We start from the raw sequence: 50,548 nt of genomic DNA, 5'->3' as shown, positions 1-50,548 counted from the left end.
TAAGAATTAATATATTCAAAGAATTCAGAATACATACATATATATATTCAGAATATATGTATTCAGAATACATATATATATATATAATATATATAATTGAGGTAAAATTCACATAACATAAAATAAACCATTTCAAAATGTGCAATTAGCAGCATTTGGTACATTAACATTGTGTTGTGTATCCATCACCTCTATCTAGTTCCAATTTATTTTTGACACTCACAAGAAACACACCATATCCATGAAGCAGTTACTCCCCATTCTCCACCACTACCCTCCATGCCCCTGGCACACCTTAGTCTGCTTTTTGTCTGTAGAGATTTAACTATTCTGGATGTTCATGTAAGTGGAATCATATTAAGAAGTTATTTTTTTGTTTGTTTTCCCACATGCTTATTTTTAAAAATTTTAATTCCAGTATAGTTAATGTAGTGTTAAACTAGTTTCAGGTGTACAATATATTGATCCAACAATTCTGTACTCAGTGCTCATTGTGGTAAGTGTAGTCTTAATCTCTTTTACCTATTTCACCCATTCTCCCACCTACCTCCCCTCTTGTAGCCATCAGTTTGCTTTCTATAGTTAAGAGTCTGTTTTTTGGTTTGTCTCTTTTTTGTTGTTTTGTTTCTTCTTTTGTTTGTTTTGTTTCTTAAATTCCATATATGAGTGAAATCATATGATATTTGTCTTTCTCTGACTAACTTATTTCACTTAGCATTATACTCTTTGGATCCATTCATGTTGTTGTAAATGGCAAGATTTCATTATTTTTTATGGCTGAGTAATATTATACACACACACACACCATTTCTTCTTTATCTATTCATCAACTGGTGTACACTTAGGCTGCTTCCATAATTTGGCAATTGTAAATAATGATGCAATAAACATAGAGGCGCATACACATTTTCAAATTAGTGTTTTCATATCTTTGGGTAAATTCCCAGTAGTGGAATTACTGGATCATATGGTAATTCTATTTTTAATTTTTTGAAGAATCTCCATACTGTCTTCCATAGTTTTGCACTAGTTTTCATTCCTGCCAACAGTGCACAGGTTCCCCTTTCTCCACATCCTTGCCAACAATTGTCATTTATGTGTTTCTGATTTTAGCCATTCTGACAGCTGATATCTCATTGTAGTGTTGCTTTGCATTTTCCTGATGACTAGTGATGTTGAGAATCATCTCTTTTGAACATCTATATGTCTTCTTTGGATAAATATCTGTTCTTGTCTTATGTCTATTTATGTCTTGTGCTCATGTTTGAATTGGATTGTTTTGGTTTTTGGTGTTGGGTTGTATAAGTTCTTTATATATTTTGGATGCTAACCTTTTATCAGATATGTCATTGCAAATATCTTCTCCCATTCAATAGGATGTCTTTTAGTTTTGTTGATTGTTTTTTTCACTGTGGAGAAGCTTTTATTTTGTTGTAGCTCCAATAGTCTATATTTTTGTTTTTGTTTCCCTTGCCTCAGGAGACATATCTAGAAAAATTTTGCTATGGCCTATGTCAGAGAAATTACTGCCTGTGCCCTCTCCTAGGATTTTTACAGTTTATGGTCTCACATTTAGGTCCTTAATCGATTTTGAGTTTATTTTTGTATATGGTATAAGAAAGTGGTCCATTGTCAATTTTCTCCATGCAGCTGTCTAGTTTTCCCAGCACCATTTTTGAAGAGACTGTCTTATTCCCATTGCATCTTCTTGCCTCCTTTGTCAAAGATTAATTTACCATATAATTATGGGTTTATTTCTTTCTAGGCTCTCTTTTCTTTTTTAATTTTTTTTAAATTAATGTTTATTTTTGAGAGAGAGACAGAGTGTGGGTGGGGGAGGGCCAGAGATAGAGGGAAACATGGAATCCAAAGCAGGCTCCAGGCTCCACACTGTCAACACAGAGCCGGACACAGGGCTCGAACCCACAAACCCATAAGATCATGACCCGAGCTGAAGTCAGACGCTTAACTGACTGAGCCACCCAGGCTCCCCTCTAGGCTCTCTTTTCTGTTCTCTTGACCTATGTGTCTATTTTTGTGCCAGTGCCATACCGTTTTGATCACTACAGCTTTGTAATATAATTTGAAATCTGGAATTGTGATACCTCCATTTTCATTCATCTTTTTCAAGATTGTTTTGACTATTCGGGGCCTTTTGTGGTTCCATACACATTTTAGGATTGTTTGTTCTAGTTCTGTGAAAAATGTTGTTGGCATTTTGATAGGGATTGCATTAAATCTGTAGATGGCTTTGGATGTATGGATATTTTAACAATATTTGTTCTTTCAATCCATGAGCATGGGATATCTCTCCATTTGTGTCATCTTCAATTTCTTTCATCAATGTTTTATAGTTTTCATTTTTTTAATTTTTTTTAAAGTTTATTTATTTTTGAGACAGAGAGAGACAGAGCATGAACAGGGGAGGGGCAGAGAGAGAGGGAAACACAGAATCTGAAACAGGCTCCAGGCTCTGAGCAGTCAGCACAGAGCCTGACGTGGGGCTTGAACTCACGGACTGTGAGATCATGACCTGAGCTGAAGTCGGACGCTTAACTGACCGAGCCACCCAGGCTCCCCTATAGTTTTCAGAGTAAAGGTGTTTCACTTCCTTGATTAAGTTTATTCATAGGTACTTTATTGTTTTTGGTGCAATTGTAATTGGAACTGCTTTCTTAATTCTCTTTCTGCTACTTCATTATTGGTGTACAGAAATGCAACTCTTTGGATCCATTCATTGGTGTACAGAAATGCAATCAGATTTATACTGATTTTGTATCCTGCAACCTTACTGAAATCACTTATCAGTTTTAGTGATTTTTTGAGGAGTCTTTAGGGTTTTCTATATATAGTATCATGTTATTTGTAAATAGTAAAAGTTTTACTTCTTCCTTTCCAATTGGGATGTCTTTTATTCTTCTTCTTGTCTGATTGCTGTGGCTAGGACCTCTAGTATGATGTTAAATAAAGGTGGTGCAAGTGGATATCCTTGTCGTGTTCATGATCTTAGTTGAAAAGCTCTAAGTTTTTCACCATTGAGGATGATATCAACTGTGGGTTTTTCTTTTTCTTTTTTTTTTTTTTAATTTTTTAATTTTTGAGACAGAGAGAGACAGAGCATGAACAGGGGAGGGGCAGAGAGAGAGGGAGACACAGAATCTGAAACAGGCTCCAGGCTCTGAGCTGTCAGCACAGAGCCCGACGCGGGGCTCGAACTCATGGACCGTGAGATCATGACCTGAGCCGAAGTCGGATGCTTAACCGACCAAGCCACCCAGGCGCCCCAACTGTGGGTTTTTCATATATGGCTTTTATTATGTTGAAGTATGGTCCTTCTAAACCTTCTCTGTTGAGGGTTCTTACCATGAATGGATGTTGTAATTGGTCAAATACTTTTTCTGCAGATATTGAAATAATTATATGGTTTTTATCCTTCTATTGTTTTTTTTTTTTTTAAGTTTCTTTATTTATTTTTGGGAATGGAAGGGGCAGAGAGAGAGAGAGAGAATCCTAATCAGGCTCTGCACTTTCAGTGTGGAGCCCGATGTAGGGCTCAAACCCACAAACTGTGAGATCATGACCTGAGCTGAAATCAAGAGTTGGACACTTAACTGACTTGAGACACCCAGGTGCCCCTATCCTTAACCTACTTGAACCACCCAGGAACCCCTATGGTTTTTGTTGTTGATGTGATTGATTTGCAAATATTGATTGCAAATATTGAACCACCTTGCATCTCAGGAATAAAACCCACCTGATTGTGGTGAATGATTTTTTAAATCAAAATATGTTTTTTTCAGAAATAGATTTAGTGATTCATCATTTAAATATAACACCCAATGCTCATCCCAACCAGTGTCCTCTCTAATGCCCCTCAACCCTTTAGCCCTTCCCCCACCCAACACTCCACCAGCAACCCTCAGTTTCTTCTTTATATTTAAGAGTCTCTTATGGTTTGCCTCCCTCTCTGTTTTTATCTTATTTTTCCTTCCCTTCCCTTATGTTCATCTGTTTTGTATCTTAAATTGCATATATGAGTGAAATCATTTATTTGTCGACTGACTTATTTCACTTAGCATAATACACTCTAGTTCCATCCATGTTGTTGCAAGTGGCAAAATTTCATTCTTTTTGATTGCCAAGTAATATTCCATTGAATACTTTTTTGTGAGTATGTGAGTCTCTTCTGTTTTGTCCCCTTCCCTGTTTTTATTATTTTTGTTTCCCTTCCCTTATGCTCATCTGTTTTGGCTCTTAAAGTCCTCATATGAATGAAGTCATATGATTTTTGTCTTTCTCTGACTAATTTCACTTAGCATAATACCATCTAGTTCCATCCACATACTTGCAAATGGCAAGATTTCATTCTTTTTGATTGCTGAGTAATACTCCATTGTATAAATATACCACATCTTTTTTCTCCATTCATCCATCGATGGATATTTGGGCTCTTTCCATACTTTGGCTATTGTTGATAGTACTGCTATAAACATGGGGGTGCATGTGTCCCTTCGAAACAGCACACCTGTATCCCGTGGATAAATGCCTAGTAGTGCAACTGCTGGGTCATAGGGTAGTTCTATTTTTAGTTTTTTGAGGAACCTCCATACTGTTTTCCAGAGTGGCTGCACCAGTTTGCATTCCCACCAACAATGCAAAAGAGATCCTCTTTCTCCGCATCCTCGCCAACATCTTTTGTTGCCTGAGTTGTTAATGTTAGTCATTCTGACAGGGGTGAGGTGGTATCTCATTGTGGTTTTGATTTGTATTTCTTGGATGATGAGTGATGTTGAGCATTTTTTCATGTGTCGGTTGCCATCTGCATGTCTTCTTTGGACAAGTGTCTATTCATGTCTTTTGCCCATTTCTTCACTGGATTATTTGTTTTTTGGGTGTTTAGTTTGATAAGTTCTTTATAGATTTTGGATACTAACCCTTTATCTGATATGTCATTTGCAAATATCTTCTTCCATTCTCTCAGTTGCCTTTAAGTTTTGCTGATTATTTCCTTAGCTGTGCAGAAGCTTTTTATTTTGATGAGGTCCTAGTAGTTCATTTTTGCTTTTGTTTCCCTTGCCTCTGGAGACGTGTTGAGTAAGAAGTTGCTGGGGCCAAGATCAACGAGGTTTTTGCCTGCTTTCTCCTCGAGGATTTTCATGGCTTCCTGTCTTACGTTTAGGTCTGTCATCCATCTTGAGTTTATTTTTGTGTATGGTGTAAGAAAGTGGTCCAGGTTCATTCTTCTGCTTGTCGCTGTCCAGTTTTCCCGGCACCACTTGCTGAAGAGATGTCTTTATTCCATTGGATATTCTTCTGCTTTGTCAAAGATTAGTTGGCCATACATTTGTGGGTCTATTTCTGGGTTCTCTATTCTGTTCCATTGATCTATGTGTCTGTTTTTGTGCCACTACAATACTGTCTTGATGATTACAGCTTAGTAACACAGCCTGAAGTCCAGAATTGTGATGCGTCCTGCTTTGGTTTTCTTTTTCTGTATTGCTTTGGCTATTTGGGGTCTTTTCTGGTTCCATACAAATTTAGGGTTGTTTGTTCTACCTCTGTGAAGAACGCTGCAGTTATTTTGATAGGGATAGCATTAAATATGTAGATTGCTTTGCATAGTATCAACATTTTAACAACATTTGTTCTCCAATCCATAAGCAGGTAAATGATTTTTTTAAATGTATTGTTGGATTTGGTTGGCTAATATTTTGTTGAGGATTTTTGCATCTATGTTCATCAGAGATATTGGCCTATGGCTCTCTTTTTTGTAGTGACTTTATCTGGTTTTGGTATCAGGGTAATGCTGGCCTCATAGAATAAATTTGGCTGCTTTCTTTGCTGTTCCACTTTTTAGAAAAAATATGTATTAACTGTTTTTAAAATGTTGGGTAGAATTTCACTGTAAGCTATTTGGTCCTGGACTTGTGTTTGTTGGAATTTTTTTTGGTTACTGATTCAATTTCATTGCTGGTAATTAGTTTAAATTTTCTATTTCTTCCTGCTTTAGTTTTGGTGGGCTATATGTTTCCAGAAATTTATCCATTTTTTTTCTCGGTCATCCAATTTGTTGGCATATACTTTATCATAATATTCTCTTATAAAATTTTGTATTTCTATGGTATCAGTTGTTATTTCTCCTCTTACATTTCTGAATTTGTTCTTTTGTGTTCTCTTTTCTCTCTGTTTTTCTTAATGAATGTTGCTAAAGGTTTATCAATTTTGTTCCTCTTTTCAATGAACCATCTCCCAGTTTTATTGATCTGTTCTATTGTTTTTTTTTTAGTTTTTATTTTGTTTATTTCTATTCTAATATTTATTATGTCCTTTCTTCTACTGGTTTTGTTTTTCTTCTTTTTCTAGCTACTTTAGGTGTAAGGTTAGGTTGTTTGAGATTTTTTACTTGCTTCTTGGGGTAGGTAGGTTTGTATTGCTATAAACTTCCCTTTTAAAACAGCTTTTGCTGCATCCCAAAGATTTTGGACTGTTGTGTTTTTATTTTCATTTGTCTCTAGGTATTTTCTGATTTCCTGTTTTATTTCTTGGTTGACCCATTCATTGTTTAGTAATGTGTTATTTAACCTCTATGTATTTGGTTTTTCCCAGGGTTTTTTTCCCCTTGTGATTGATTTCTAGTTTCATAGTATTGTGGTTGGAAAAGATGTATGGTATGACTTTGATCTCTTTGAATTTGTTGACATTTGTTTTGTGGTCTAATATGTGATCTATTCTGGGGAATGTTCCATGTGCACTTGAGAAGAATGTGTATTATGCTGTTTTAGGAAGGAATGTTCTGAATATATCTGTTATATTCATTTGGTCCAGTGTATCATTCAGAGCCAATGTTTTTGTTTGGATGATCTATCCATTGATATGAGGAGGTGTTAAAGTCCCCTACTATTATTGTATTATTATTGATCACTTTCTTTATGTTTTTTATTTATTTTATTTTATTTTATTTTTATTTTTTAACGTTTATTTATTTTTGAGACAGGGAGAGACAGAGCATGAACAGGGGAGGGTCAGAGAGAGGGAGACACAGAATCTGAAGCAGGCTCCAGGCTCTGAGCTGTCAGCACAGAGCTCGACGCGGGGCTAGAACTCATGGATCGTGAGATCATGACCTGAGCCAAAGTCGGCCACTTAACCAACTGAGCCACCCAGGTGCCCCTCTTTATGTTTTTTAATAGCTGCTTTGTGTATTTGGGTGCTGTACATAAATATCTACAATTATTTTATCTTCTTGTTGGACCATTTTATGATTTTATAGTGTCCTTCTTCGACTCTTATTACAGTCTTAGTTTTAAAGTCTATTTTGTCCAATATAGTATTGCTATCCCAGCTTTCTTTTCACTGCCCTTTGCATGATAAATGCTTTTCTATCCCTTTACTTTCACTCTGGATGTGTCTTAGGTCTGAAACGAGTCTCTTGGAGACAGCATATAGATGGGTCTTGCATTTTATCCATCGTATCACTGTATGTCTTTCTATGTAGTCCATTTAACATTCAAAGTAATTATTGACAGGTATGTGCTTATTGGTATTTTATTATTTGTTTTATGGTTGTTTTTTTAGTTCTTCCCTGTTTCTTTCTTCTCTTGCTCTCTTTTCTCATGGTTTGCTGGATTTCTTTAGTGATATACTTACATTACTTTCTTTTTATTTTTTGTGTATCTATTACTCGTTTTTTTTATTTGTAGTTAACGTTAGGTTTGTATGTGACATCTTATGCATATAACAGTCTATATTAAGTTGATGGTTGCTTAAGTTCAACTCATTCTTTACTCCTCTCCCCACCCCTATCTTAAATATATAGTGTCATACTTTAAGTCTTTTTATTTTGTGAGTCCCTTCACTGATCTTTTTGTGTTTCCTGTTTTTTTTTTTTAAGTTTATTTATTTATTTTGAGAGGGAGAAGGTGAGCACGAGCCAGGGAGGAGAGAGAGAATTCCAAGCAGCTTCTGCACCGTCAGCATACAACCCGATGCAGGGCTCTATCCCACAAACCTTGAGATCATGACCTGAGCTGAAGTCAAGAGTTGGACACTTAACTGACTCTTTCCTATTTGCCTTACTGTTACTTATGGTTTTTCCTTTCCATTTCAAGAGTCTCCTGTAACATTTCTTGTAGGGCTAGTTTAATAGTCATGAATTCCTTTAACTTTTGTTTGTCCAGGAAGCTCTTGATCTCTCCTTCTATTCTGAATAATAGCTTTGCTAGATATTCTTGGCTGAAGGTTTTTCTCTTTCAGTAGTTTGAATATATTATGCCACTCTTGTCTGGCCTGCAAAATTCTGCTGAAAAACCAGCTGATACTCTTATAGGGTTTCTCTTGTATGTAACATTTTCTTTTCTCTTGCTTATTTTAAAATTCTCTCAAAAATAAAATAAAATTCTCTCTTTATAATTACTTTTTGCAAATTGTTTACTATGTGTCTTGGTGTGGACCTTCTTGGGTTGATATTTTGTTGGGGGATTTCTGTGCCTCCTGGATCTGGATTTCTGTTTCCTTCCTTAGATTCAGAAAGTTTTCAGCTTATTTCTTTAAATTTATTTCTTTATTTATTTCTTTAAATAAAATTTCTTCCCCCCTTTTTCTGTCTCTTCTCATTCTGGGATCCCTATAATTGAATGTTATTAGGCTTGATGTTATTGGTATTGCTAATTCCCTAACTCTGTTTTCCTTTCTTTTTTCTTTTTTTTTTTTCTTTTTTTTTTTTTTTTTGGTCTCTCTCATGTTCATCTTGATTGCTTTCCATTCTTTCCTCCAAGTCACTAATCCATTCTTCTGCTCCTCTAGTTTACTATTTATTCCCTCAAGTGTATTTTCAATTTCATTTATTGACTTCTTCATCTCTGATGGGTTTTCTGTTTTCCATCTCTTTGCTAAGGGTCTCCCTGAGGTCCTCCACTCTTTCTTCACATCCAGTAAGTACTTTATGACCATTATGTTATATTTTCCATCAGGCCTATTACTTATCTCCACTTCATTTAGGTCTCTTGCTGTGATTTTGTCCTGTTTTTTCATTTGGGACATATTCCCCTGTCTTCTCATTTTGTCTGTGTCCGTTTCTGTGTATTAGGGAGGTCAGCTATGTCTGCTCCTCTTGAAAGTAGCAACTTTATGAAGAGGTTCTGTAGTGCCCTGCAGTGCAATGTCCTCTGTTTATTGCAACCTGGCACTTTGGGGGTGTCTCCTATATGTGTTGCACGCACCCTGCTGTTGTGGCTGAGCTGTGTTTGCCTTTAGTCCAGTCATCTGCAATGGATCTCTTTGCCTGTTATGGCCAGGATTTGGTCCTTGTGTTGTTAGTGGGACAGTCTGGGGCTGTCTTGGGCTTCAGTCAGACCAGGTGTTTGCCAGAGATGCAGTACCTCTGCTGTGGGAAGGGGTCTGGAGTGGAGGCAAGGTAGGTAGTGAGTGTTGAAAACACTCTGGTTCCTGCAAGTGGCCCATATGTTTATGGTGGTGGATGAGGGAGGGAAATGGTGCTCTCCTGCTCCTTTGTTCCTGAAGAAGTCTCCCAACGATCCTTGCCCCTCCAGCACATGCTCTGAGATTAGTAAACAAATCTCCCTCCTGTGTACCCCAAGCATTTTTCAAACTGCTGCTTTTATGGTGTATCTCTGTGACACTGTTTTTGTGCTCTCTCTTGAAGGCTTGGGACTCAGTTTCCTCTTGCCCTCCCAGCTCTCTCACAGGCCTCCTGATTTTTTAAGTTCCAAGTTTTAGGCCTCTCTGATTTTAAGAACTTGTGCAAGTCATTCCTCTGGTTTTCAAGGCCAAATGTATGGAGATTCATCTTTCCAGTGTGGGTCTCCCATGCCTGGGCTGGGGTCTGCTCTTCTCCCTTTTTTGTGGCCAGGGCATTCCTCCCTCCTGTGGATAGTCCTGTGGGTCTTTAGCTTTTGATCATGTCTGTGTTTCCTACTCTCTTTGATGTGGCCTCTTTTCTACATTTAGCTGTGGAGAGTCTGGCTGCCAGTCTTTGGGTAATTTTCTGGGTTGTTCACACTGATGTGGCTGTTACCTAGTTGTATCCATGGACTGAGATGAGCTTAAGGTCCTCCTACTCTGCCATCTTCCCTGGAAGTCAATATGTAACTTTTCATATCCGGCTTCTTTCACTTAGTAGGTTTTCAAGGTTCATCCACATTGTAGTACGCATCAGTACTACATTCCTTTTTATGGCAAAATAATATGCCATCATATGGATACACACAATTTGTTTATTCATCCATTGTTTCCACCTTTGGCTATTGTGAATAATGCTACTATGAACATACAAATGTTTGTTTGAATTTCTGTTTTCAACTGAAAACTAGGAGTATATATTGAATTTCAGTTTTCAACTGAAAACTAGGAGTATATATCTAGGAATGGAATTGCTAGGCCATGTAGTAATTTTGTATATAATTTTTTAAGGAAATGCCGACCTGCTTTCCATAGAAGCTGCATCATCTTACATTCCCACCAGCAATGTAAAATGGTTCCAATTTCCCCAAATCCTCCCAATGCTTATTTTCCATTTAAAAATTATAGCCATTCCAGGCACCTGGGTGATTCAGTCAGTTGGGCGTCCAACTTTGGCTTGGGTCATGATCTTGTGATTTTTGAGTTCAAGCTCCATGTCGGGCTCACTGCTGTCAGTGTGGAGCCTGATTCAGATCCTCTGTACCTCCCTTTCTCTACTGCCCCCCTTCCCAACTCGCACGTGCTCTCTCAAAAATAAACATTAAAAAAATATTATAGTCATTCTAATAGATGTGAAGTGGTATCTTATTGTGGTTTTGATTTGTATTTCTCTAATAACTAATGGTGTTGAGCATCTTTTTCATGTTTGTTGGCCATTTGTGTATCTTTTTTTGAGAAATATTCAAATCCTTCACCCATTTTTAAATTGGGTTACTTGTCTTTTTGTTGAGTTTAAAGAACTCTTTATATATTCTGCAAACTAGACACTTATCAGATATGTGATTTGCAAATATTTTCTCCCATTACATAGGTTGTCTTTTCACTTTGATAGTATCTTTGGACATACAGAAATTTATAATTTTGCTGTCCAACTTATCTGTTTTTTCTTTCATTGCTTTTGCTTTTGGTATCATATCTAAGAATTTGTTTCCAAATCCAAAATCGTGAAAATTTACTCCTCCTTTCTTCTAAGAGTTTTATAGTTGTAGACCTTACATTTAGGAATTTGATCCATGTTGATTTTTGTATGTGGTGTGAGGTGGGATCCAAATTCATTCTTTTGCATGTGAATATCCAGTTGTCTTAGAACTGTTGAAGAGACTATTCTTTCCCCATTGAGAGGTCTTAACACCCTTGTGGAGAATCAATTGGCCACAGATATGTGTGGGTTTATTTTGTACTCTCAGTTCTATTCCATTGGTCTATATGTTTATCTGTATGCTAGTACCATACTCTTTTAATTACTGTAACTTTGCAGTAAATTTTGAAACAGGAAATGAGCCCCCAAAGTTTGTTCTTTTTCAAGATTGCTTTGTGCTCTTTTGTAGTTCTCTACGAATTTTTAGATCTTCCATTTCTGCAAAAACAGTCATTAGGATTTTAACAGGATTGCATTGAATATGTAGATTGCTTTGAGGATCATTGCCATCTTCACAATAAGTCTTCCAATTCATGAGCACAAGATGTCTTCCCACTTATTTAGGACTTTTCTCTTTCAGAAATGTTTTGTAGTTTTCAGTGTGCAAGTTTTGCACTTCCTTGGTTAAATTTATTCCTATTATTTTATTCTTTTAGATGTTATTGAAAATGAAATTGCTTTCTTAATTGCATTTTCAGATTGCTCATTGCTAGTTACAGAACTGCAATCGATTTTTGTGATTTTTGTATTCTGCAATTATGCTGCGTTCCATTTTTAGCTCTAATTTTTTAAATTATCATTAAGATTTTCTAGATTGTGTCATTTTGCGAATATGGTTTTACTACTTCTTTCCAATTTTTGATGACTTGGTATTTTTAATGTCTGAAAATTTTGCAGGTCACATGGCTCCCACTCATGGTGCTATGTTCCTTTGAATTTTTTTTTTTTTCTGATATTTAACCGTGAACTATTGAGTTCCTTTAGAATATTTGTTTCCGCCAGTTCTTGGTTGCTCTGATTTGGAACTACTTTAAAAATTAATTCTGCTTGAGTTTTCTGGGACCACCTATGTAGTTAAGATTTAAGGGCTGCAAATCTTCACAAAGGCCAAACTATGACTACAGTTTCTGAGAGGAGAATGTTCTCTTGTTACAGAGCACCATGGTTCAAGATCTGTGGACTCCTCACTGTTGTTTTGGGGATGGGTTTCTCTTATTTGATACCACTCTTTGCCAGGGTCACTTGGTTTACAGGGAACTTGGGTTACAGTTCACTTGGTTTTCAAGTGTTTTTGAGATGAAGGTTGGCTTCTGTTTATATTCTTTTTGGGTTCCTGGCTTCAATATATTTTGGCTTGTGAGTACTCCTTTCTTGACTGATTCACACATTAAAAAAAATTGTTTTTCCCATGTTTGGTTGCTTTTTCACAAGAGTCAGTCAGGATAATCATCCATACTAATAGGAACTGAAATGTCCATCTACTGACTGTGGTGGTATTTTACTTACCGTAGTCAGAAAGTGAAGAAGGTTCATTACACTAGTCCTCCTGATCTGTGGAGGTATGTTCCAAGACCTCCAGTGGATGCCTCAAACTGATAGTATTGAACCCTCTACTATATATTTTTCTATACATACATATGATAGAGTTTAGTTTACAAATTAGGTACACTAAGATTAACAATTGCAACAATATACTGTTATGACAGTATAATAAAAGTTATGTGGATGTGTTCGCTTTTTCTCAAAGTATCTTCTTGTACTCTGCTTATCCTTCTTGTGATAGGAGAGGATAAAATGCCTCCATGATGGGATGAAGTGAGGTAAATGTGACAGTTAGGCTACTATTTACCTCCTGACAGTGTATCAGGAGGATGATCTGCTCCTGGACCACAGTTGACCATGGATAACTTAAGACTGTGGGTAAGGGAGGACTACTATATTTTTCTATAGTATACTGTAGTTTTTGTTTTTGTATTTTTAAACATTTGGCAAGGAATATTTTTGGCAAAGTCTACCATTTAACTTTCACTCATCTATTAAATACTTGGCCACCTAACAACGTGCCAGGCAGTCATCTAGTCATTAAAGAATATAGCAGAACAAAACAGACAAAATCCCTGTCCTGGGATGGGGTTGAAAAAACAGTATTACATGTGAAGGTAGATAATACAGAATATGCCATGGAACACTCTACAATGCAGGGCTATGTTGGTATATTATGTACAATAATAGTTGAGGAAAACCACTCTAAGTTTAACATTTGAAACAATTAGGGAAGGGAGAGCCATATGACTTGAGAGAATTCTAGTCAAAGAACAAGGGCAAACATCCTAACATCAAAGTCCTCAAGTCTCACCTGAAGCCTGTGAGAGTTTGAGTTGGGGAGTGGTTGAGCAGTGTATTAGAGGTGATGGGAAGTCGTTACATCCTTGAGCATTTGTTTTCACTCTGAAGGAGACAGGAAACCTTTAGGTTTGGAGCAGTGATGACATGATCTGGCATGGTTTAGGAGTATGCTGGGTGTTGTGTGTGGGGCAGATTGCTGCAAAGTAAAAAGCAGGACCACTGAGTAGGCTATTACATACAGTGATCCAGGAGGTGATCAAGCTTTATACCATGGTGGCAGCAGTGACTATGGTGAATAAGTAGGTTCTGAATAAAAATTAAAAGAACTGACAGGACTGCTATGAGAAATCAAGGTTGATGCCCAAGCTTTGAGCCAGTGCTACTCAAAGGAATGTTTTACATTTACCAAAGCCAAAAGAGGTAGGGGTGTGTGCATCTGTGTAGAAATCAAGTAGGTTTTAGACATGTTTAGGAGAGATGGGTGGGAGATCAGCAAAGGACAATGGTTAACTATGTACCTGAGTAACTAGGGCATGAAACTACTCCACTGTTTGGTCTTGACACCATTCAAATGTAACACACCAACAAGGAATTTGAGGTTATTTAAGAGGCTCAGACAATATAGTATGCAAAGTGAAAGTTATTTCATAAAACCATTTTCAATACAGAAAAATTCAAGAGGTCTCTTCAAGATACTCATCCAGGAACGGCGTACAATTTGGAAAGGTAACTGACAATGGGACCTTAACTAAAACGAATACCATGTTAAAAGAGCAATTACTAGAAAGTTTGCCAGAATTAAAATCCTAAAAAATTCTTCAAAATGAGGCAAGGAGGAGCAAGTAGTTATAAGATAGCAGGAAAGAATACAAAATTGTGGTAATTACTGGGGACCTAAAGAAACCAAAATCTTCCTAGTCTTTCCAGAAAACATCTTAGTATCTAAGTATCTTAGTTTTGATCTTTTACATAGTTCCCCCAATACACTATTTTTTGGGGAATGCGGATGCAGAGGTAATCAGGTTTTTAAAATCCTGTCTCTAAATACCTTTACAATTTATATTACATTGGGACAACTGAAAGTTTTCAATAGCTACTTTTGAGCTATTTCGAATTATGTTCTGACATATGCTAAATCCAGTGAACATTACAAACATCCTAAACATGAGGGCTTACCTTGTCACTCAAAACAACAGACTTAAAGGCCACATGGTAAGACATGTTCAAATCCTGGATCTAACCAACTTGGACTTTTGTACCTGGTTACTTTTTAAATATTAGTTGGCCATTTGCTCCATTATGTATACATGAATCGTTAGATTTTTGTTATGAATTTGAATACCACTGGAAGATGGTTAGTCAAATTGTAGGACTTTAGATCATAAGTAAATGTGTGGAACCTACACTATTATTTATAATTCAAAGTACTACAACTTGTCAGATATGAGATAGCAACGTAATGCTTGGGAATACAACAGATGTCCTCTTATCACCAATGAAACAGTAACAGGTGTCAAGTAACTAGCTATGGGGGCTCAAGGATTGCTGCTATGGGTTGTTAGATCTAGGAGCAGACTTCAGAATCACCTGGATGGCTCTTTAAAACAGACCATTGGAGGGATGCCTGGGTAACCGCTCAGTCAGTTAAGCACCAGCTTCGGCTCAGGTCATGATCTCACAGTTCAGGAGTTCAAGCCCTGCCTTGGGCTCTGTGGACAGCTCAGAACCTGGAGCCTGCTTTGGACTCTGTGTCTCCCTCTCTCTACCCCTCCCCTGCTTGCACTCTGTCTTGCTCTCAAAAATAAAACAAAACATTAAAAACAAAAACAAAAACAGACCACTGGATTTTCTCAACCAGTAGGCCTAGAGTGTGGTCTGATAACTTCTGTTTTAATAAACTTCCCAAATGATACAGATTAGGTCTTGGGACCACACTTTGAGAATGTCTTAATTCTTTATAGATCAGTTTTGTAACTGCTATTTTAAGAAGTTCAAATTAGAACTCACACATAATATTAGGTTAAAGTGTGGATTTCATGTTAGCCCGAATTACTGAGACCAAAGTGTCTTTAAACACAGACTTTAATGGTAACAATTCCTTTAAGCTCAATTTTATCTTAGCTATTACAAGTGTTATGCAGATGTCACTATTAAGACAATATTTAGTGACTTGTACTGGTTTCCTCAAAATAGAAGACAAATTCACTTAAAAAGTAAAATCAACAATCATTTAACAGTTGTTATGCCAACACAAAACACGGCTAATTTGAGTCACCTCCAAAATCACTAACACAGCATGATCAGTAACTGAAGCATATTTTAACTAAGCCATTAAAAAAAAAAAAAAAAAGTGAGTGTTTCACTACCCCTGAGACCACTATTAACTGTGGTTCATACTTTAAAAAATTGTGAGCACACCCACACAAGAAAGCAAACTAACAAGCTTTTTAAAAAAAATCTGGTACCACATTGCAAACTTGCCCAGGAAAAATGAGTCACTTAAAATATAATTTACCATTAACAGGTCAACTGGACTGTTAATTCTCAAGAAACTCAGCATTAAAAATTTGACTTTATGCATTAAAAGATATAGGAAATATAAAGAACCAAAATCAGTTTTTAATCTTCTAATATGCATCCAGTCCTACACATGGCACTGGTAATGTATATAGGGAAAAAGGGCAAATTCTTGGGATTCTTTTGAAGGTTTCATTAGAGATGATCTCAAGTCCAGTGTCCATACATTCAAAAATGTTGGTTTTCCAGGTACTTTACTGTTCTCTTAAACCTGGAGAAGCCTCTATGGCTTATTCCCTTAGACTGACATTAGAAATGTTGTAGAAAGCATCAAATCAAAGATACAGAGAACTGGACACATCTAATAATTAGGACAACAATTTCAGTCATTCTCTATAAATACTTCAAGGTTGTCTATGGCTAAAAAGGTCAACTTGAAAGTCAATTAGCAATTCAGAAGCTCTGACAAAGTGCTTATTCACGACGGGCTTTCAAGAAATAATATGCCTATTAAAGCTATTTTGAGTTATTGGAGAATCAGAAGTAATTATTTTGAAAAAAGAGCAAAAGAACAGAATCTCTTACCTTACGGAGCAGGTAGGTTACTAATTTTTCATTTGTAATTTGAATCCAAAATAGCATTAACAGTATGACATCTACCTTTAAGGAGTAATTTTTTTTAAGTAAAAGATGAAATGAAAAAAATTCACTCGTTGGAAAATTGTATAGCTGGGTTGATATTTCTCAATGAAATGTTTAAATTACAGAATTAACAAAGCCAGAACATCTTCGGAAGGCATGCATTTCACTTGCAGTTTAGAGAAAAATCTTAAGTCAATAAACCATGTCCAAACTACATATTAAAATGCTTATAAAAATCAAGCTTTAACATTTATTTTATATCTAGCTTTCCACATCTGTGTGCAGACAAGGAATAAGATTGCACATAAGTGTAAGCAGTGCAAAAATGTGGAAGTGGAGAAAAGTCACAGATGTGCTAAAAATCAAACACAAGATTTTAAGAAAGCAATGGACAAATCAAAACTAGGAAAAAAGTAAAAACTATAGCGTCAGGATTAGGAAGGGTGAAGAATGATAATGCCCTTGTTACTACAGAAGTTAAGTTAGTGGCACAGATAGCACTTGTCAAACAAAAAATAATCCAATAGCATTGACTTTTATTCATTCATGTTAAGTCACCTGAAATGATATCTGTTGCATTTAAATGCTCATTAATGTAAATGGCTGAACAAATCCATTTCAATGGATAGTCAATATCCCACATAGTTAAGTCACTTCAACACAGCCTCATGACAACTCCCACACCAGAACAGTACTTTATTTTGTAAATTTTGACCCATTATTACTCCCATGTTATGGTTTTTTCAGCTGTCAAGTGTACAAGGTGAAGAAAAAATTTAGTTAGATGGGGGTTGCACCTGGAAAATAAATTTCTTAAACTCCATATACACGTTTCAAAACTGCTGGGTCCCAAGTCCATCTATGAACTCCAGGGCTGCCAGTATCATGTGCAGCATACTAAAGCTACACTATCCGAATAGCTTATTAATTCTGCATAAATCAGGTCAATCAATGTGTCAACCTGTAACAGACTGTGCACTTTTAACTGAACATGGCAAAATATTCACTCTTTTGAACTTTACATCATTATTTGATGTCAAACAATGAAGCAAATCCCAACAGTATATACAAAAACAGCTTTGCATTTACAAAAGATTGTTTCCCATACTGATTAATTCAGGCAGCTAACTCATTGGTTTATGCAACTTTATTGAAGAAAAATAAATCAATTACTAGCAGAGCTATTAGTTGATCACTCATCCATTGACAACTTGCATCATTTATTCAGTGCTATATTAAACAGTGTATTGGAAGATAGATTAACTAATAGCTCCAAGCCTCCTAACAATTTAAATGAGAATTACAAAATGTTTGAGACCCTATTTTGGAATACAAAGGGTGTTTGACTTCCAATTTCCATTCTCTGTAGAACAAGAACAGGTCATTCCTTTATTGACATGCATAAAATACATCACATTTTCTGTTCTGCTGATGCTATAAATTCAATACCAATTCTCCAGCCACATCAGTTATGAGCATAAAGTATATCATGTAACCTCAAATCTCTAACAGTGGAAGGCTTAAAAAAGACTGGATGCTAGAATAATGCTGCTTCCTTTGATGTGACAACTGAGCATCCATCTCCCTCCCCCTCAGATGATTTCTTCAGCATGTTAGAGCAGTGAGGAATGGTTTTAGTCTCATAACCAAGTTAGAGTGAAGACATTGGCCACATAATACACATGCTCCATTTTTAAAAAAATTCAGAATCTTGGGCAACTGTTCTCTTGTAACTACTTTACAGTTTCTAAAAGCAGTTATTGTCCAAAGCTGGAAGAACTTAAGTCTTCTCAGATGAGCATGTGAATGAATGGAGGGAGGTAAACAAAAAATAAAATTAAAAAAGATGAGGTCTGAAAGGGGAGCAGCCGGATAAGAAAATCAAAAAAGGAACAGTAATTTAAAGTTTATTCCAGCTATAATGCAGGTTATTCTGACTTTAAGGTAGCATCACATGGCATACTTCTGAGTCCATTCCCGAGATATTCTGTTGTACCTGCAAATAAAGAAGATGTTACTTAAAAAGTTAAAGAATTCTTAATATTTGAAAGGAAAGATTTCTATTTTACCTCCAAACTCATCATGGAGTGATCTCTTATGGCTATGATTAGAATTAAGCCAACAAGGGAGAAATAGCATTGGTACTCAAAGCAATGTGGGAAATGGAAATCTTATGCTTCCACTAGAATGTTCCAATAGACTGAAAATATTTTCATAAACACAATAAGGTGGTATTGAGATTGGGGACGCTAAGAAAAAAAATAATCAAAGACCTTTTCTCTTCCCTACCAGTGAGTTAAATGTTCTATTAGAAAATCCTATAATTAGTATTCACTTCAACTAACTGTAACATTAAAAAAATTATTTTACAGATCATGGACTTATGTCAGAACGGCACACACAGTCTACAGAAATTTTCATCAAAGTTGGAACCAAACAATTTTATCTGAATCCTAGACTTTGAGAAATTGGTAATACCAGAAATTACATTTGAGATTTAAAGCACAGGGAGAAGATTAGACATTGGGGAAGGAGGTTCTGAAGAAAGGACTTTTCAAGAGAGGTGGGTGTGAGTGGCGTGTATGTGTTAATTGGAACATGTATGTGTTACTTTTAGAAAGTGTGACTGGAGCTAACAAGTCCCACTTGAGACTTAATGAGAATCTCCAGTAGTACAACTCGGGGGCATCTTTGTTTAAAAAGATCAACAGATAACTCACACACGAGCAAGGTTATTTATTACTGAGGATTATCATTCATATTGATAAATGCTATCAATTTCTTCCTGTATTACATCCATGCCATAAATTACTTACCAACAAAAAATACAGTGATAGCCTTAAGAAATGAATATAACATCAAAGGGCATAGGAGAACTTTTAGATTTCTATTTCCAGTTTGAACTTTATGCAATATTAACTAGCTTCATTTCAAACCAAGAACTAAACATGGTTCAACCACTTTTCTAAACTTTAGCATATAGAAGTTCTTTCTACCATTCATGGTTACCTCATTTAAGGACACCCTCTCAAAAAGCCAGCACTTTAAAACAAAGGTTTCATTTAGCATACAGGGAGCCACAAAGTATAGCTGATATTAATGCATGCTTGTCAGTAATGAACATTTAGTTTAGATGCTTGGAGGCTTTATTAAAAGTGTTTTCCCCTTATATTATGATCTCTTGGCCAAATTTTAATTAAATCACCACATTCCATAAAGTACTGGTAATAAAGGTTAAAATATACCAACTTTAAAATTTAAATACCATGGTAGTTTGAAAAAGATACTATTTAAACTTTCATTTCTTACTAGTGCTATATATAACTGCTTTGCCATGCAAATACTCTCAAGCAGTAATGACTATTGGGTATACTTTCACGCTAAACAGAGATCAAGCAGTTAAATGTACAGTTTTCAGAAAACTGTCACATCTGTTACCTTTGGTTAGTTAAGACAGTGCCTTTAAGCATGCAGCACTCAAGTGCTGGCAGTACCATGAATAAGCGCACCATAGAGTGCAGATCCTCTTACCCTACAACATAGCGTATTTCTCTGTCCACTCTCTTGCTAACCTATTGTACCTAATTGAACAAGTATACTTAGCATTAATCATAACATACAACAAAGTTATAATGGTGAAGTAGTACATAAGGTAATTCAAATATCTGAGGAATTTAGACCACATTTTTATAATAGTACCAGTTATTTGTTTCAAAAATGTAATTGGGACAAAGAAAAATCTTTCTTTCCAAAAACTTAATAAGTGACAAAGCATTGAACATGTTGGGAAATTAAAACGTTTTAGAGGGGGCTATTCATTGTCACATAAACTAAAACCTATTAAAAAAAAACTCACATTTCAAAAACTAGCTTTCTGCACATTTTAATTATTATCTTACCAGCAATAATCATCAAGTCTTCTTGGCATTGCCACAACTTACAGCAGAGTGTAAGCCTAACTCATTAAAAAAATAAAGTCACTTTTCTACTATATACTTACTTATCTCTGTCTGTTTTATAGATCCGTGCAATCTCTGGCACTAGGGGGTCATCTGGGTTTGGATCACATAGCAGTGAACAAATGGATAAAAGAACTGCAAGAAAAAAAAGTATTACCTAGCATTGGAAATTTAGATAAAAATGTATTTAGAAACACGTATTAAAAAAAAAAAAAACACACCCAATCCTCAAAAGATTTTTTATTAGTTTGTATCTTAAGGTCAATGAGACACAGCTTTACAGACATTTTGCTTCACAGGAGACAATAAGGAATGTCAAAAATAGAACTTTGTTGGCATCAAGTTTAGTACTGACTAGCTATGAAAAGAGTGCCAAACTCAGGAGTTCCAAGATACTCAAACAATGCGGTAGTAGTTTATTATCCTTTTCATAAAGTTAAGTGGCATTAGTAATAAACTGTGGAGTTCTTGGTACTTTGAGGGGGAAATCTATAAAGAATAATGTGGGGAACATTCGTGCAGTATTTTCAGCGGTTGGGCATAACAAAAAATCCATTCTCAGGGTGTCTAGCTAGCTCAGTCAGAGGAGCATGAGACCCATGATCTTGGGTTTGTGGAGTTCAAGCCCCATGTTGGAGGTAGCGTTTACTTATTAAATAAATATATATATATTAAAAGAAAGGGGGCACCTGGGTGGCTCAGTTGATTTAGCCTCCAACTTTGGTTCAGATCATGATCTCATGGTTTGTTGAGTTCGAGACCCACATTGGGCTCTATGCTGAGTGCTCAGAGCTTGGAGCCTGCTTCAGATTCTGTATCTCCCCCTCCCTCTCTGTCTCTCTCAAAAATAAACATTAAAGAAAACAAAAAGAATAAAAAAAAAGAAATCCATTCTCTTCCCTGCCCTTGGGGGAGTTTCACATAAACTCCCAACTGCTCCATTGTGTTTTGTCTCCTTGAACTTATAAACTAAGAGTACTGATTAAATAAATGCTGAGATCTCCATTACTTTTTTAATAAATGATTTTATTATATACATATATGTACATACACATATATTTTTAAGTAGGCTTCACGTCCAGCGGAGAGCCCAACGTGGGGCTTGAAATTACAACCCTGAGATTGAGAACTGAGCTGAGATCAAGAGTTGTGGACACTTAACCGACTGAGCCATCCAGGAGCCCTTGAAGATTTTATTTTTAAGCAATCCCTACACTCAACATGGGGCTTGAACTCACAACTCCAAGATCAAGAGTCATGCTCCACAGACTAAGCCAGCCACGCAGGCACCTCTCTATCTCTATTACTAAACGAGCCTTCACAACTTTAGTTCTTACTCTGACCTGTTCAATTCATGAACTTGGATGATACCAAGCATTACAGAGCATGTATCTAATTCATTTTGTATGCCTATTATGTGGCAGACACTGCAAAGTGTTATAAGGGATTTTCTTTCTTCTCCAAAACAGTGATTTTAGTCAAATAAAAGTCTGGGAGATGCTACACTACCTTTTTAGTAGATACAAATTCACTGCACAATCCTATCTGAAACAGTCTTAATTAGCAACATTAATAATAAACCTCATTTTTTATACCTTAAGGTATGCTAAGCCAACACCAATACACAAAGGTTACTACAGGGTACACTTCCTTCCCATTGAGTAGTCACTCTGTGGTAGGTGATTTCATTTGTGGGGGAGAAGTGACATAAAAACCACCACAGTCATTCAAAATGGAGAAAGATGGAGGAACTCCATCTCCATCTGGGATATTCTTGTGGAGACTGGACAACCTATTAGAGATGTCATATAATAGATCCCAACTGAAATTAGAAGACCAGAATTGATCTAGAGACCTTTCCAAGACTATGAATCTGAGCAGCTCAAGACTTTCTCTGAAAGTATTTTACCTTTAGAAATAGTTAAAGCAGGAGACCACTGTGATCTTAGAATATCGAGACAAATGCTGCCATTACTGTTAATATTTGGATGATAAATTCTTGTTGTAAATGCAACCTAAAATAAATTAAAAAAATTTTTTAGGTATCTTTTCCCCAAGTAAAAATAAGCATCCTAATCTGAAATAAAAGACTTTCATTTTTAGCAAGGCTTAAAATACTGTCCTGCTCGCTCTCTCTCTCTCTCTCTCTCTCTCTCTCTCTCACACACACACACACACACACACACACACACACACACACTTTCTCTCTCTCTCTCTCACACACACACACACACACACACACACACACACACACACACAATCAAATGGCTAAAACCTACTTTACATACACAGGACTAAAAATTACAGAAACTCATCTGATATTCTGATCAAGATCTTTCAGGGGATCCTTCTCTTTCATTAAAATAAAATGTACTCTTTGGGGCAAAAATTTTACTATCAATGATATGATGGGATATTCTGAAGGTTAACTTTCGCTCTACCATGTCATGAGTATCAAGAAGAACATTGTGAAGGCTAATTAACATTCATTAATAAATAAAGGAACTTCAGAATGTAAACCAAATTTGTAGACCAACTCATTTAAGGTATCAAGTTACAAAAAGTATGTGTTTTAGTGTGCGTTTCCATAGTACATAAAATAATTTTAAATATCACAAAAGTGTTTCATCTGAAGTAACTGTCATACTACACCTATAACATGACTGCAAAGATGGCTGAAGTGCCAACGTTCTGCTATTTTCTACAGGTATTCATATAGATTGGATTTATGTTAATTGCTCTGAAAAGACAAGGATCAAATGCTTTTAATAACTGTAAACCAGTCACCTTCGTGCATTAAGCAACTATAAGCTTTGATAGATTTATTGTTATATATGCAAACCCAAACCCCTAAAAGATATAGCCTGTCTAAGCCCTAACAAACATAGCCTAGGCTGCAGCAACATATGCAAATGAATACAAAGCTGAATACCTGAAGTCTACTACTTTACAGAGGTTAATAATCCAAACCTGTATGAGCACAATAAAGGGGGGAAAAAAACTTCCACATAATGTATCAGAGCTTTGCAACATTGGATAAACCCTTATCTCCATTTACAAAAGTTCAAATCCAGGTCTAGCTGCTCTTCTAACTAAAGATTAAGAGCATTCTGTATTATGTATTTAGCTTATGTATTAGCCTCAATATGTATTTAACCTAAATTATTCTTACTCCCTACATATACATGCCAATTACCTTGAATTACATTGAATCTTAATTTCTAAGAATACTCTATTCCTTTGAAATAAAACACTGATGTATACTAATGGATTTTGGGGATAAATACTTGCCTTAGGTGGTTTGAAGGGGTAGTCTGTAGGAAAATGAATTGTCAAAAAGAATACACCACCTTGATATGGGCTGTCATTCTGTGAAAAGAAAAATTTGCTTAACTCTGATATTTAAAATATTACTGCTAAATAATCCAGGTAACATTTCTATTTTCTAAATAAGCATTTAATATGGACCCAAATTACCCACTGTTTACACTGCAATAGAATCTAAACTATTCCACAATTTAGTTCATATTACTAGAAAATACACAATCAAAATTTACTATAGAACAATGAACCCTTATTTACTTAGATCCCATTTTACGTAGGTCACCAAAGAACCGAAAAATTACCCAGAAACTAAGTATTCTAGATGCCAACTTTCACAAAGGAAAAGTATACTTAGCAATAAGGTCTATAAAAGTATTATACATCAAACATGAATTTGAAAATAAGGTCTTATATTTATTTCTTCTAATGAAAACCATATATACAACACAGAAGGCTTTGTACTTCAACACACCACTCTGGCTACTGGCAAAGCAAAATGCTGAACTCACAACCCTGAGATTAAGAGTCACGTGCTCTTCTGACTGAGTCAGCCAGTAACCCCTCAAAAATCCTCATTTAAAAGCAAGGAAGTTTTTCTTCAAAAGCATACTAAAAACCCCACAGCAAACCAACACACAGCATTACAATATTTGGAAAACAATGTAGAATATTTGTTCTTCCACTTCAAAAGAAAACAAAATTTTAAGCTATCGCATCACTCTTCCTCCCTCGTTTTGATTATAATTTGAGTACGAAGGACTCTTAGTAAATACCTATTAGACAATGTTAGTATGAATTAATTTTTGGGAAACACTACTTGCTAGAATTTTACATTTAATTTAACCAGTATCAGGAAAAAGATATCATTGTTCCCATTTTATGGACAAATATAAAGGGACTTGAAGAAATAACTTAGGTGAATGGTATAGGATAGAACCAAGATTGAAACCCCAGGTCTTTTGAAGACTACCAACAATGGAACAGAAAGTGAGGACAAAAGACAGTGACTTAGTAAAAAACTTTAAGGTAAAAGTTAAGGAAAATATAAAACTGCTTCTAGATATGCTAAGAGCCGACCTGAAGATGTATTTCGAAGTTTATAGTGAGTTATTACCAACATCTATTTCTCTCCATTAGAAGAGTAGGTACATAGTGCTAATATAAGCCTTTTACTATGCTCATTCTGGATATCAGGCGAATAAAAACTTCTCCAGATCTGTCACTTTTATAGTGTTCATTTAATCCCCAGCCTGCTGTATAATAAACAATAGCTGAATTAATTTAACTCCCTTCTATAGATCAGGAATGTAGAAGGGACATTGAGAACAATTTCTTATCTTGATGGGCTAACAGTATGGTAAAGAGACATATAATGAAATGTTGCAGGTATTATGAAAAATGAATGGGATGTATCTGCGAGTTGAAGGAAAAATGTCAACTTACTGATGATAAATGAAGTTCAAAGAAACATACAACTAATAAAATTAAAAAAACTACAGTTTGAATCCTTTCGTAATGCCCAAGTCCTTTCTTTTCATATTGTTTACAAAATTTTAATTTGAAAAACTACAACTGCAAAGCAGCATTGTGAAGTATAGACAAAAATCAAAGCAAGGTACCAGAATACGATCTGAATTTACCAGATTAATGGATCTTTAACAGCTACATCAACTGGGAGTAGATGCTTCAAATGGCATACACTTTTATAAGACTAATACTGAAAATGCTTGTACAGTATACAGTTAACAATTTACGGTAATCCTAAACAGAATTCTAGGGGCACCTGAGTGGCTCAGTCGGTTAAGCATCTGACTCTTGATCTTGGCTCAGGTCATGATCTCAGTTTGTGAACTGAGCCCTGCACTGGGCTGAAAGTGTGGAACCTGCTTGGGATTCTCTTTCCTTCTTTCTCTGCCCCTCCCCTGTTCATGTTCTCACTCTCTCTCAAAATAAATTAAAAAAAAAAAAAAAAAAAAAACGAAAGAGAGAAAGAAAGAAAAAAAGAAAAAAAAGAAATTCTAAATTTTCATACAATCACAAGTGCTGTAACCTCACTGCTTCTGAATAAAGGCAACCTAATCATAAGATTTAAGCAAAACCAAATTTCACTTCACTTGTTCAAAAAAAAAAAAACTTATGGGATGAAAATATTTCAATGTTACAATTTAACACTACAACTCCATCAACTCAAAAAGGAAAAACTGGTAAAATCTTAAGATCCAGGGGTAACCCAACCAAACTATGCTATCTAAAGATTGAGGCTCTATATCAAAGTTACTATAAATAGAAAACAAACAGAAAAGATATTAAAACAGGAATATTTTGATTATAAACTGACCCAAATCCAGAATTTATACTTGATCTCTTTATAAACCTTCTACACCTTGGATTTACTCCAATTAGTTCAAGTGGCTTCTCTCAGTGATTGTATTCCTCCCCTAGGGCAATCATAAAGTGTTGGTATTCCCAAAGATCCATCTTCTGCTTCTATCTCCTGATCCACACTTATTCTGGTAACTCTGGAGTCCTTCTCTCTCTCTCTCTCTCTCTCTCTCTCTCTCTCTCTCTCTCTCTCTCTCTCTCTCTCTCTCTCTCTATTCAAATGCTCATGAATGTTTATTCTTGGATGTCTTGTGTCCAAAACTCAAACCACAAACCATCAGTGATCAAAGCAGTTATCAATCTTAAAGATCCTTAAATTCTCTTCAACTAGCTGCTTCTCCTTTAGGTCCATTGCCACCACTACCTTTGTTCCAGATCTCACATCTTTTTTCTACATTATGGTAATGGTTTACTACTGGTATTCCTGTCTTCACTCTGGCTTTTTCTTCTAATTTATCCCTCACCCTAATTCTGAAGTTGTCTTAAGACACAAGTTGCACCCCTGCTTGAAATCCAGCACAGATTTCAAGATAAAGTACAAACTCCTAAGCAAATAAAGTGCTTTATGAACTCATTCCCACTAATATAGCTGGTCTCATCTTCTACCTATTCTCCTAAATGTGCTCTTTACTGCACATAAAATGTTGCACATCTCCTTTTTCTATTATTTCTTTCTTTCTCTTCCTCGAAATATTCTTTGAAAAAAAAATTTTCTTTTATTAGAGAGACAGCATGTGCGAGCGGGTGGGGGGGAGAGGGGCAGAAGGAGAGAGAATGTTAGGCAGGCTCTACACACAGCGTTAGCCTGACACAAAGCTTGATCCCACGACCCTGGGATCATGACATAAGCCAAAAATCAAGAGTCAGATACTTAACAGACTGAGCCACCCAGGCGTTCCTACTTGAAATATTCTTATCTGCATCTGTATCTTTATCTCTAGGATCCTACCTATACTATAGAATCCATCTTAATCTTAAATGTCTTTAAAAAGATAATACAGCCTTTCCTTTAGTTCAATCCGCTTGTTGCCTTTCTTCTATACTTTCTGTACATTTACTATTATCCAACATATTTATAACTTACTTATATTTTCTACTTCCTCTACTCTTCCTCTGGACTACAAAGCTCCTTTTAAAAGGTCATGAAGGGAAGAGTTTTCATGTATCATTAACCTTTGCAGAAACTGACATAATACACTTAAAATAAGTTGAAAAATAACCTTTATGGACCAACGAGACAATACCTATGAACCAATTATTTGACTTCAGATGGTTTTTGTAGTTGATTCTGCTCAAGCTGCCAGAGATGACGTTATATTATTCAAATTTGGTACTTTCTTCCTTGGCTGTATCATAGATTAGGTGGAAGTTAGTGTGGTTCTCCAAATAATGTCAAACTTATCTTTCTCCCAGCTCCATTTCCAATTTGTAATCAAGTATATAAATACCAGAAATAAGTAAGGAGTTAATTTCTCCTAACTTTTCCAATTGTTAATGGGAATTGTCCTCAATATAGTACAAAAAACCCAGCCACCACCAAAGTTTAAGAACCACATAACCTGCAATGCTCTGTCATTTCTTTCAAAGGTTTAATTTTTATTAGTATTTGTGCTTCCAAAGTATCTTACCTTAAGAAAGAATAAGCCAGTTCAAATGGTTATTAGAAAGCATTTTGCCTCATAAATTTAATGATCAAGAACATTCCCAGACTGTAATACACTAAAACTGAATAGTTACTCTGCATCAAAACAAATTAGATGCTCCATTCCTTAGTCAGGAACCTTTAGTTATGTGGCACTGCCAATCACTTTACTGACCTAAGAAGTACTCCATAGCAATTTTGTTACCATTTATTCTTTCAGCAAATCTGCAAATATATGGATTGCTATACTACCAATGTCCCAATGTTTTAGCTCATTTATCTGCATGTCACACAGCTAAGCATAATAACAAAATAAAGCAATTATTTATCTAATCAAACTGTGATGTTGTATCACAAGGATGCAATCAAAAGCCAAAATAAGAACATGAGTTGTTTCATTGTTGACCCTATGGTAAAGCTAATTGCTAACTATTTCCAAGTTGACACCCAAAACCGGTGTTTACTAAAATACAGTTTCTGCAAATTTTGTTCATTAGGGAATATTTAAATAGTTCTGAAAATCAAGTATTTGTTTTTAAAAGTAGAAAACTGTCATTGATACAATTAACAAAGTTTTCTGAAAATAAAAGCAAATAAGTAAGCAGCTACAAAAAAAGGTCAGGATAAGCAATTTTCTCTTATTCTCTAAAAAATTACTGGCATAAACTACTCACTTATGCTTCACTCTGATTTACTCAAAGTATATTCCTCACCTTTTGGAAACAAAAGTTCAATAAACAGTGAAGTCTCAGAGTCCAGCAGAAAAATGTCACACTGGTGTCAAAGAGCTGGTTTCTATCATGCACACCATCCAATTAAGTCTTGAGATTACCAACTTTTTAGTGCTTTATTAATACTGACAACTAATTTTTATGAGACCATCTTAAAGCACCCTCTGGATCAAAGATGAGCTTTTACTTGGTAGAAATGGTAAGGCATTTTACTGAACACTCTGCTTTAAGAATTGGTGATCTATAATGACAAAATTCTAGAAACAGCAAATCCATGTGCCTACAGAATCTAGGGAGGCAAAATGGACAGGAGTGTGAGACACAAACCCCATATAAAAAAAGGAAGGTAGCTGCTAAACTCCATCCCCAGTTGCTACTGCTATGGAATGAGGGCCTCGTCAGGGTTTTAATATGAAGACTGTTAACTTCTAAACTGTTTTGTGGACCAAACTGGGTAAAAGCCAGACTAGTTAACTATGTTCACTTAAAATAAATAAACCACAATTTTGTTACAAAGTAAGTATTTTTAAAGCAAAATAAAATTTACAGTAGTAAGAATAGTCCTTGAGATAACTGGAAGTGAACAATTCTGACTGTTAATTTTTTTTTCCCTATTAGGATAATACAGATATGTTTCAGATTATTAAGATAAATATCCCCCCCTCTACCAACACCACCAAGTTTAACTTAAGTCACAGTCTCCCTACCTTTAGGTCGTAACATTTCACAATTACTCTAACTCAATCATCCCTGCTATGATTTCCCATAAAATTTCCTATCTTATACACTTGTTTTAATTGCCGGTCTCTCCCAGATTTTAAGTTCCCTAAAGAATGAGAAGTATTGTAGCTATCCTTAATGGCTGGCATACAGTGGGGGACCAGAGGGAGATGGAAAAAAAAAAAAATATTAAAGTTATCAAAATCAGAACTACGGAATAAAAACTTATTGATCTAACCCATCAACTGGCTAACTTTTCCAAGAGCATTTCTCCTTTTAGAATAATACCTATTTATTGACCGTTACCTCACCAAGTACATTATTGACATTTATGTTGAGATTAAACCACCAAAAAGGGGGGGAAGAAAGCAGATTAAGACATACATAGAATAGAAATCCTAAAGTGCCTTCCAAGTCAAAAAAAATATTAAGTATTGTGCAAGATACAGTCTTACCCCAGGTTGTTTTACTGCGCTCTAATTCTGTGAAATTCTTAGATGGTATCCATAATTCTGAATATTCAATTATCCAGCATATACAGTTTCTTATCTACCCAGGATAGAAAGGAATTTTGCTGTATTCAAAATATCACTTTCTACCTAAAAATATTCAAATTTTGTAAAAATCTAAAGTTCTATACAAACATCAAATACAATAAAAACTTAGATTTTTGGCAGCAAGAGGAATTAGGTCCATGGTAGAGCTAATAAATTAAATGGTCTATAAATAACAGGAAGCTCTTCAACAATGCTTTACATTACTACAAAAGAAAACTAGGATAAAGTGAAAAAAATATTTGATAGGTCATAGAGATGCTAGACTCTAGAACCCGAATACACATATTCGGGACATGTGTACACATATAATATATGTAAACAAGTGACTAATTCATTAAATTTTTAGGGCTTTCAAAAGCTGTACAACTATGGCAGTTCCAAAACGGCATTACAAGGTTAATAAAATAAATATGAGACTAAGTTAAATATAACTAGGTCAATGTTGAATTTTTAATTAAAAGCAACAATTTTTAATTCTTAATACTTACAGGTCCCATAATTGTGGCTTGCCAATGAAACACTAGGGAAAAACAAAACAAAACTGTTATCTAAAAATGTACAAGCTTTTTTGAAATTAGCCATTCAAATCAACTTCAGAGTTACTTACTGTCATCCCCAACTGGACCTGCAGAACATTGTGCTGGAGGGTCACGGGCCAAATCACTAAGTTCCTACACCAAAACAGAAAATGATGGGTCATATAACCATAACAACAAACAGAGTCAATAGTTGATCTTCACCCCATTCTTTAAGGGACACACAATCATAGTTCACATTAATACATTCTAGTAAAAGAAAACATTAAGTTAACCATAGTCCAGATCGTGGAACATAATAGGCACAGATACAAAAATTCTTGTTACATCAACAAAAGCCGTCCAAACCAGAAAAGTTGTATCAGATACTTTCACAGCTTAAGAACTGAGACAGTTCTCAACATTCATATTGTTTGCTTAACTTTCAGGATATCTCAGAAGCCCTTATTTCTACTATCCTAAATCCTCTGTTGTATCTGAACCACACTATCCACAGACCTCATTTCCACTTGAAAAATCTCTAATGGGGCTAGGTAGGTAGGTATCCTTTTTGATTTGGTCTTATTGCTGCAACTCAACTGTGTTTATTACCCTGGAAGAAACTGAAATTTGCTCTTAGGAAAACATGCAGTTTCCAAAATTCCATCAGACCTTATATTTATAAATATGTACTTAGCCTTTCCAGGACTTATATGTAACAAATATGGATAATTTAGTCAGAAAATAAAGTTGTTTCTTTTTTAATTTTTAATTTTATTTTAGAGAAAGAGTATGTGTGGGGCTCGATCCAGAGCAAATATCTGCCTCTCTCACATGGTCCAAATACATTTCAGAAAATAACCAACTATTGCACAGTGATCAATCTAGATTCACTCCATTTAAAAACAAAACAAAACCCCACAATGCAGAAGAATTGTCCTTGTGGTAATTGTTTCACAAAATTCATAAACCATGACGTTGTAGCTCTAAAACTAAAAATGTCACAAATCAATTATACCTCAATAAAACTGGGAGTTGGAGATTGCTCTGATACACTGCCAACTTGCTTCTCAAACTCACACATTTGTTTTTAAGGTTATCAAAACAGCCAGAAATCCCAGGATACACAACTTAGGATAACGGAAGATCAGATCAGACCTTTATGCTTGCCTAAATAAATATACCTTCTTATGTTCAATATATTTAAGAATGGGAGAAAATTCATCCCAACCACCATGGATCCTGATCAGTAGGAATTACAGAAACTCTGAACAGAGATTTAAACAACTGGTTAAAAGAAACTATGTATGGGGGCACCTGGGTGGCCCACTTGGTTAAGCCTTCTATTCTTGATTTCAACTCAGATCATGATCTCATGGCTTGTGGGGGTTTGAGGCCCATGTCAGCTCTGTGCTGTAAGCACAGAGCCTGCTTGGGATATTCCCCCCTCTAAGTAAATAACTTAAGAAAACAGAACAAAACTATGTATGGTTTTAACTTAAAAACAAAAACAAACACTGTTACAAATTATCAAATGATTCTGAATCAAGTATTTGAAATTATTTTTTGTTTTGTTTTTTCAGGCTTGATGTCCAGCGGGGAGCCCAACACGGGCTTGAACTCACAACCCTGAGATCAAGACCTGAGCTCAGATCAAGAGTCTGACACTTAACCGACTGAGCTACCCTGGCGCCCAAAACTACCAATTTTTGAGTAAAAATAGAAACGTACTTGAATTAATTGACTACCCATTATTAAGCAAATGACTTTTTCATAGGCCAGATTAGGTTTCATATGGCAATTATTTACATCCCATAACCAGCCACTTTTGTTATGATGGGAATCTACTTTAACACCATCTCAAAGCATTAAAAACTTCATTGTTGGTAAAAATCAAGTAGTCTAGTCAAACTGACACGACCAGAGTATTCTCCCATGTTCCAAAGCTTATGTAACAAGTTCTACTGTTTAGCTGGCCCACCAAAAAATACAAAAAACCAAAAGCTAATTTATACAGTTTAATTCTCTTTCCTTAAGGAACACAAGGGTTCAAAAAAAGGGGTCTATTTTAAGGTTAAAAACTTACCTGTTCTAAACCATCCCCCCCTCCTTTTCCATAAAAGATCTATCTCGTTTCTTACATCGATCTAGCTCAAATTATGTCCTTAATAAACATGTTTTGAATACAGATTTGTTTATATGCCAGAAAAAAAAGCAGTTATTTTAAAATAAAACCAATCTTGGGGCGCCTGGGTGGCGCAGTCGGTTAAGCGTCCGACTTCAGCCAGGTCACGATCTCGCGGTCCGGGAGTTCGAGCCCCGCGTCAGGCTCTGGGCTGATGGCTCAGAGCCTGGAGCCTGTTTCCGATTCTGTGTCTCCCTCTCTCTCTGCCCCTCCCCCGTTCATGCTCTGTCTCTCTCTGTCCCAAAAATAAATAAACGTTGAAAAAAAATAAAATAAAATAAAACCAATCTAAACGATGGCTGCTCTAAGTGACCTTGAAACAACTTCATTATAAATTTCCGGAACCTATAAAGTTGACCTAGAATATACCAACACCCTATTTAATGTTAAAGAACATATTTCTTACAGAGGAAACAAGTTTTTATGCATAATATTTATAAATTAAGCCTTTATAATACTGGCATTATTATTCTAACTTTAGAGTGAAGGTCTAATTTCAGCTCTTCCCTCCCAAAATTTCAGGCTCTTATTACTCAGATAATTTCTGAGTGTCTTATTTTCTAAGTTCTCCATGACCAAGATGTCTCTGAAGTAATAATCAGAGATCTAAAATTAGGCCAATTATCTTACATACTAAAATCTACTTTAAATACAACATTGAAAAAAAAACCAACCTGAGTTATTTTAGGGATCAAAACAGGTCTTTCAAATCATGTGCCAGCGTTCATCTCTAAGATAACAAGTAATTCTCATGACATTATTATGCCCATAGCATAAGCAAATGAGAATACGTAAGAAAATCTCAGCAAGAAAAATTATGAGAAAGCACAGTAAGAAGTCACCTCAGATGCTCTTAATGTGTAAGACCTCTATCTTACCCTGCTTTCATGGAAATGCTTTTCCCTTACTCCAAAACATGTGATTGTAGTGTTTGGCTAATGGTGGCTGATAACCACCCATTACTCAGGGCTAATCATAGAATTTTGTTTCTTTAGCCTCAGTGATTAGCTCAAAGGGCTGGAAAGTAACCTAAGCCAAGCCAGGACCTGACCTAATCAGGTCCATCCATCTCTGCCTGGTTTTTCATATTGAAGCTGGGAAGACTTCTTCCTTCTCTAACTGTAAGGATGTGACCTAGAGCTATTGGCAGGCATGTGCCTTGAAATTACATGGTGAATCCAGAGAAAAAGAGACCACATTGGGCAAAAGAGATAATAAGAGCTGACTTGGCATAAAGATATGCAATTTCAGTCCCTGAGGTTGTAGCTTGCTCTGGTTCCTATAGTTATTTCCTTTGATTGTTAACTGCTCCAGTTTCCTTCTAACAAATCCAAGGGAGAAAAAACGCCAAGAGTGAGGAGAGACCCATTCTAAGCAGAAAGTTCCTGGGAACCACGGCCATTTATATAGAGCTTATCCCACTAAAGCACAATGTAATGCTCAAGTCTTGTTTTTTGAAAAACATGTAAGAAATCTAAATCAAACAGTCTCAAAATCAAGCTAGAGGGAGCAGGGAGAAATCATGTATTCTGTCTAGCAACTTTTAATCTAATCACAGAAACTAGAAGTTAATTTAAATCCATTTCTAAAATGAAAAGTAGTATTTGCTATTAGCTAAAGTTTCACCATCATTTATTCACATATAGGAAAAGTGCGTATTTGGTGTCAAGCATGTTAGGTCTGAATATACCGAGATAAAACTTGAATCCCTTCCCTAATAGACTGAGTTAATATAAAGTAGGCACAATGCAGAAACAAAAAACTACATTTCAACAACTTTTGGTGCTTAAAATAAAGACATTTAAATGCTTTGTGAATCCTGAAAAGGTAACCACTAACCTTCCCTGGGTTTAAAAACAGTGACAACTGAGCTGAGTCCTGATGGAGGGATAAGCATTCCAAGCAGAGAACCTTATTCAAAGTCAAGGGTATGAAAGAATAGTCTACAAAAATTTGCTTGTAATTCTGGTATACCAACCAGAAACAAAAAAAGAGTAAAGGTAAGAAGGTAGCACATGTGACCAGCAAGGTTAACCATGGCTTGATCTTTCAGTAGCTTTGAATATATCAAAGACCATCCCAAAGGCAATGGGAACCACAGAAATTTTTAAGCAGGAAGAAGGCAAATCAAATTTGGGGTGTTTTTAAAAAAATGTACGGACAATAGTACACTAGAAAAAACTTTCAATTTTTAAAATTACTAGGTCATATCCTAAAAGTACCCCTGAATCTGTGTACCCAGGCTGACAAGTAAAGCTGAACATTTTTACTATATTTCCTTCATATTAAAAATAAAATGCTACAGAGAGGTGCCTGTATGAATCAGTTGGTTAAGCATCTGACTCTTAACTGGCTCAGGTTCTCATGGTTTGTGGGATTGAGCTCCGCACCGGGCTGCACACTGAACATCACAGAACCTGCTTGGGATTGTCTCTCCCCTGACCCCACAAAATGAACTTTAAAAAAAAAAAAAAAAAAAAAGCTATAGGAGCACCTGGGTGGCTCAGTCAATTAAATGCCCAACTCTTGTATCTTGGCTCAGGTCATGATCTCAAGGTTCAGGAGTTTGAGCCCCACATCGGACTCTGTGCTGATAGGCAAGAGCTTGGGATTCGATTCTCTCTCTCTCAAAATAAATAATTTTTAAAAAATGCTACAGATATACCTGAAGCTCCCTCACATACTCCCCAATTCCACTTGCCCCTCAGAAGGTTATTTGAAATTTGGTTTCCACTACTTCTCCCCATTTTTATACACTACTAGATATGTATCTCTTAAGAATATATAGCATTGTTTTGCAGGGCTTCAAACTTTAACTATATATATAGACTTGTATCCATGTGGATTTCTATAGATATCATTCAGAACATTGGCTTTTAAAAATTTTTTTCTTTTAGAGAGAGAGAGAGAGAGAAAGAGAGGGAGGGAGGGAGAGAGTGAGTGAGAAAATCTTAAGCAGGCACCACACTCAGCGCGTAGCCCAACATGGGGCTCAATCCCACGACCCTGGGATCATGACTTGAGCCAAAATCAAGAGTGGGACCCTCACCCAACTGGGCCACCCAGACCCAGGCACCCCCAGAACACTGGCTTTTAACACTATTTGTGACAAGCACTTCTAAAATTAACTATTAGAGTTTCTATCCCCCATATACCCATACAAAAATTTAATCTGTGGGTATCACAGACTCATCTCCGTATTGTAGGAATCCCTAATACAAGGACAGAGAAGCAGTAACTACATTAGGAAGCATTAGCAGTAATTCAGGTGAGAGTAGAACATGAACTAAGTCATGGAGGATTAAAAAAAAGAAAAACAAAAGATCTTAAATACCAAGCATTTTACCCTTACAAAAATCTTACGAAAATAGGCCTGATTTCTATTTTACATCAGAGGAAAGACTGCATGCAAGTATAGGATATACTAAGCTTTAGGATGTGTAGGAAAACAAAAGTAGTGTATCTACTAGACACTTGAAAATTAGAGATCTAGAAACAGATTTCAAAATGGCTGCTTTTTAAAAAGGGTGTCCTTACATCAAAGATGCATTTAAAAAAATTTGATACGGCATTTGGCATACTGAAGAAAAAAATTTCAATTGCACTAAACCAACTCTCCACTGTACTTAAGGAATAAATGCCCTAGATTGAACAGGATATGGAAAACTGAGGTCTTCATAGGATCAGTTTCTCCATAATCATTCAGTTAGTTTGCATCTTATTACTACACTCAGTGTGAATCTAGTGTTACCTATTTTTTAAGTTACATGGCCTTTAAATTAAAGCCAACTGAGAAAACAATTATCCATTCCATTGCAAGAGGAAACTCTATTTACTGGACTGAGATCAATTTTCAATGAAGCACTTAATGAATTTCCGAAAGTAATTTTGTCTTTGGTAAAATCATACTAAGTACTGAAACTGTTAGCTCTTTGCTCCCTAGTAGAGAGGAATGTGGAAAGGACCAGAGAACAGCTCACATATAGCACCTGGGAAGTCTTCATATGATGACCATCCCTTTCCCCAAGAATAGCATTACTAAAGTGGGCTCTTGCCCAACTATTTTTTACTAAATTTTTTTTTAATGTTTATTTATTTTGAGAAAGAGTGAATGGGGTAGGAGCAGAGAGGGAGGGAGACAGAGAATTCCAAGCAGGCTCTGCACTGCCAGCACAGAGCCCAACATGGGGCTCAAACTCACGAACCATGAGATCATGACCTAACCCCAAATCAAGAGTTAGATGCTTAACCGAGTGAGCCACCCAGGCCCCCCATAGCCAACTATTAAGACCACTAAAATAGAAAAGAAGTTGTCAGGGGAGACTGGCACATACTAGGAGTTGCTTAAAGGCTCCACTCACACTGAAGGGACACTAAAATGGATCAAGGGCATACAAGGACATAAAACAAACAAACAAACCTCCTCACCAAATTTAAATATTTTTTTGTCATGGTATGTTCTTCTGGAGGAAATTTTTTTTTTGATCATCTTCCTCTGAACTGCTTCTCCTGAAACCTTCCTGCATACTTAGCTAGTATGAAAATCCACGCCTTTTCTCACTTAGAAATATGCTTCTCTATTCCATTTAAAAGCCTAAACAGGGCACCTGGGTAGCTCAATCGATTGAGTGTCTGCTTTGGCTCAGGTCATGATCTCGCGGTTTGTGAGCTTGAGCCCCACGTTGGGCTTGCTGCTGTCAGCACAAAGCCCGCTTTGAATCCTCTGGCCCCCTCTCTCTATCCCTTCCTTCCTTACACTCTCTCAAAAATAAATAAATAAATGTTTAAAAAAAAAAAAAAAAAAAAGAGCCTAAACAGACCCATAGGATAAGGAGCCAAGCAAATCTCTCCAAAAGGCAGCCAAAAGGTACAGCTTAAGGCAGTGAGTTCTCAATTGTAGGTACATGATTAAACATTAAGAAGTATGACCATTCCTTTTGTGGGGCTCCTACAAGAAAGCCCAGCTTATCTTTAGATCTTTGCTTTGATCATTATAGCACACAGGATCTCTTCGAAAGTTGACTATTAGAAGTAAAACATGAAAAGACCTAAAGTCTAAACATACTGCTAAATATTTGCTTTTTGCTTCTCTACTGTATCTACATCTTACTCATTTTAGAGGTGAAATGACTAACCAGATTATGAAGAAAAAGCCAAGGCATTAAATGCAAAGGCCTAAAGAGATGATGGGAAGTACAAGAAATGGTCTCTGCCATTAAAGAATTCATAAATTGGAAATACAAGAACTATTTATGAATAATGAAACTACAGAGCAGCCATATCAATGAGTGTCCAGTAAGATTTAATGCCTCTAGTAATAATCGTTTAAGCATCCTGCTGAACTTTCTAATGACAACCACTACTTACACATTAGATCAACATAACCAAAGTCAGCATTTATGAAATTACTGTGGTAATGCCAAGTTCATGGGTTCCATCCCTGAGTACAGTAATTATCATCACCATGTTCACAATCATTTGTTATCCCATACTCCACTATCCATCATGCACATTATCACCCAAAGGTCATAACGATAGCAGTATAGATACAATTCCTATCATAACTTTTGGGAAAACTTAAAAGGTTCAGGCCATTACTGACAGGCAATTTCTTGTATTTTACTCAAGAGTCCACTTCTTTCAAAACTTTTGACTTAGAGACCAGATTTGTAGAACTACGTGAATCAGCACTATAAAGACATCTCTTGCCTCTTAAAACCTATACTGAGCAGCAACATAAAATACTGCTTTGGGGTCTGGATGAGATGAGGCCATGAAGTGGAAAGAAGAGTGCCTTTAAAGAAATTTTGAGAGAACTCACCCTCACCAAGCCTTTACAACCTAACAAAATATAAAGGTACATATTCAGACGAGTGATAGGACAAAATGCTATGTAATTATTGCTCGATGAGAACTGCTCTAATTGTTCTTATAAAGATCAGGTTTACTATGAAGTAAACAAAAATTTTCTTACTAACTTTAACATCGTGAAATTTCTATATACTGTGTGTAGACACAAATAGTAAAGAAGAAAACAGCAAACATTTCAGAAATGTATGCTTACCAGAAGTTATTTCAAAAGAAGGAAACCTGGCAAAAATATTTTAGGATCTGAACACTTTCATAGAACTGCAGACTTAAAGAATGAAAAGAAACAGTCACTTTAAAATCATTTTAGTTTGGAATTTACAATTTATGCGAAATTCTAAAAGTTTCTTTTACTTTAAGAATTAAGAGGTAGGTGCTACAAACCATGTCTCACTACATCACTGACAATATAGTAACTTCCTGTTTAGCTGTAATTACAGGTGAGACAGTGTGCTTGCTCATTACTCAAGATATAAAGAATGTCTTGAATGAATAATACTACAATTTTCTTTCTTTAGATCACCATTTAAATCACTTAAAATTATTCAAAGCTGTTCTTTTGTAGGCATTATCTAAATGGGCAAAACAGAAAGCCAAATTTAGGTTCTCAGCTTTGATACATGAAAACACACAAGGCATTTCATAGATAAGAAAAAACAAAAATTAACAGCAGTCCTGTGGTTGAAAACATCCAATTATACATTAGCTTTGAAATGATAACAAGACTAGGATGAATGTGAACAAGTACTCCATCCTAAAAACGAACAAGTAACCAAGTAGTGATTCACAACTGAAACCTACAAGGCCAAATAAGACAAATCTAGCTATGAAAAGTTGTCAATATCAATGATACAAGATTATACTGAAAGTATTGTTGCAGATAAAAATCAGATGTTTAGGGAAAGTATAAAACACTTCATCGAATTTTTCCCTTTCACACATAACAAGGCAGAGGATAGTTTTGAGAATCTTATCTAGCCAGATAACTTAGCTAATAAGATATTCACTAAATGCATTCATTCTTAATTACACTGTTCAATTTCAAATAAGATCATGCCGTTAGTAGTAAAACCCAATCAACAACATAAAATTTTCCAGTAAAGTAACGAAAATCACTTAATCTTGCTGATTTCAAAATACTACTGGTTTGACAGAATTAGGTATAGTTATAAAACCCACCATAAAACGGCAAAATAGAGCATACAAATTATTTAAATAATCTTTTTCTTGTAATTTTTTTTTTAACATTTATTTATTTTTGAGACAGAGAGAGACAGAGCATGAACGGGGGAGGGGCAGAGAGAGAGGGAGACACAGAATTGGAAGCAGGCTCCAGGTTCTGAGCCGTCAGCCCAGAGCCCAACACGGGGCTCGAACTCAGGACCGCGAGATCATGACCTGAGCTGAAGTCGAACGCTCAACCGACTGAGCCACCCAGGCTCCCCTAAATAAACTATCTTTAATAATAAGTAAATCTGGGGCACCTGGATGGCTTAGTCAGTTAAGCACCCGACTTTGGCTCACGTCATGATCTTGACTTTGGCTCACGTCATGATCTTGACTTTGGCTCAGGTCATGATCTTGACTTTGGCTCAGGTCATGATCTTGCGTTTCTAGAGTTCAAACCCCACACTGGGTTCTCTGCTGTCAACTCAGAGCCCTGTTTCAGATCCTGTGTCTCCCTCTCTCTGCCCCACCCCTGCATCTCTCTCAAAAAAGGTAAAAAACAGTAATGGGTAAATCTGATATAAAACCAAAGATTTCACCCCCCTTTTAAAAAATTTATTGTGACAGAGAAAGAGTGAGGGAGAGACAGAATCCCAAGCAGGCTCCACGCTCTGAGTGTGGAGCCCAATGTGGGGCTCCATCCCACAAACCTTGAGACCATGACCTGAGCCAAAATTAAGACTCAGAACTCAACTTATAAAGATCAGACACTCCCCTTAATTTCTTTTAAATAAGTGTTTCCCATACTTGACTTAGATTCTTGGAAGTTAAGTTGTACAAGGTGACAAACCCCTATTCATGTGTTTATATGCTTGTTTCTTCCACTCAAAGCAGAGACTCTCATGGGTAATGACAAGGCTTCCTCATTTTCTATCTCCTGGGACTAAACTTCTGTGCCAAATGGAGTAAAACTTCCCTCAGTTAAGTATTGGTTAAATGATTACCCCGATGTTTGTGGATCTTCACCAGAGAGAGGCTTCAGAATCACCTAAGGGACATTTCAAAATCACGCCTGTTCCCAGAGAAAATGAAATGATTCCATATATCTGGTAAGATCCTATACACTATATTAAGAACTCTGCTCAATTTCCCAATATATAAATGCAACTCATGTCAAAACCCACGAACAAGAACGTATATTATGGAATGCAAAAGCCAACCTAAGATTTGAAATCTTAATCTGAAAACATCTTTATGTCAGCATTAAGAACCTACTGTTTTCTTTACTAGAAAGGGATCATTACAGTAAAAGTATTTGGAAAAATTGCAAGAATTTACTGTATCTTGGATTAACAAGGTGCACGGAATCCATGAGTTAAATTCACATATAATCTAGTGACAGATATATTGTAAGTAGCTTCTCCCCCAGTGCTAATGAGAGTATTTAAGTTTATATTCGTAGGAATAACAAAAACTAGAATTAACACTGCAAAAGAGCAGGATGATGAAAACAGTGTCAAGGTAAGTGCCTCTTCATAAAATAAACACCAAGGTCACCATGCTCAGTATCCATGAGTCACACAACTGTCCCACAAATTTAGTTGGCTACAGAAAAGCCTTGAGAAAGGGGCGCCTGGGTGGCGCAGTCGGTTAAGCGTCCGACTTCAGCCAGGTCACGATCTCGCGGTCCGTGAGTTCGAGCCCCGCGTCGGGCTCTGGGCTGATGGCTCAGAGCCTGGAGCCTGTTTCCGATACTGTGTCTCCCTCTCTCTCTGCCCCTCCCCCGTTCATGCTCTGTCTCTCTCTGTCCCAAAAATAAATAAACGTTGGAAAAAAAAATTAAAAAAAAAAGAAAAGCCTTGAGGATCCTAAAGAAACACCTGCAAAACTGTGTATCCAGCCTATAGGCTCTTTGGAGACAAGATATTTTAAGATACCCCTAGCAATTAGTTGGAACATGGCAACTCCCAGTCCTTTAAGAGATCAACCAAAAAGAACATTCACTCCCGCTTTCAAAACTTATGTTAGTGAATATCTTAATTCACAAATTAACTATAATCTAAGAATAAAGTGAAATTCCCATTATTTAAAAGTGAAGTGGGAGAGGAGAGCAGCAGCTTATTGCAGGTAGTAAAACTAAAATGACATTCACCTGATAAAATACAAACAAATGGTTCAGAACAGCAGTACACCATGGAGTTCAAGAGCTTAAGCTCTTGAGGTAGACTGATCTGAACCTCAGTCACTAGCTGTGTAGCAAGTAACCTCTGTGTTGGTTTCCTCATGTATAAAACGGAATGATAAAGAGCATCTCACAGAATTGTTGTGAGAATTAAATAAGCTGATTTCCATAAAGGGCTTGGAAATAGTTTGGTACACAGTAAATGCTAAGTCCTCGCTATTACTAGCAGCAGAATGATGCAAAAGAAAACCTTTTTGAATGCTAAAAGCATAAAGGATGACATAACAGTTAAGACACAGAATGGAGCCAAACTGTCCAGGTTCCAATCCCAATTCTGCTATCAGAGACGAAGGGTAGGTTTTTTGTTTTGTTTTTTAACCTTTCTGTGCTTCAGGTTTCTAATCTCCAAATGGGGATAATAATTTAACTGTACCTACTTCCTTGAGTTGTAATATTAAGTGAGTTAATACAAGGTTTTCAAACAATTCTGACACATTGCAAACCCTCAAAACATGAGTTACTCTTCTAGGCTTGGCTCACATTATATTTTATGTGAAGTTCTTTTTAAACTTCCCCAAAATACAAGCACTGTAGTTACCTGGTTTAATGGGAGTAGTATAATTGCCTATGGTCCTCAAACACCACTAATCAACTTGGGAGTTCCCATTTTTCATTTTTGTTGTTTAATAAATAGCCTTGTAAAACCGTACTACAGCTTATTAAATAAATAATACAGCAAAAACAAGTAAGATTGTTTGAAAAAGCTGCCTGGTCTAAGAAACACAATATATTTTAACGTAAGCTTTAGAAAAAACAAATCCAAAAGCTTTATCAAATGAGTACTGGCCAAAAATAATCCAACAATAAGCATTTCAATAAAGCATCAACAAAGAATGTAAGTATCTTAGTATTTGGAATTTGGGGACTCCAAACAATAAATTAAAAAAAAAAAAAGTGCGTAACACAAGAAATACCATACTAATAGCGATGCCTACTTGACCCTGTATTTCTAGAACAGAAATTAATAAAACCGTCCCCCATAACTATCACTCACTAATACTCTTTGGATCTGGGATTTTTTTTTTTTTTTTACGTTTCACCATGTGATTCTGACAGTAACAGCTAAATACCAAGCCACATGCCTTTCAAAAACTTTCTGTACATTGAATCAACAGTCCTACATAAATATTGTTTTTTCCAATTTGGAAAGTATTATGTCTAGTTAATATATTACGCATATCTTCAAAATATTTACAACAGAAGACAATCTGATGTTAATGAAGAGTACTAAACTACGAAAGTTCTTTAAGAAGATTTTGAAAATTAAAGTGATATTAAAATAGCAGTAATAATCTGAATGCCATATGCCTGTTCCAAGCCACACACTAACCTCTTTAATCCTAAAATAAATGAATAAACAAATAAAATCTAGGACCCTAAATCTGTCTTGCTCACTACTGCAGTCCTAGCATCTAGAACATACTAGGCACTCAACTATTGTTCATACGTAACAAATACTCATTTTATAGAGGCATACAAATAACTTGCCCAGTCCTAGAATTCTAACTGGAGCATTTCTGCTCCAAAGTTCAAATTCTTAACCATCATATTGCCTCTCTAGGGCTTTTAAATAATTAAAGTGGTGTCACAGCAGCTGGGTATCACCTGTAAAAGAAAAAAAATCAATGAGACCTTCCTTTGAAGTTCCACATGCATAAAAAGCTATGGGTTTGAAACTATCCACATCTTAGTAGCCTGAACTAATTCTCACAGATAAAAGGTTTTGATTTGTATTTAATATTATATTCTTTGTATTAACTATGCTTTTCCAATGTATTGCTGGCCTTCGAAGTGGTCAAAGAGATGCTTAATCCTTTTTGCTTTAAATCTTAACTCTTACAAAATTTTTCCTCTCCTCTTCCATCCTCTCAAAATCACAGAGATTTAAGTTTATATTTCACATAAACACACAATGACAATGCAATGATGGACTAAATCAAAATTCAAAATTTCAGCCTCGATACATTCCATGAAGATCTGAACCTTCATCTTTCATAATATCAGTGTTGTCAAATAAACTCCAAAGTCATACGTATTGAATAAATCAAAATTAGGCAGCATCAGATCTACTGAGTAAAGCCAAGTCCTTGTCATTCCTTCCATGCAGAACCCCTTTAAAAAAAGTAACCCATCAAAACCAGTTTCTAACCCACAACCTCCTCTGTCTCCTAGTTTTAGTAAGGCTGAATTTATTCCATGACATTTTTTTCAAGTTAGCTGTAAATACTCCACCCTCCTCGATTGTGCAAGAACCAAACACACCACACATACACAAGTTACAAAAAAGGGAAATACAGTCTGAGAGTTTGAATATAGATAAAGTCTTGAGCAGGACGTCTTAAGAGCTATGTACAATCTGATGTAAAAGTTAACATTTAACAAAGAATATCATTTTATATTATTAGGAAAGGAGATGCCGGAAAGAGCCTGAACCAGTTAAAGCAGCCGCCATCTTAAAATGCGGGATAGAAGTTAGAGCAAGAAAATGAGACTAAACCTCCGGAGGTGGAGGTTCCGCTCACCCCCCAAGCCTCGAAAAATCCTTTTTTCACCCCAATTTCCAAGGATAGTTTAGTATCAAACCACATTTTAGGTGGCGAAACATTGTTCCCCGAAAGTGTTATTAACAGAGCCGAGGCAAAACTAGGTACACCTAGCCTTCCCTTACTGCCATCGCACCCCTCGTCCGCCCCCCTCCCCCCCTCAGCCAAAAAGAAGAGAGCTTCCAGAAGCCTTTTACATCAGTTGCCGGTGTCCCTCAGATAAATAGCTTCGGGTGAGAAGCCTCAACTACAAAACATAGGAAGCGGTAACATTGTGTCAGCCCATCTCCTCTCAACCCCACTTACTCTTGTGTAACCAACCTGCCCCCAGTCGATTAAGTTTGACTAACCTCATTCACTACTTTTCAGCCACTAAGAGACTTCTACACCGACCCCCAATGAAGTTCGGGGCCCGCCAGATTTACACGTTCTTCTCCACTGAGTTTCCAATGATTCTTCCCGTAGAAAGCCTAAGATCCTTGGTCTTACAATTGAAGTTTTTAAGCACCGAGAATAGGAAGCGCCATGACATCTGCTGGAGCGTCTCTCGGCAATTCTGACCTCAAACAAGACTAACTCTTCTTTTAGAAGCAGAACCGAGGCGCCTGAAATCACTCTCCCCCACCCCTAATTTGCACCGATTCCACTAAAACATACACAAGATAACACCTCACTCGCCACAAGTGTTGTTCTTTAGCTTGAACATTCACTTCTTTAAAGTAGATCTGCGTTTCCCTTCCCCCAAGAGAAGTGACCCAAAGAGGGACGTTTTCATAATTATACTTCCTCCCCACCCCCACGCTTTCCTCTGGTACTGAACCTTCCTTTCCTTCTACGACCCCATTCCCTTTAGCCCCAAGGGTTACCTTATTAATCCGTTTCAGCGCCATCGTCTGTGCTTTTCGTCTGGCTCCTCACTCTCCCGGTGTGTGCTCAAAGGTCCGGCCAAAACTCTTGATTATCCGGGCGGCAGGGAAAGATGGGTCTCTTCGTCTCACACCGGCTCTGCCAGACACAGGCGCCTTTTGCAAAAACGGAGCAGATCAGCACTCGCACAGGCCCCGAAGAGACCCTGATGAATCCAGGTCCCTTAAAACGGTCGCGATCCGGGGTGGGTGGGGTGGCGTGGCAAAGCCACCAACAGCCTCTATGCCGTGCTTCGGCCCGAAGAGGAGGCGAAGGTGACGGGAAGAGCGGAGGGGCGGCTACAAGTTTGACTTCCCGGCCTCTCGATAGGAAGAGACCCGGGTGGGAGAGGAAGAGGCGTAGGAGAAAGGGGTGGGTGCGGGGCAGGGTCCGGAGCCCAGCAGAGGAGGAGCCGGGGCCTAGTCGGCGCTATGCCGGCGTCACTAGGGCAAAGAAAGGCTAGGGGGGAGGGGGAAACAGGAGACTCCGGACTTCTTTCGGTTTCTGCTCAAAGATGCGGCCAGGGAGGGGAAGGAAATAAAAGAGGGAAGGCTTGATATGTGTTGCCGTCCCCGCAGCTAGGGCTATTCTGTGTCGGCCCCTGACGCCACCTTACACTCCGCCTTCCAGCGCGCTCCCGCACGCGCCCGCCCAGCCACCGCCACCACGCGCCCGTGCTGCCCCTGAGGCTCTGGCTTAGGCGCGAGGACGCGCCCATTCCCCCACCCCTTAAGCAAGACAGGCCCCGGCTTCTCCAGCCTTCCCACCCTACCCCACCCAACAGGCTGGTCACTCAAGCCAACCAAGGCCTGTATTTCCCCTCTTACCCGGCCGGCCAGTGGGCCGGCCTCCCTTCCCATCCCCTAGCCGTCCACACCCACGCGTACAGAGGGGCCGGGGCCTCCCTCAAGCTGCGGCCTCGGCCTCCTCCCCGCGCGGCAGCTGGTGCCTCCCCGGCCCTACGGGGCTCACGCGCACGACACAGCCACAAGATGTCCGCTCTGACGGAACTACTGCCAGCTGCCACGCTCCGCCCCTCCCCCCTCCTCCTGCCTCTTCACCACCGCGTATCAGTCCGCCAACGCCGCCGTCGCGAGCACAGGACGAATCTAAGGGTGAAGGGGAACGGTTTACTTCCTACGTCCAGGGTTGAGTTTATCTATGCTACCCCCTTTTCCTTTTCGGAACAGCACCTTCTTACTAAACAGATCGGAGGTTGGACTGGGAGGGCGGGGGCCGGAGGCGGGTCATGGGCTGGGGGGAAGGGTGGACGAACGGCGGAAACCCTCAGACTCAGAGAAGCATCGAGAACCGGAAGGAGACCATGGGAGGAAGGTAATGGAAGCGGCAGCTGTGCGATTGAGCCCCACGCCCCTCCCAGCAGCATCCCCCAATTTCCTCACTTGGTATTGAGGCGGCGGATCTCGCGAGAACCTCGTGGCTGGCTAACAGGAGCTATACCTCTGCAATGACTTAAGGGCAGTTTTGTGCGCGCTTCCTGCTGAGGGCCCGCCCCCAAATCCACAAATTCTCGCGAGAAGCAATAAGCACCGGCTCGGGTTGGGGCGGGCCGTCGCTGGGAAGCACCGCCCCTGAGTGCTTATGCTGGTGGGAGGGAGAGGAAATGGAATTCCCCGGCCTGGTTAGAGCGCGCGCCGACACATCCGTCTCTCACGCGCCCAATCAGGAATGTGCTGTGGGAGGTACCACGAACTAATTACTAGATAACTTTAGCCCTGGTTGACCCGTGGTCTTGAAGTTTTCGGGGAAGCAGGTGAGCAATATTTTACTCGCCTGCCCATCCGGGCCGGTTAACCAATGGGAGGAGGCACCTCTCGAAATGAAACAGTCATTTTAAATAGAACCAGGCGAACCGCTGATCAGCGCTCTCACGTGCCAAAATATAGCGCATTTCTGGCCTAGAGGATCAGTACCGAGAAGAGTGGACTCATACACTCGTTCCCAGAATGACAGCGGCCTAGAAATCAAACTCAACAGTGAATTGATTAACTTGGGGGATAGGTGCGGACTAGTTATTTGCCTTTCACCATCCGCCAAGGTTGAGGTAGGAAAATAGGCTTAATACCTTTTTCTTCTTCTTGCTGTGTTTCAATTTCTAGAGCCACAGAGTTGCAAAACTCAAGAAATCAGTTTTGGGTCATAAAAAGTCATTACTTAACTGAAATATCTGGTGGGGGAGGAGGCACCTATAAGGGTAGGATCGGCCTGTTTTAATTTAGGTGTTGTAAAATATAGAGAGGGTGGTTTTACTGTCTAGTGCATCCTTCAGGTGAAGGGTAGTACATTAATTTTTAAAAGGAGTAAAGGTAAGAGCTGACGTGTTTTAAAGTTTTCCAACATTCCTAAGTGAGGTGGATATTTAAACAAATTTTTTTAACGTTCATTCATTTTTGAGAGAGAGCATGAGGGGGGAAGGGGAGAGAGAGAGCATGAGGGGGGAAGGGGAGAGAGAGAGAGGAGGACAGAGGGGGAGAGAGAACTGGAAGCAGGCTCCAGGCTCTGAGCTGTCGGTACAGAGCTGGAGGCGGGGCTGGAACTCACCAACCATGAGATCATGACCTGAGCTGAAGTCCCACGTTTAACTGACTCAGCCACCCTGGGCGTCCCATGAAATGGATATTTTAAAGAATTAATATAAATATAAACTTGGGGCGCTTGGGTGGCACAGTCTCTTGATTTCCATTTGGGTCTTGATCCCAGAGTCGTGGGATCGCGCCTGGAAAGAGCATGGTGCTTGCGTGGGACTGTCTCTCTCTTCTCTCCCCCTCTGCCCTTATCCCCTGCTCGTGCACGCATGCACTCTCTCTTCGAAAGAAGAATCCAAAATGCTGTAAAAAATATGTGTATGTATATAAACTCATTTTTAGAATATACTCAAGAAAAAAATCAAGTTCTTTCTTGTTACAATAAAGTATTACCTAATAAAAACAAAAGTAGGTCTGTGATGAATGAGCTAGCTTATACTGTTTAAGTGACCAGAATGAGTGTCACTAGAGCAACTAGTGAAACAGTGCTTTTCAGACTAGTGTCTGTGTGAATCACCTAAGGATTTTGTTCAGAATGCAGGTTTTGATTTAGTAGGCCCTGGTGGGGCACAAGATTCTACAGTTTTAACAAGCTCCCAGGTGATATAGATTATTCTGGGTAGAGGACATGAGTAGCAGAGTACTAAAGTGCTTATCATGTGGCTTATTTCCCTTCTCCCAGAATAATCTCCGTTCTCTGTTTTAACCAGTCTGATATGGTAGAAACACAGAATTAGGCAGTTGGGGTGGAGGGAGAAATCCAGGTTTGCATTCTTGCTCTATTCTGATGTGTGTGATACTGTGTGGCTACTTACCATCTTAGTTTCTTCAACACTGAACTATACATAATAATAGCTGTCCTTTTTCACAGGTTTATTGCATGGTTCATATGTCATAATGTATGTGAAAGGGTACTGTAGACTACACTGCTGTGTAAATAGAAGTTATTAATGTAACCAGCCAGACATTAACTGGCCGTAATATGAAACAAATGTACAAGAATAATCATAAATATAGGTAATGTTTATGCAACACTTGTCTTGTGTCAGGGACTGTGCTTATTAACCTACTTTTACAAATAAACTGATGCACAGGGAGATTTACTATCCCAAGGTCACACAGCTAATAAATGGCAGAAGTAGAATTTGAACCCATGCAGTTAACTTCAGTGTGTTCATCAGGTGGAGTTTCATATTGTCTCTTATTTTAGAAAGTAGGAGAGTAGGATGTTGTATATTTCTACTTTCAGTGTCCTCTGAATCTAGTTTTATTTGACTTATTTCTCCCTCTGTTTTGTTCTTTCAGAAGCCAGTATACAAGAGTGGTAGGAAACATTCCTATTGACCCAAAGGGAACTCACAGTATCCAGGAGGTCCCTTAAGAAAAGTCCCAGATAAGCCAATTTGTATTACCCTGATCTAAACAAGCTTCAGTATGAAAGTATAAAGGAACATGTTAATGCTCTGAATTAACAAACCACAGCGGAGTGGGACAAATTTGAGGTCAGAGTTCTTTACTTTTTTTGTGCCGCAGACCATTTTGGCAGTCTGGCAAAGCCATTGACTCTTCTCAAAATAATGTTTTTAAATGTATAAAGTAAAATTCATAGCAATAGTTGTAATGTGATATAAAGTATCTCATTCCTATTGGTGATACAGACATACGTATAGCTATTTGCTGCTTACATTCAAAATTGAAGGAAATACTACATTTCAGTTCGAGATTAGTAAGAATAAAGCAGTAATTTTTTTTCCCCAACTGAATTCACATACTTCCTATATTCTATCCATGAACTTCATGATAAAAAATTTTAGGTAAAGTCAAGTGGGCTTATTCCTGTTGGTAAGTCTTGAAAGGATTGTGAAATGTTATTCAATTATAACATATTCATAACAGTAGTGATTCATTAATCACTAAAATTCATTTAAAAAAGCTTAATTACTACCAGTATATTCTTATTAAGAATGCATGGAAGTACATAATAGGTTTAGGAAATAGTTTTATCCTATTCGTTGATTTTTTTTTTTTCTATGCGTATAAACGTACCCTATGGAAAACTTACCTATCCAGATGACTCATTTCCCAAGCATTCTGGTAACTTAGGTTTTACTGTATCACTTTTATTTATTACACGCCTTTGCAAATAAGATGTGGTGGAAGAACTGCAAAATTAAAATAATAACCTACAATGAAATTAAAATACTGTGTAAATTTCTTAAAAATAAGTGTTAATAATTGTTACTTGAAGCACTATGTATGGGGTCTCTTAATTCATTATCTCATCAGATACCCATTATATAGATGAAACACTCAGGCTCATAAAATTATTAAGTAGTAGAGTCAGGATTTAATACTTGTGTACTTCTGTACCCCCACCCCCACCCCTGCCACAGGATTCCTGTGTGTCTCTTTAAACACATAAAAATTCCTTTGCAAACCTCCTTTATACTTAACCCCCAGTATATGTTGGCAGTTATACTCCAAGCATATGGCCCCTGATGTACATCTGAAGGGTCTCATGACTGAGGTTTTACTAAATAGTAATACATGATGTTTTCCTAACAACAACTAGCTCCTCAAGGTCCTGGAAACCTTGCTTCCAAAATTCCTTAGAGCCTTATGCTGTCCCTAACCCACGCC

At 37.3% G+C, this 50,548-nt stretch overlaps 1 protein-coding gene across 10 annotated transcripts; it reads right to left on the bottom strand.

Moving 5' to 3' along the window:
* Nucleotides 1-17,137: 17,137 nt before the first annotated feature.
* On the bottom strand, nucleotides 17,138-46,887 carry UBE2D3 (ubiquitin conjugating enzyme E2 D3). 10 transcript variants are annotated; one of them, XM_043571530.1, is made up of 9 exons: nucleotides 46,766-46,887; nucleotides 45,323-45,478; nucleotides 30,544-30,607; nucleotides 30,425-30,456; nucleotides 23,872-23,949; nucleotides 22,490-22,595; nucleotides 20,622-20,715; nucleotides 20,153-20,202; nucleotides 18,513-18,617 (listed from the first exon to the last, which is right to left on the bottom strand). In XM_043571530.1, exons 2-8 carry the CDS (start codon nucleotides 45,344-45,346, stop codon nucleotides 20,154-20,156), a joined length of 447 nt encoding a protein of 148 aa, XP_043427465.1. In that variant the 5' UTR covers nucleotides 45,347-45,478; nucleotides 46,766-46,887; the 3' UTR covers nucleotides 18,513-18,617; nucleotide 20,153. The 10 variants fall into 10 exon arrangements, with proteins under 10 accessions (XP_043427494.1, XP_043427501.1, XP_043427483.1 ...); XM_043571538.1 differs by lacking the exon at nucleotides 46,766-46,887 and adding an exon at nucleotides 46,556-46,678; XM_043571522.1 differs by lacking the exon at nucleotides 46,766-46,887 and adding an exon at nucleotides 46,250-46,384.
* Nucleotides 46,888-50,548: the final 3,661 nt, after the last annotated feature.

The sequence above is a fragment of the Prionailurus bengalensis genome, chromosome B1, assembly GCF_016509475.1.
Source record: "Prionailurus bengalensis isolate Pbe53 chromosome B1, Fcat_Pben_1.1_paternal_pri, whole genome shotgun sequence".
NCBI lineage: Eukaryota > Metazoa > Chordata > Mammalia > Carnivora > Felidae > Prionailurus > Prionailurus bengalensis.
Note: the sequence above shows the minus strand (reverse complement) of the source record. Positions and strands in the feature narration are given on the sequence as shown.

Bases quoted from the DNA above. Each gene is read 5' to 3' on its own strand.
- UBE2D3 (XM_043571530.1), bottom strand. From the start codon at position 45,346: ATGGCGCTGAAACGGATTAATAAG. The intron at 30,608-45,322 runs GTAACCCTTGGG...GTTTTGGTGTAG, and splicing joins CGCTGAAACGGATTAATAAG to GAACTTAGTGATTTGGCCCG. The intron at 22,596-23,871 runs GCAAGTATTTAT...AATTTATTTTAG, and splicing joins ACCCCTTCAAACCACCTAAG to GTTGCATTTACAACAAGAAT.